General features: G+C 37.1%; 1 protein-coding gene, 1 long non-coding RNA gene and 1 pseudogene across 2 annotated transcripts; 1 reads left to right on the top strand and 2 right to left on the bottom strand.

Moving 5' to 3' along the window:
- Positions 1–13,353: 13,353 nt before the first annotated feature.
- Positions 13,354–15,878, bottom strand: LOC147531548 (uncharacterized). The gene is made up of 3 exons (XR_015228331.1): positions 15,485–15,878; positions 14,912–15,127; positions 13,354–13,606 (listed from the first exon to the last, which is right to left on the bottom strand). It is a non-coding gene; the product is annotated as an uncharacterized LOC147531548 (long non-coding RNA).
- An 11,927-nt stretch (positions 15,879–27,805) lies between these two features.
- LOC147531547 (putative indole-3-pyruvate monooxygenase YUCCA4) lies at positions 27,806–43,425 on the bottom strand (annotated as a pseudogene).
- A 13,590-nt stretch (positions 43,426–57,015) lies between these two features.
- Positions 57,016–61,973, top strand: LOC147531546 (uncharacterized). Its single transcript, XM_086646963.1, has 6 exons — positions 57,016–57,392; positions 57,605–57,889; positions 57,988–58,161; positions 58,246–58,352; positions 60,424–60,758; positions 61,210–61,973. Exons 1-6 carry the CDS (start codon positions 57,240–57,242, stop codon positions 61,731–61,733), a joined length of 1,578 nt encoding a protein of 525 aa, XP_086503089.1. The 5' UTR covers positions 57,016–57,239; the 3' UTR covers positions 61,734–61,973.
- Positions 61,974–72,089: the final 10,116 nt, after the last annotated feature.

The following is a 72,089-nucleotide window of genomic DNA, read 5'->3' as shown; positions in this document are numbered from 1 at the left end:
AGTTCACCAAACCATTCAAGCCAACAACAAATGGCAAGTCAAAATGGATGATGCTCATGATAGATCCTCACGTGGATCACAACCTCAAACAAGCAAATAACAATAATAGTTAAAAAATATAGACTCACCAATATAAGGTATCATATACTTAGGAAATACATTGCTTAAAGAATAGAAACCATGTGAATTATCTCAATCAATTCGCTCATTGGAGATTGTATCGACACCTAGTACAAAAACTATTATAACTCCTCACTCGAAACTTCAATTAACTCACCATTTGAACCAATGTAAAGTAGACCAATATACCTTTCCAACCATATAAGATACACACCGAGATTCAATACCAATCAATACCAGATCTAATTTTAATCTAGACCAAAATACAGTAGGGACTGCTGTGACACCTCGTACGAAAACTATTATAACTCCTCGCTCGGAACTCCAATTAACTAACCGTTTGAACCACTAGAAATTAGACAAATAGACCTTTCCAACCATATAAAATACACACTGATATTCATTACCAATCAATGCCAGATCTAATTTTAATCTAAACCGGAATACAATAGGGACTGCTGTGGCACCTCGTACGAAAACTATTATAACTCATTGCTCGGAACTCCAATTAACTAACCGTTTGAACCACTAGAAAGTAGACAAACAGACCTTTCCAAACATATAAGATAGATACCTAGATTCGTTACCAATCAATCCAGATCTAATTTTGAATTTAGATTAAACATTGTCCTATATAGATATTTTTTTGGAATATAAGATAGAACTAATATCTAAATCATTCAATCATTCTTCATAGAACTTATGTGATTAACAATACTAAACCTATCATGGAATAAATTGAAAAAGCCTACAAAAGAATTAGGAGATAAGAAATCTACCTCTTTTGCCTTAGATGCAGGGACGGATCCAGAATTTTCACCTAAGGGGTGCGGATCTATATACTTAAATATTTTTTTTTTTTTACAAACTGAGTAATTAACAAAATATTTATATTCATTAATTATATTAATATTTCAACGATTACAAATGCAATTGACATCAGAGAGTTCATATTTTGAAATGTTATAATCGACTCATTGCCAATTTCATCTCATTCCAAGTTCCCTCTCTCATTCTCTCTCTCTCTGTATTGTTTCTATTTTAGGGTCATATGAATTAGGGATTCTTCCAATTCTAACAGATTTAGATAAAGGTTTTAACAGATTAGGCAAATACAGAGAGAGAGAGAGTTCAATTTGCTTCCTGGTTTCATCAATCTTCAAGCAATTTCGTAAATTTTCAAGCGATTTCATCGAAATCTTCAAGCAATTTCGTCGATATTCAATCGATTTCGTCAATCTTCAAGCAATTCCATTGATTCTAAGCGATTTTAGCAAGCTTCAATTTAAGTTTTCCAAGATTTGTGTTTTCAATTTACCATCTAAAAGGTGGCAAAAAAATTGGACTATTTCACACCTTTTCTTTTCGTATGAACTCGATTTTTACATACAAATGGCCAATCAAACAAAAATTCATTTTTTTACTAGATTTTCCTTCAAACTCGATTTTTACATACAAATGGCCAATCAAACGAAAATTCACTTTTTTATTAGATTTTCCGTCTAACGGACCCTTATAGGAATTTAGGATAGTGGAAACTTGAAATATTAAAACTTAAAAATAGTTCGACGAGACTCAAATCCAGTACCTAACGCTCCCACTGACTCGAAATTTAAAGCCTTCACCATTGAACCAATTACTAATTGATGACATCTATAAACAAAATTGGGTATATATAGGTTTGGACACATAAATATGGAAAAAAACACTCTAAATGCTTGCTAAAGGAATTGAACCCATGTCCTCCCAATCCCCCCATCAACTTAACCACACTTTAACCACCAAGCCAAAGATTTCTTTGTGTCACCTTATTGAATCAGAAATTATATACTCAAATATACTTACATATATATTAAAAAAAAAATCTAACTACTACTAAATTTCTTTTTCGGGAGGATCCACGGGGTGCGGCCGCCCCCCCCCCTCGCACCCCCATGGATCCGCCCCTGCTTAGATGACATCAAGACCACAATCATGCCTCTTTCTCTCTCTAGAGAACTCCATCTCTACCTCTTTTCTTCTTTATCCATTCTTCATTCACTAAGAGTGGCTTGTTGAAGATTAAGAATATATACTAACCATAACATAAACAATACATATATTTCTTCAACTTATTCATCAAAATCTTCTCCAAAGAATACCATTTCTCTTTCTCCCTCTAAGTTTTGTTCTAGATGTACAAAAAGAGCTCTAGACCCCTTTTTATATAATTAACTCAAGCAGCCCTAGTTTTCCTTCTAACCCACTTCTATTTTATGATGCTCAAGCCCACACTAACTTACTCTTCATACTAGGCCCAACCCCAAATTGACCTAGAGTTTTGTTATTTCCACCTAATTTGATATATATAGAAAATAGGGGTGTTACAACTAGTGTTGGACATTAGATGTCTGAGATTCCGCTTAAGAACATAGGTGACACTACAACCCAACGTTGCCATGGGGCGTTTTCGTGCCCAGACCATTGTTGACTGGGCACGACACGACACATCCCATTGACCACCACTATTGAGATCAAGTAAACAAAGTATATCAGCTATATATATCATGTAATCATTTATAAATTATTATTCTTCGTGAAATGACTTGAGAATGTGTTTGATTATGGTCTATTGTTAGCAGGGGCGGAGCTATATGTAGACTAACCCAGGCTATAGCCTGAGCTATAGCCTGGGTTAGCTACAAATAGTTTCGGACCACAAGGTTGACACTAGTGGGATTTAGCCCTGCTGGTTGAAGGCAGTTTCTTACAGACCCAACATCATGGGTTCGAATCCACCTAAAGGGTGGTTTTTCAAATGTTTTTTTTCAGCTATTGGAAAGGAGTAATTCAGTTTTGGCCCCCAATTGATATCAGACTTCTGATTTGACCCTTAACTCGTATGTAACTACCATTTTCGCACTCAATTTTGTCAAAAACTTCCTTTTTGGGCTCCATATCTTTTTGTGCTTATTCTTTTTTATTTAATTTTTTTTTCTTCTTTCATTTTTATTTTCTCTTATCTTTCTCTCTCGTATACTTTATATTTCTCTCTCGTATACTTTATGTTTCTCTCTCGTATACTTCGTCTTTATCTCTTCTTCTTCGTCTTCCTTCACTTTCCTATTTTCTCTTAGTTGCTACGCCGAAATGTAGAGTCTCCTTTCTCAGATTTTTCCTCTTTGTAAACGAGTAGCGTAGTATGTTTATCGTATTTTATTTCATTTACTTAGTAAAACAGAATATTTTATATCCTATTTTTTTGTTTATCTCGACGAGTCTAACTTCAAAAAATTTTCTCCGCTTCTCAAATCCTAGGTATGTCTATTAGTAGAAAAATAAGAAAATATTATCAAAAAATGAAATAAGTGTACAAAGAAATTGTAATTGAGTAAAAAAAACGTCGTTATTTTTTGCAAGCACTAATGCGTTTGAATGCAAATTCAATATCCAAATTTTAAGCTAGCCCTAGCTAGAACCAAATCCTGGCTCCACCCCTGATTGTTAGTAGCATTAGAAGCTCATGTGATATTCTCTCAGTTACAAAATCACCCACTTTAATATATGAAGACAATGCAGCTTGCATTGGTCAAATGAAGAAAGGATACACTAAATGTAACAGAACGAAACAAATTGAACCTAAGTTATTTTTCTCGCATCATGTGATAACTATACAAACTTATTCACTAAGTCACTACCTAGCACTACGATCAGTAAATTAGTACAAGGTATTATAATGCAACACATGAATAATCTAATGATATAAGACTACATTGGTCCAAGATATGATATTCATGAGGGGGAGTCTATTAGCATGCGAAAATTCTACATCGCTAGTACTAGATCTCTACGCTCTTTAATATATTTTTTCATCCAATTTTTGTCTCACTGGTTTTTCGGGCAAGGTTTCAATGAGACAATTTTAGTATATCCATCACAACCCAGAATCTCTACTATTGTACTCTTTTTCCTTCATCAATTTTTTATACCACTAATTTTTGTATATTCATCACAACTCAGAATTTCTGACAAAGTTATGAAGAGACATCATTATAGAGACTGCACTTGTCATACAAATGGAGGTATTGTCATACAATGTGGTTGACCAAATAATTGGTCGTTATCATGACTAGTTGGAGGTAGGGAGTTAGGATGAGGTGGACACTCCACATCATCGATGCATTTTAACTTATGAGATGTTACCAAAAGATGTTGGGTATGAGTATATATACTCATGTACCTCTTGACTCTCCATTTCCTTGCTGAGAAAATACAACTAATACTTTGTGAAAACTTTGGTTTAAGTTTGTTACTACCTTTCATCAAAAAAAAAAAAGTTTGTTACTACCTTGCTATATATTCTCTATTTACCATATTTATTACTTTATTATACATACCCCGTGCCTCCGGCACGGACACTTCCTTCAAACAATTTACGCATTCATATAATGTATCGTACCTATATAGGTCACCATAAAATTCACTATTCAAATATATTGAGTAGGGTGTGAGGATTAGAATTCTCTAAACACATAAGCTCCAAAAATTTAAGTGAAGATTTAACTATTTCATTCTCTCATTCATTTTCCTCCAAATTCTATGTAATAAAACAATAAGAAATCCATTCACAACTAACCTCAAAATTACAACAATTGATTGAAGAAAAATTATTTAATTTTTTTCCTTTCTCAATTCACATTAATATCGATATTCGCACTATATTAAAATTTCATAGTCAATTGGGCCCTGAGAGTACTCCTTTGAATTCAAAATTGAACTTATAATATACATGTAATATTTTTTGTTACCACACATGACACATCTCCTAATATTACGTTCTTTTTGAACATGTGATTTCCTTGGCACACCTACAAAAACAAACAACAAAATTATATGTTCCATGACAGAGTTGTTTTGTTAAGAACATCAAAACCACACTATCAACAACTCATTATGTTTTGCAAAAAGAAAACTGTAACACCTCTATTTTCTTGATATACCAAATTGGGTGGAAATCATAAAATTCTAGGTCAGTTTTGTTTAGATGAAATACTGGTGGGTTTAAAAACCCTATTTCTCTTCACTTTTGAGGAAACCATATAAAAAGGAAAGAGGGTGCAGCCGCTCCTTAGTGAAGGGAGGAGGAATAAAGAAGAAAAGTGATGGAAATAGAGTTCTCTAGTGAGAGAACAAGCCATGGTTATGGTCTTAAAGTCATCTAAGGCGAAAAGAGATAGATTTCCTATCTCCTAATTTTTTTGTAGGCTCTTTCAATTTATTCCATGATGTATTGTTAATCACATGAAAGAACGATTAAGTGGCTTAGAGACTAGTTTTATCTAGAATTTTATAAAACATATAGAGATGACAGTATTTCGGTCTAAATTCAACTTACATCTGGTATTGATATATGAAGAATCTTGGTGTGATTCTTATATGTTTGGAAAGTTCTGTTTGTCTACTTTCTAGAATTTCAAACGGTTCGTTAATCCGAGTTCCGAGTGAAGAGTTACGATAGTTTTCGTACAATGTGTCAGAACAGTGTCTACTGCACGTCGGTTTATATTAAAATTGAATCTGGTGTAGATATATAACGAATCTAAGTATGATTTTTATATGGTTAGAAAGGTCTCTTTGTCTACTTTCTAATAGTTCAAACGGTTTGTTAATATGAGTTCCGAGTGAAGAGTTACGACAGTTTTTGTACAAGGTGTTAGAACAGTGTCTACTGCACGTCGGTTTATATTAAAATTGAATCTGGTATAGATATATAATAAATATAAGTGTGATTCTTATAAGGTTGGAAAGGTCTGTTCGTCTACTTTTTAGTAGTTCAAACGGTTCATTAATCCGATTTTTGAGTGAGAAGTTATGATTGTTTTCGTACAAGGTGTCAGAACAGTCTCCGATGGACGAATTTATTGAGATAATTCACATGGTTTCTGTTCTTTAGGCAATGTATCTCCTAGGTAGATACCTTCTAGTGGTGAGTCTATGTTTGTTAATTATTATTTTTATTTGCTTGTTTGAGATTGCGATCCACGTGAGGATCTACTATGAGCATCATCCCTTCTGACTTGTCATGTGTTGTTGACTTGAATTGTTTGGTGAGCTTGTTTGTAATTCTTGATAAGAGTCAATGTTTGTTGTGTATTGGTCTGAGATACCTGAACGAGAGTTTGATGATTGTGTCTTTCGACATAATGTGTTTGTCGACGTACATGTCAAGTTTGTGGCTATAAAGGTTTACCTTAGTTAAAGGCATGATATTTTCTATCTGCTGAAAAAAAAAAAGGAAAGATCGTTGCATTATCAGGGTTAGTATTAGATTAAAATACGAGAATCGAAAAACTTAATAATTAATCAAAGGACATAAATTATTAGTTTCGAGAGGGATTGGGTAAATCTGATATATTATGTTAGTATTCACCATTAAATTTCAGATAATGTCAATAATGAATATGAATGCAATGCTTCCATTATTGGGGATTGAGCTTGCCTACCCGAGACTTAGGTTTGAGGAAATCTACTGTAGTTGGGTTTTAACCCTGCTATTTTGTTTTTCAGGTATTGATTGTGCACTCATGGTAGGTGTTGCTCGTGGATCCAGTTTGAAGGTCTCAAATCTTCGATTTCAAGGCGGTTAGCTTGAGATTTGCGATTTGGGGCGCTATAAAATGGTATCAGAGCTCTAGGTTTAGTGGTCTTAGGGTTATATTGTGGGTTTGATTGTCGTCGTTAGACACGTCATTGTTAGGAACACTTTGATTAGTGTCTTGTACAACTGGTTGAATCTAGAATGTGCTTTTGGAAAATTGCTTTCTTGTGAAAACTTGAAAGAAGTTGTCTTTGTGTTTTTGGAATCTAAATTGTGAGTGCAAATTTTCCATGGGAAGGATAATGGCTATTGATGTGATGTACTTTTTGTTTGTGATGCGTGCGAGTAAATGTCTTATTTGACCGTGATATCAAACCTAAGGTATGTGATTGTGATTGTAGCAATACATATATTTATGATATACATGAGGGTACTGAAATCCCTACTTTTATGAGGTTTTGGGTTGTTTGAATGTGTGTTGGGTGATAGTGTATCAGTTGATTATGAATCAACTTAAAAATTTGTTTCGATGAGATAATGTTAACTGAGAATGGTTGGCTCGACATGTGGGTCGATGCAAACACGAGTTTGTTGTCGTGATAGTGGACAACTTCGTGGACCATGATTTTAAGTTCTACTTATTGGATTGAACCAAGAATGGTTGGCTCGACATGTGGGTCGATTGCAAACACTAGTTACTAATGCGATATTGGATAACTTGGTGGACCATGATCTTGAGTTTCGTTAATGGATTGAACTAAGACTGGTTCGCTCAACATGTGGCTCGATTGCAAACACGGGCTTGTCAATGTGATATTGGACAACCCAGTGGACTAGGGGCTTGAGTTCTAATATGGATTGACGATTAGAATCCATAAGTGATCGGTGGTTGGCTCGACAGAATGATCGATGCAAACACAAGTTCATTCTTGTGGAACACATACTTCTAGTTTGAGAAGTAATGAATTGAACTAAGACTGGTTGGCTCGACATGTGGGTCAATTGCAAACACGGGTTTGTCAATGTGATATTGGACAACCTAGTGGACCAGGGGCTTGGGTTCTAATATGGATTGACGGTTGTAATCCATCGGTGGTTGACTCGACAGGATGATCGATGCAAACACAAGTTCATTCTTGTGGACCACATACTTCTAGTTTGAGAAGTAATTTACCAACTAGAGGTTGGCTCGCCTCCTGCTCATATGTAAAGTGCTCGTGTTCCACGGATCCCCTCTTTGGGAGGTATCAATGGTTTATTGAGAGGTTTAAGTCGATGCAAACACGGATGCTAAGTGAAGCTATCTTGTGGACCTCAAAAATTGGTTATGCCCCTCCAAAAGGGAAGTTGTATTGTATGAATCTTTTCAACCGAGTAACTGGTTGACTTCAGTTGTGTTGTATTTCTTGTGCTTGTATAACATTTATGTTCTAGCATTTGCTACACTTGATTGCATATTGTTTGTGATTGTGGTATGTTTGATTTCGAGGACGAAATCCTCTTTTTAGGGTGGAAGATTGTAACACCACTACTTTCTTGATATACCCAAATTGGGTGGAAATCATAAAAGCCTAGGTCAGTTTTGTTTAGATGAAATACTGGTGGGTTTAAAAACCCTATTTCTCTTCACTTTTGAGGAAACCATATAGAAAAGAAAGAGGGTGCAGCCGCTCCTTAGTGAAGGAGGAGGAATAAAGAAGAAAAGTGATGGAAATAGAGTTCTCTAGTGAGAGAACAAGCCATGGTTGTGGTCTTAAAGTCATCTAAGGCGAAAAGAGGTAGATTTTCTATCTCCTAATTTTTTTGTAGGCTCTTTCAATTTATTCCATGATAGGTATAGTATTGTTAATCACATGAAAGAACGATTAAGTGGCTTAGAGACTAGTTTTATCTAGAATTTTATAAAACATATAGAGATGACAGTATTTCGGTCTAAATTCAACTTACATCTGGTATTGATATATGAAGAATCACGGTGTGATTCTTATATGTTTGGAAAGTTCTGTTTGTCTACTTTCTAGTAGTTCAAACGGTTCGTTAATCCGAGTTCCGAGTGAAGAGTTACGATAGTTTTCGTACAATGTGTCAGAACAGTGTCTACTGCACGTCGGTTTATATTAAAATTGAATCTGGTGTAGATGTATAACGAATCTAAGTGTGATTTTTATATGGTTGGAAAGATCTCTTCGTCTACTTTCTAATAGTTCAAACGGTTTGTTAATACAAGTTCCGAATGAAGAGTTACGATAATTTTCATACAAGGTGTTAGAACAGTGTCTATTGCACGTCAGTTTATATTAAAATTGAATCTGGTATAGATATATAATGAATCTAAGTGTGATTCTTATAAGGTTGGAAAGGTCTGTTTGTCTACTTTTTAGTAGTTCAAACGGTTCATTAATACAATTTTCGAGTGAGAAGTTATGATTGTTTTCGTACAAGGTGTCAGAACAGTCTCCGATGGACGAATTTATTGAGATAATTCACATGATTTCTGTTCTTTAGGCAATGTATCTCCTAGGTAGATACCTTCTAGTGGTGAGTCTATGTTTGTTAATTATTATTTTTATTTGCTTGTTTGAGATTGCGATCCACGTGAGGATCTACTATGAGCATCATCCCTTCTGACTTGTCATGTGTTGTTGACTTGAATTGTTTGGTGAGCTTGTTTGTAATTCTTGATAAGAGTCAATATTTGTTGTGTATTGGTCTGAGATACCTGAACGAGAGTTTGATGATTGTGTTTTTCGACATAATGTGTTTGTCGACGTACATGTTAAGTTTGTGGCTATAAAGGTTTACCTTAGTTAAAGGCATGATATTTTCTATCTGCTGAAAAAAAAAGGAAAGATCGTTGTATTATCAGGGTTAGTATTAGATTAAAATACGAGAACCGGAAAACTTAATAAATAATCAAAGGACATAAATTATTAGTTTCGAGAGGGATTGGGTAAATCTGATATATTATGTTAGTATTCACCATTAAATTTCAGATAATGTCAATAATGAATACGAATGCAATGCTTCCTTGATTGGGGATTGAGCTTGCCTACCCGAGACTTAGGTTTGAGGAAATCTACTGCAGTTGGGTTTTAACCCAGCTATTTTGTTTTTCATGTATTGATTGTGCACTCATGGTAGGTGTTGCTCGTGGATCTAATTTGAAGGTCTCAAATCTTCGATTTCAAGGCGGTTAGCTTGAGATTTGGGATTTGGGGCGCTACAAAAACAGAACTCATTATGTTAATAACTAACTCGGGTCCGAGTTTCTGTTTATCTTGAATCTACCCTAGACAATTTCTTGAGTTTTGCAGTCTCTATTTGGAAAATGGTACTGGATAGCATATCTCAATGAATATTTTAGTTCACTTGGTCTTACCATCAGTCAAAAACAAAAATTGATCAAAAACCTCTCAAGCATTAAACTAAGAAACTCTTAATACTAATCAATGGTCACTTAGGAAATCTCTCCCAAGTAGGCCGCCTCCGATTGTTTGTACTTCGGGCAAATTCACAGTGAAATCCATGTACCAACACCTTAGCATCAACAACAGTACTCAAGAAACTATATCTCATAATTGGAAGTTCATCTGGGCTCTCCCACTGTTCCTCGCATTAAAATGTTCATATGGAAAATCTGCATTAAATCTCTCGCGGTTAGAGATCGTATTGGCAAATACATCGATAACAAAATAACTTGTCCTAACTGCACTAACGTTGAAACTATAGAGCATGCCCTTCTCCACTGTGCTCTTGCTAAGAACATCTGGTTTCACTTTAATATTATTTCGGAGAATATTACATCGATCAGGGATTGGATCTTCTCCTGGGAGAACGATTCAAACCTTGGTTTCACGAGGGAAGATATACACTTTGCGAACATTCTATGGATTATATGGAAAATTAGATTTGACCACTGTTTTCAACATGAGATAAATGACTTGAATAAAATTATTAAAATGATCAAATCATATCCGAGAAACAATAAAAATACAGAGAAAAAGAAAAAAAAAAAAACTGTAGATAAATGGCAACCACCGCCCCCACAATTCATAAAAATTAATGTTGATGCATCTTTTGTGAACGTAATATCCAATGTGGGAATCAGCTTGATTGCACACAACACAGAATCTAAATTCATCGAAGCACAAGTGAAAACTACCAGGGCTAGAAACAGTGAAGAAAGTGAAGTGAAGGCTATTTTACAGGGTCTTGAATGGGCAAAGGATCAAAACCTAAAGTCAATCATCATTGAAAGCGACAATATCAACATCATCAATCACTTAAACAACCAGAAGCACTCAATTCACTGGCAATCGATGTCACATATCCAGAAAATACGGAGAATCAGACGATTTTTCGAGAAAGTGCATTTCAAATATATTAATAGAGATTGCAACGCGCTCGCAGACAAGATAGCTAAATGGGCGAGAAAGAAGAATGGAAATAAGAAGTGGACTAATATTCCGTGTATTTTGATCGACAAATACTGTAATAACTGTATTATTTATTAATAATAGTATCTATTTCAACAAAAAAAAAAATCCACCTTGAGCACATAAAATGCTACATGAACATGTGATTGGAGATCAGAACAGAGAATTTTTTTCTGAATCTTGACAAACAACTGAAGACACACTATTTAGTTGACCAAATTGGTATAAACCAAATACATTCATTTTTATTATAATCTCCCTCAACTCCTGCCAAAAGCTAAAGGACTGCAAGTGAATTCAATAAAATAAAATCACCTACACATATTTTTTGAAAGAGATGGTCATCACCAAAGAACCCATAACTTCAACTTATTCACTTTGCACAGTGAAAGAATTCAAGGAAGATGACAATAAGTTACCAACTTATACCACATACCAGCATTTGTCCTTGGATGGATAAATTTGTCAACTAATCGACCTAGATCATGCTCGATAGAGAAACAAGCTCGCTTAACAGTAGATACATGAAAAATTATATATCAAAATTTGACCTGCGAAAATCATTTCTAAACGGAGTAGGTTTCAAGAGTGATAGAATTTTAACTCAAATAAGCGATGAAGAGTTTTCCGTGAGAACCTTTTTTCTTAATTGCTTCGTTTGGGTAGAGGGAGCGGCTAGAGGTACTGATTTTTTAGAATGGAGGTCTACTATTCATATAGCTAAGGTTCTTCTCAATTTAAAACATACTCTTTGGATCTCACTAAGATCAAAAACCCCAAAAACAAAGAAAATGAAGCAAAATAAACCCATTTGCCTCACATCTAGTTCAGAAAACATGGAATTTGGTATGGGTTTCCAGCAAAACTAAGTACCTGAGAGCAAGGTTGGTTCTTGCTAGCAATTTCAGCCACAAAATTCCTGCAACAAATAATAATTTCAGCAAAATTAAGTACCTGAGAGGAAGGTCAGTTCTTGCTAGCAATTTCAGCAATAAAAATTGCATTCCTTTTCCTGAAGAAAAACTAAGTTTCAGGTTAAGCCCTCGATGAAAAGAAAATAAGATATATAAATTCATGGAACGAAAATTAGCGTAAATTAGACATAAGGGTTTCAAAAATTTACCCTGATATGATAGTACTCTTTAAGTCATATTAATAGTATGACTTAAAGCTCTTCGATTTTGACCAACTTCAGTTCTTAATTTCCACGTCCAATTCTTCCTTCAAAATTTAAAAGAAAAAAAAAATAGAATTTCAGAAAAAATATAGATTAAGAAGAAAAGGGGAAGATCCAAATTACCTTGAAAAAATATGGTAAAGAAGGATTATTTTTGTCTAATCTACTACCCATTTTGAGAAATTTTATAATCTGGACTTAGAGATTTCAAAATCTCAGCAGAAGAATCCAAGAGATGGAAGAAAGAAGAATGATGAAAACCCTTTATTGGATTAATCGAGAAGAAAAATTATAATCCCAAACCCAGTTGAAGAAAATCAAACAAAAAAGTACCTTCAATCTACAAAAGATCAAACCTTCTAACAAAAAGGTCAAAATTCCAATAGGTAAATCAGAAATTATGATTATGAAACTCAACACAAGTGAACAATGATCTCTTAAAAGACAAATGAGGAAGAAGATGAGAACAAAAACAATAGGTTTATCTAGAGAGATAATATGGGATAGATGAAGAAATTAAAGAAGCTAGAAACCGCTCAAAGAAATTGAAGAGCCATGCAAGTGTTAATGAAAGAAGATGGAGAGTTAGGTTCTTCTCAAGCTTTGGATCAAATAATGGAGGGTCAAGATTCAGAAGCGTGTCTAGACGACTTGCATGATTAATAGGGTTTGTCCTTGTCAGCACAAGGTGTCATGTTGGCAATTTTTTTCCCAATCAGCTTGTCTTAGTTACAACCAATGTGTTTGTAATGCATTTACTTAATCCTAGTCAACTGCATTTATTTTGTCCCAGTCAGCATGAAACCATCCTGTTTTTTTATATAGACTAGATATAACCCGTGGCTACGCCACGAACGCTTCTTACAATATTTTACGCGTTCAGACCTTAAAAATATCGGATATACGCTTGAACGTTTGAAGCAAAAAAACAGAATGAGTTTGCTCGTACAGAAAAAGATGAAGAGATATTGAAGTATCAATTTAGTTATATACTATCAAAACTAAATACACGAACTTGTTTCGGGTCATTTCTTCTTCGACAATGCCAATTATTAGAAACATCCATCACCTGTAAAAACTGGCAGAAAACTCAGTTGGATGTTAGTTTATACAAGTAGTAAACAATCGATGAAGTGTTACCATCTCACATCTTTGCACTTCTCGTAACCAAGATCTCTCATATTAGTTTACTTGAAGTAAAATACATAAAGACATCAGTAGGTTCAACACCGAGTCTCTAATTTCAACTTCATACTCTAATTTCTTCTGAATAATTTCTTCAAAGTTCTACGCCTTCTGCAAGGAAGAGGATTCAAGATCAGAATAGGATTATAAACCCAGCCAAACAATAACACATAAACATAGTTAGAAACACAAATCCCACATAGATAATTGCACAAAATGATTTGGCAACCCAAAGTGAACCCTATGTATAGGTCCGAGGGAATTAACCTTCTGCATTGGAAGAAAAAGTTTGTATTCAAGGGAGAGCTCCTGTGAATAAAGATGGTTCGAAAAATATATCATTCTCAGGCGGAAATTAGTGTGAACCTGTACACTTGGTGTCTTAATGTAGTTAGATCCATACGCTCACCTAGCAATTTGATTCCAACCCTCGTCTAACCTAAATGTCATGGTAAATACTTAAGAAAACATAATTGATATCCGAAAACAACCCTCGTCGGACATTCTTATCACTCAAATTTTGAAGGTGAAATAGTTCTACAACTTCATAGCAATTTGACAAAATAGAGTGTAGATTAAAAAAGAGAACATGAAAACCGAACTGCTAAAGTATGAAGATTTCGAGATGTAAACTCCTCAAAACATTAACATAAATCGAGTTGAAAGCTTTATGAAATTTGGAAAGAATTTACGAGTTTGAGAAGGGTTGGAATGTCTAGAAGTTACACATAAATTGCGTACATTAGTACCTATATGTATACATAGTTGAGTTGTATCGTGTGATGGCCGAGTCGTTAATCTTCACTTGATAGCCCGAAAGATTGACAGATTATACCAGAAAAGGAAAACTAATTTATTCATATCAAAGAAATATATTAAAAACAGAAAGGTTTCCATGAATTAAAATTCAAACACATACAATTCTAGTAATAAGAGAAATGAATAACAATAAGTGATCCCCATCTTATTACACTAATATAAACCACATGAAAGTAAGAAAAAAATGGAGAAATGAATAAGAGCATACTTTTTTTTGATGAAATAATAAGAGCATGCTTGGAAGGGTAAAGTTCTCATTCACCAATAAGGCCCCAATTCTTTATAGGCATGGATTTTTATTCTTATCATCTTAGGAACTTCCATTGTTCAAAGCTTCTATAGTTAACATTTTAAACCTCATATCAAACTCCAAAATTTGGAACCAAACCAACATGTTAATAGAGAAATAAAGTGGTTTCAGAGAGAGCTACTTGCATTTATGCTTTTTGATGCCTAGACCAAAATGTTTATAATCAGTAGTAGATCAAATTCATAATCAAATTAGGGAAATTCATCGTTAATAAGGCAACAAAAAATCCAATTTAATTAGAGATGCTAAATATTAAGAAGACAAAGTTAGAGAATGTTAGAAATTACCTAGAAAGATATAGATAATGAAGATGAAGTTTTTCTTCTGAGATACTAATATTCTTCATAATATGACTTTTGGTGCACCATTCTCCTCAAGAATTGCACTTATTTTCTTCTGTCGAATCTTTCAAGTGAATTCCCTAACATGTTATCGATTCATCCCCTCAGAGAAATGCCCATTAACCATTTTTTTCTTCTAATTCAATATCCCATTTTCATTACCTAAGAATTAAGGATGTTTGAAATAGATGTCATTTTCAGCTAAACCATAAAGAAACATATACCTTCCATGGAGTCAGTTTAATTTCACATTTAATCAAACAACTTATATTCGTTTTTATATACTTGTATATACCCCTCAACAATGTAATAGAATTGACATAGGCGAATAATAAATCACACCTTACTTTCTTCGTCAACAATGTAACAAAATAATTAAGTGGAAGTCATTTTGTGAAGCAAATTAATTACCCAAATATAACCAAAATCAATTCAACAACATATCAAATGAACAAACCAATAAAATTATAAGAATGAAGAAACTAATTTGCACAGTCAAACAAAAGAAAAACGACTGACCTACTTGAATGAGAGATTAGAGTGGGAAGGCAAGAAAAAATTTATAGTAAGTCTGGTACGAAAGATAATGAAGCCTTCCGTGGTTAATGATTTGGAACTACTTTCTTCCAAGCATCAATGAAATCTTGATTTCTTGTGTTCCCAGAGATTGTAGCTGAAAGATTGAGGATTTTAAGAATGTAGAAGGAGAAGTCAGTGAATATAGAGGGATAGAGATCTTAACCAATGAATTGATGAATTTTAAGAATCTTGTAACTGCTATCTTCATGGTCGATTTAAGATTTCAAGAAACATGGATGCATAGAATTGTAACTGCTATTTTATGTGTGGATTGGATGGATTGGTAAGAGGAAAGGGTTTAATGACCACAATGTAGTGAAGGAGATGAAGCCAACCGTTCAACTCAAAAGGACTGGTCATGCATTAGCAATAAAACCACTTTAAATTTGATTAGAGGTTACATGAAGAATAACTACAACTAATGAGAGTTTGATGGATTATAAAAGAGATGTAAAGGTTGATGAAGGTTTACCATATCTAATGGTCCATATTGAACCTTTTGTTTACTTTCTTGATTTGAGAGGGTGATCAAATTTTATTTTTTCGAGGTAGGTAACAAATCTGATGGCTAAGACTTGAGGAAAAACATAACGGACGACCGGATTTGTCTTTCGGTTTGTCCCAGTCAGCAAAAAATATTGCGTTTTATATAATAGATAGATTATACATACATATTATAATAAATTGGAAAGTTTTAAAGTCGTTCCTGTAATGTTATAGGCGCCTCCCACAAGACAAATTTGTGAGGGAAGAAAGCGCCTATAACACTTAAGAGAGGCACCTATAAAACTTCCCTAATTACACCCTTGGTAGGTTATTTCCTTTTTGGCCCCCTATTTGATTACCAGCATCTTTTTTGGTCCCCTATTTTTCGTAAATTCAAAATTGGTCCTCTTATTATAACTCCATCTACAAATTGTTAAAGTCAATATTTGTCTTCCACAAATACCTTGCATGTGTCAGCGTGCACTTTGAAATACACAATCTCATTTCTTCAATTTTCTCTCTCTTTAAAGTTTAAACTTCCTCCAATAGCGTTACAAGGAAGGTTTTTGATTTAGAAATTTTTATATAGGTGATCCTTCATTGTTATTGTTTCTTCTTCTTCTTCAACAACTTCTTCAATTACTTTCATAAAATTACTCACATTCACACCCCTAATTTCCTCCTTATTACCCCTTGATTCAATTACTTGATCTCTAACTCCAACATCTCCAAAACATTTGTTTTTAACCTGACCCTCTTCGCAATTTTGTGGTTCTAACGTCGCCGAATTTCCTCTTAGATTCAAAACAACCAGGTAATCCATCGATTTCCCACATTGTCCTGTAGTAGAAAGACCTCTAATGCGACATGGAAAATCTCACCTGGTTTGTTAAACTTAGCCAAGTTAGTCCATTTTGAAGATTTATTATATAAATTGATTGTTTTGCTTGATCAGGTATCTTTTACGGAGTTCAGTGCGAAAAACGGATAAAAATAGAAGAAAGACACATGAGGGCCATTTAGTCATTTGGTGCCAAACATATTCTGGTAAATTTGGACAAAATCAGTATGTGGATGAAAAGTAGAGTCAAAGACGAACTCGGAGGCGGAAACGAAAGTCAAATCGGCTTCCGGACGAGAAAGTTACATGGAAGAAGATGCAGGATAATTCGATACAGTTTTTGGCACGGAATTAGCCAAGCAGGATTCGCCTAAGCGACGTGGAGCAATAGTATCTCTAAACGCGTTATGCCTTGTGGAGCACTGCAACATAGCTTCCATAAGGCGAAAGCTCGTGTATCGATCCAGATCACTCGTTACCTCGCACTCTAAGATCTAACGACCTTAAGTCTGTGTTGTTATTTGTTTCGAGCAGCCACGATACGCGGGAGTCCGTGTTTAAAGCCCTGATGCACTGCATCGCATCTTGACATACTTCCATGGTTCCCAACATCCGAAGCATCCAACTCCATGATTCTTAAATTTGACGACCGCTCTTGATGCCGCAACATCGGGCCGTGCTCCTGGGTACACATTAGCCCGCGAATTTGAACCAAAAACCCTAAATCTTGTCGCCATCACCCTATTTAATAGCATTTAATGCTTCTAAAAGTTTTTTCCCCTTTCTTCCCCTAACTCTAACAATGCATTCCTCTCTCTCTCTCCTTTTTTTCCCACTAATGGTTGGACTCCCTCTCAAAGGCTCCCTTTTTTATCCTAATTTTGAGCCACACCTTGTCCCTCTCTCTCCCCTTTCCTTTCTAATTTCTAACCGCAAACTTAAAATCCTCTCATTCTTATTTATTTCCATCTTCTAGAAATATCTATTTTCCCTCTCTAATCTTCTCTCATCTAATTTCTTCGTTTACCAATCTAATTTATTCTCTATCTCAATTTCTTTTCTAGATTTTTTTTCTCACATCTTTTCAAGCTACTGAAAGTGCTATCACTTGTCTCGAAATTGTTCCAGAGCACCTTTAGAGTAAGTATTGGATATTATTTGGAGCAACATTAGGTTTTGGATTGGATCATGATGTGCCATAAAGGGTGCACCCGCAAATATATGGGCGTCAAGTAATAAACCCGGTAAGACCGGGGTCAATCCACATAGATAGGAAGGTAATTCGGATATCAGAAGAGTCTAGGCCACCGGTCTAGTATCACTAACTAACTTAGACTTAAACAGAGAGATATCTGTTATGCCTAATCGGGGTGAATGTGAACAATACGAGTAATCCAAGACAAGCAATAGGAATAGTAAAGAACAATCAAGAATAGAGCAAAGAGATTTACGTGGTTCGGTTGGTGAGACCTACTCCACGGCGACAACGGCGCGATGATTTCCACTATGATAAGCAAACAAGTTTACACAAGAGATTCGTGAGATTGTGTCTTACTGATATCTCCTTAGTGTTTAGATTATATAGCCACTAAACCCTAATCCCACCGCCTCACCGACTCTCTCTTTACAACCGACATTATACACGAATAAACACTAATCACCGACATAAGCCTAGCTTCGCATTCCAGCTCTGTCTCGGAGTCCAGCTTTGCCTCAGAGCACTGCTTCGCATACCAGCTCTGTCTCAGTAATCAGCTCCGCTAATGGGTCCAAGCTTCGGTAGGTTTAACCGGGTTCGATACCAATCCATATTCGAGTCAAATCTAACAATTCTCAACCTTGACTTGAATATGCTCCTCTTGACTTAGATTTGCCACCATCATAGCTCAGCGCCTCTGAGCCATCGTCGCTCCAGCCCTGGTGGGGCTAACATTTGGAAATCCCAATCAAGTCTAAGCAATGCTTAAACTTGAAAGTTGTAACTGCCTTGGTCAGCATATACACTGGATTCCCTGTCGTAGAAACCTTCTTCATCGTGATCTTCCCTTGTTCAATCACGTCCTTGAAGAAGTGATATCTGACGTCAATGTGTTTAGTTTTCTCGTGATACATTTGATTTTTAGTCAAATGAATAGCACTCTGGTTGTCGCAGTAGACCTCTGTCACCTCCTGCTTCAGGCCCAAATCCTGAACTAAACCACTCAGCCATATTGCCTCCTTCACCGCCTCTGTTGCTGCCATGTACTCAGCTACTATTGTAGACAGTGCTACCTTCGATTTCAGCACTGCTCTCCAACTAATTGCACTCCCGCAGAGTGTGAACGTATAGCCCGCCAGCGACCTCTTCCTATCAAGATCCCCCGAAAAATCCGAATCTAAAAATCCAACTACCGAACCAGAAGTGTCAGCCCTTCTGTCGTAAACCAAACCAAGCTCCGTAGTTCCTCCCAGATACCGCAATATCATTTTCACAGCCTTCCAATGACCTTTCCCAGGTCTGCCCATGTATCTTCTTACTACACTAACATCAAGTGAAATATCAGGCCTTGTGCACACCATATCATACATAATGCTACTTACTCCATTTGCATAAGGCACCCGAGACATGTACTCCTTCTCATCATCAGTTGTCGGTGACAGTTCCCCCGAAAGCTTGAAGTGTGCTGCCAATGGAGTACTGACAGGTTTTGCCTCGGTCATACCAAAACTTTCCAACACCTTCTCGATGTACATTTTCAGAGACGAGAACAGTTTCCCAGCAAATCTGTCTTTTCGTATCTCCATACCCAATATCTTCCTTGAGGCACCCAAGTCTTTCATCTCAAACTCACCCTTTAACTGATCCTTTAACATGTGGATTTCCGACATATCCTTGCAAGCTATCAGCATGTCATCCACATACAGGAGTAGATACACATAAGAACCATCCGATAGTTTCCTGTGGTACATACAACTATCATACCTGTTTCTATCATAGCCGTTTCTAACCATAAACGTGTCAAAAAGCTTATACCACTGCCTAGGAGACTGTTTCAGACCATTAAAGACTTCTTCAGCAAACATACCTGGGGGGATTTCTCATCATCTTCTTTTCATTTATTACTTATTAACTATGTTAGCTAAATCAAGTGTGTCGATTATATGGGATGAAATATGATGAATTTGTGATTATGTTTGATATGAGTTAATGTTTTGATTATAAATTGATGTTCATTTGATTCGATTATCGTTTCGATCGTATTTTCATGTGTCTTGTCAAGCACTTCGCATAGTTAATAGACGAAACGAAGTATTCGATATCGATTGTAGTTTAAGTCATAATTTCATGTGTCTTGTCATGCACTTCACATAGTTAGGAGACTAGACAACACCCTCGATGACTCGGGTTTAACCGATTATGATGTTTGTTTGACTAAGTATGATCTCCGGATATACGTAGTACTTAGAGACATCTACTTTAGGAGTCGAACATCGATTATACTTCGCCACATTAGATTGGATCATACGTAGTTGTAGGTTTATCATTATGGTTCCCGGACTTCGACACCTCTCTCACCTATTTGTTGCTTCCCAACTCTTGTTCCTCCGACACTTCTCTCGAATCTCTCTCGCCCGTTTAATTTAGATTATTTAGTGTAGTTTTACTTGTTTCTTCTCTTATTACTTATTCGTATCAAAACCCCCATTTATCCTTGTTCCTTTCCTTTTTAGTCTAAGTTTGTTATTGATACCTAGACCGGTGGATAAGACCCTTCGTTATCCGAATCACCTTCCTATCCTTGGATCGATCCCGGCTTTGCCGGATTACTACTTGATACCTCCGCTTCGGTGAGAAACCTTTTCGGGTGCATCACTGACGCATATAGATTTTTTCCTCCAGCTCTACATGTAAGAACGCAATCTTAACATCAAGCTGCTCCAATTCCATATCATACAAAGCAACATAGCAAGTATCACTCTAATAGAGCTATGTTTAACAACAGGAGAAAATAATTCATTGAAGTCTATCCCTTCTCGTTGTGTAAACCCCTTAGCTACTAACCGTGCTTTGTAACGTGCATCTTCCACCCCTGGGATTCCTTCCTTCTTCTTGAAAACTCATTTGCTACCAACAATCTTCTGACCCTTAGGCAGCTCGGCTAATTCTCAGACCTGGTTCTTCCGAAGAGACTCAATCTCTTCATTCATGGCAAGAGACCACTGCCGTGAATCATCTCTCCTCATAGGTTCTTCATAGGTGCATGGCTCACCTCCATCTATGCTTTCTCCCACACTAAGTGCAAATGCAACCATATCTGCCATCCCATACCTTTCCGGTGCCTGGATGTCTCTCCTTCCCCTGTTCCTCGCAACATTGTACTGAACCAGCTTTGGTTCAGCTTCCTCAGCTTGCTCATCTACCTGAGGCCGAACCTCTTCCGGAGTGTCTGTCTCAAACTCCACCTACTCTCCATGATCTTCCTGCTCCACCTGTTTACCAACACCCTCCCGAGCATCTACAGGCGTTACCTTCTGAGGTACCATGGCTAGCTCATCAAAAGTAACATCTCTATTTATGAGAAACTTCTTCGATTTTCCATCCGGATTCCACAACCGATAACCCTTAACTCCAGGCTCATACCCAAGAAATACACATTTCTTAGCCCTCGGATCAATTTTACCTTCTTTAACATGTGCATAAGCCGAACAACCAAAGATCCTCAAGTTCTCATAATTAGCAGGATAACTAGACCATACCTCATTAGGAGTTTTACACTCAATAGATGTACAGGGTGAAATATTTACCAGATACGCTGCCGTGTTCACTGCTTCAGCCCAGAACACCTCCGGCAGCCCTGCATTGGAAAGCATACAACGAGCTCGTTCCAATAGAGTTCTGTTCATACGTTCCGCCATCCCATTCTGTCGTGGGGTCTTTCTGACCGTATGGTGTCTCACTATCCCTTCGTCTACACAAAACCTATTAAACTCGTTTCCGCAAAATTTCATGCCATTGTCAGTCCTTAAGCGTTTGATCGATTTTCCAGTCTGCTTCTCGATCAAGGTCTTCCACTCCTTGAACTTGACGAATGCCTCATCTTTGCGTTTCAGTATGTAGACCCATACTTTCCTGGAAAAATCATCTATCAAGGTTAACATGTATCTACACCCACTATGTGAGCTGACCTGAGAGGGACCCCAAAGATCTGAATGGATGTAATCCAGAGTTCCTTTGGTATTATGAACCGTTGTACTGAACTTTACCCGACAGTGCTTCCCGAAGACGCAATGTTCACAGAATTCTAATTTTCTAACCTTATGCCCACAGAGTAAACCCTGCTTGCTCAGTATAGCCATCCCCCTTTCACTCATATGCTCTAACCGCATATGCCATAGCTTGGTAGTCTCAACTTACTTGTTTGATAATGATATCGCTACAGATCTGGTGACTGTGTTACCCTGTAGCACATATAGACCATTCCTTTTCAACCCCTTCATAACTGTAAGACTCCCCTTAGAAACCCGAAGAACACCACCTTCACCAACATATTTGCAACCGTTATCATCTTGAGTTCTCAAAGAGATTAGATTCCTCTTCAAATCTGGAACATGTCTAATGTCTGTTATAGTCCTCACAACACCATCGTGCATCTTGATCTGAACAGTACCAATTCCAACCACCTTACAAGGAGCGTCATTTCCCATTAGCACCTTACCACCATTAATGACTATGTAAGTGGAAAACCATTCCTTTTGAGGACATACATGGAATGTACAACCAGTATCCAAAATCCACCTATCTTCATTGAAGTAGGCATTGATCGCCAGAAGCATAGCTTCATCACATTCTTCAATGATTTCCAAGACATTACCATCATCTGCTTCGATGACTGCTCCCTCTGCTGGCTTCTTCCTAAGCTCAGGACAATTCCTTTCGAAATTCCACTCCTTATAGTTAAAGCATCTGTACTTTTTAGGTTTCGATTTAGGCCGAGAACGACCCTTCCCATCGACCACATGCTGCGACCTTCCCCTTACCACCAAACCATCACCTGAGCTGCTTTCTTCCATTGACCTCCGTCTCAACTCCTTCGAATTCAATGTTGCTTTAACATCCTCAAAGGTTGTAGTTGTTTTTCCAGGCATAAAACAATCAACAAAGCTTTCATATGATGGTGGCAGGGATGCAAGCAATAGTACTGCGTTATCTTCTTCTTCGAATTTGACATCTATGTTTGCCAAATCTAAGAATCCTCGGTTGAGTTCATCCATATGGTTTTTCAACGATTCCCCTTCTAACATCTGTAAACTAAATAATTTCTTCTTTAGATACAAACGATTAGTTAGAGATTTCGTCATATACCTTGTCTCCAGCTTACTCCATAGCCCATCGGCTGTAGTTTCCGTCGCTACTTCCCGCGAGACCTTATTGCTCAAACAGAGTAGAATCTGACCATGAGATCTTCCTTCTCTACTTCTGAAAGTGATTCAGCGAGTGCAGCCTTCCCATTCAACGTCTTCAACAGACCCTATTGAACTAATACTGCTCGCATCTTAATCTTCCAAAGATTAAAATCGTTACTTCCATCGAACTAATCTATCTCGTATTTCGCCATCATAGAAACCTCAAAACCAGGGCTCTGATCCCAGTTTGTTATGCCCCAATCGGGGTTAATGTAAACAATACGAGTAATCCAAGACAAGCAATAAGAATAGTAAAGAACAATCAAGAACATAACAGAGAGATTTACGTGGTTCGGTTGGTGAGACCTACTCCACGGCGACAACGGCGCGATGATTTCCACTATGATAAGCAAACAAGTTTACACAAAAGATTCGTGAGATTGTGTCTTACTGATATCTCCTTAGGATTTAGTTTATATAGCCACTAAACCCTAATCCCACCGCCTCACCGACTCTCTCTTTACAACCGACATTATACACGAATAAACACTAATCACCGACATAAGCCTAGCTTCGCATTCCAGCTCTGTCTCGGAGTCCAGCTTTGCCTCAGAGCACTGCTTTGCATACCAGCTCTCTCAGTAATCAGCTCCGCTAATATGTCCAAGCTTCGGTAGGTTTAACCGGGTTCGATACCAATCCATATTCGAGTCACTTCTAACAATATCAATAGGAGGTTTTTGAATATATTATTAAGAAATAAAGAAATAAAGTTAAACTAACTGGAGAATCTAAATGAGAGGTGAGAGTGACTTGGGAGAAGTGTGGGAGAATGGGTTTTAAGTCCAAAATCGAATGATCAATGGGTCTAGAGCCCAAAGATAATCTGAAATAGAAAATAAATCCACTTAGAGTAAATTACATGTCTAACCTTTGATTTTTTATTACTACCTAACCTATCCTAAGTTTAAAAGAAAACCCAAATTAAATATTTACTAAATTATTATAAAAAAAAATCCTTTCCACGGCAAAAGTTTCCTTTTTCGTTTATCGTAATGACCAAGCTTTTATTTATACCTTTTTTATACAGATTTGGTTAACATAATATAATTTCTGGAGAATTGTGTCAGAATAAATAAGATGTTAGAGAAATATAAGTATTGCAGGAGAATCAATGAAATGCTAGCTAAACATAATTTACGACATGTGGAGGAGAATCAGTAAAATGCTAGAGAAATATAAAAAATTTGGTTAACATAATATAATTTCAGACAAATTTTGTTAGAATCAATAAGATGCTAGAAAAATATAATTATTGCAGAAGAATCAAAGAAATTCTAGAGAAAAAAAATGGTCCTTCTTAAATAAATTTTTTAGAATGTTTTTAGAATCAATAAGATGCTAGAGAAATGCAATCTTAATTTCAGAAGAATTTATTTTTGTAAGTATATTATTGAATTCTTTCAACAAAAAAAGTATATTATTGAATTTTTAAAATAAATAAAATGCTAGAAAAAATTTGAGAATTTTATTTTATATAAGAATGTTATCAAAATCAATAAGATGCCAGCGAAATAATAAAATGATTATTAACCTACTTCTAACATATTCATAACAGATGTCAATAGAATCAAGAAAATACTAGTAAAATACTGAAAATGTAGCAACAACAATTTTAGTTTATATTTTTTATGAGAACAAGATTATAGTGATAGAAATTTCAAAATTCACTGTGTACGAAAAAGTGTTACATTTTAAGTTTGTTGTTGTAATAAAATAATTTTCAACAAGATTCAAAGTTTAGTCGACATATATACAATTTTCTTAATGATCTCCAAGAAAAAATATGTTTTAGAGATGGAAATATCGATGTAGAGATAAAAAAAACCAATCACAAATCCACAATTTCTTCCAGTTTGAAGAACATAAAGTTGGAGAGAGAGAGAGAGATGAACTCATTTAGGTAAATCACGATTGTTTTGGTATGTTACTTTAGACAAATATAAGTTTTGGAAATAAATATTTACAATAAATATCCACAATAAATATTTCTCTTAAAATTTATGGAAAGAATAAATGTATTAACTCAACCATTAGAAACCTTTGGTTTATCCACGGTTAAATATATATTTATGAAAGGGTAAGAATGAGAGGAAATAAATGGCTTGATGCATGGGGCCCAAAATATAGTAAATTTTTTGACTTATTTTCTATTTTCTGTTTATTTTGGTTTTATATTATTTATTAATTTAGGAGTGGATGTATGACTAATTACCCCGTCTATTTTTGGACCTAAAACTCAAAAATTCATTATCTATTAGCATGAAAATTTAATTAAATTCACCCACTTACATTGACAATCCTAAGCATAATTTGTCAAACTAAACATAACCGATCAAAAGTTACCAAGCATCGACTATCAAATTGACCACACACTATCAAATAAGTTGACAACGAATTAATAAGATACTCCTAAGTATTACGCGTCAATCTAAGTATAATCGATCAAAAGTAACTAAAATATCGATTATCAAACTAAGTACGCACTATCAATTACATGTCAATAGACGATTAAGAGCAAGACTTCCAAGTTAAAAATTAGACGAAGTTAATTGTGTTAACATTTAAACAAATAATAAGTAATTCATTACATATCAAATCATGCTTGAAAAGTTTCCAAATACAAAAGTTAGCTAGACATGGTGAAAAAATTAGCAAACGAGAAGAAGATAAAGAAAAACATGAGTGAAGGTGAAAATCCCCCTTTTCCGATGAGGTGCGAGGCTAGGATCATCAGAAAATAAATGTGTTTAGGTCAACTGATCTCCCTTTAGTGAAGTTCTGGTTTCCCCTTAATAGTGCAAATAGGTGTCTCCTCCGCAAACTCAAGGTTTCCGTTAACAATCACCATCATCTTCTTCCTCTCAAGAACAATCCACCATTAAAGCTTCAAGCTTTCTCTTTTTAAGATTTTTCAACTCAAAACAAAATTAAACAACAAGGGAATCAAGGTAGTGAAATAGGAAATAAAATCCCTAAGGTTTCTGGCCAAGAAAACGACCGGAAAACCGTTGACAAGTCCGACCAAGATACGAAGACCTCCAAATCCGGCCACTCCAAGCTTTCTCCCGGTTCACGCTTCAACTTTCGTGAGCTATCGCGTGCAAACTAAGACCCGTCCCGTGTTGTTGCTCTTGATCCCATGCCAGATGAAGATGTCCCGTGCTCTGATGATGGAATCCCGAGCTCGAGCTGCTCTAGGTCGTCCCGAGAGTTCTGATGCGCCAACTATGACCGACCTCTCAAATCCCTTTCGTTTTCAAAAACCAGACTCCCACCCCCGTCCCCCCTTCCTTTTTTTTTTCTTTTAATCAAAACCTAAGACATATAAAAGGGGGTGCACATAAACTTCTCAATTTGTTCATTCTTTCTTTTGGGACTTGTAGGTTTTGGGCTTGGTTTTGATTTTCATTTACATGCCTTATCTTTTTCTCTACACCCTCTAATTTCTAGCAAATACCGAAATGCCCCTTGATTTCTTTCTTACATAGCTTCATATCTGAACTCTGATTAGATTTCGGTTTTCGTCGTCGGGTTCAACATTCACTCCACTTGTCATTTGACTTATGAATTTTTAAAAACATGACCGAAATACCCTTCGTGCGATTTTACTTCGATCTTCGCTACATGAGATGAAAATGTGATGATTTGCTCATTTTTTTCTGAATCAAACGCCTAACTCCAAATAAGCTACCTAACAAGAAAAACACAAATTATTAGAAACAAAACCCGAAACTAACAAACTCATCCAAGTTAAGTGACCTAAATGTGAAATTTTCATTCCACATCAGATCACCATGGTGATTTTTCTTTCATTTCTCTCTTGTATTTCCATTTATTTTGTATTAGTAATAAAAAAAATTTTAGATTTAACGTGTAGCTAATTTCATTATCTAGGTAGTGGATGAAACCCATAATTGACTATTTTGAGACATGTTTTAATTAATTAGATCTTTTGAATGTGCTAAAATGTTTATTAATTGTTTCTCTATATGGATTTGTTTTTCTTTTCATTATTCATGCTTCATGGTTGACCTATCATGCTTATGTTAATTTTTTTTATGGAGTATGCTTATTAGTTGATGAATAATAGTTAAGAGATCATAATCTTTAGATGTTGGTTAGATTTTAGGATTATGAAACGATTTTTCTTGAAAAACTCGGAATTCAAATAGTTCATTATATTAGATTTTGAGTTATAAAAAGAGATCTGGTTAATTGATTATTCGTTTCTAAACGTAAACTTATTAAGTAGACTCTAAAATCCTATACTATATTTCATCTTGATTTCTTCTGACCTAGTTTATCGTTTTATAATTTTTTTTATTAATTATAAATCAAATTCATAAACAAACTAATTTTTAGATTTAAAATAGATTCAACTTGTCTTCGTGGATCGGCCTCATCTTCCCACGTATTATAACTTGACACCCATGCACTTGTAGTTGTAACCCTTTTCGGGTCCATCAACCTTCAACATTAACATTTCTCTAGAGATTAACTGTACGAGTTTTAGGTCGACGAAGACCTAATTTTTCCGTGTTTCCTAAACTGAAGTGAGAAACTAGCAGTAAAATCTTGTCAACAAATGTTGATGAACACCATTTGAGAAGAGCCATGGCTATACCAAATATTTAAAACCCTATTACTTCTCTTGGTAGAACATGCACCTAAAAGATCAAATTTTTAATGAAATTAGAGATACCCAGATGAAGAAATCAATAAAAAAAGTTCAATATAAATAAAGGGATGTTAATGATTTTGAGTTGAACTTACTGTATTTCTAACCACCATGTGAGGATTTGCATTATGAGTATAGAGATCTAAGCTTACTTCCATTCCCGAACTACCACTACCCACAATCAAAACCTTTTGGTTTTAAAATCAGCTTCAGATTTATACCCACTTGTATGAATAACTGGACCAAGAAAATTTTCAATCCCTAAAATTTCAAGAATTACAAGTTCTGCCATTTCTCCTATAGCCGATGAGCCACCGGGATATGTATTCTATATTTTGTGTGAAGAGGTAAATCACCTCTTGAATATGGTTATGATTATAATCGTATGAGGGGGAGAGAGAGAGCTAGAAACCGAGAATGAGAGAGAAAGAGTGTGCTGAGAAAATATTTATGTGTATTACTTCATTGATTACATGGGTATTTATAGGTTTAGAAAGACTTATCAACTAATCTTAAGATTACATGAAATACATTAGAATCCTAATCAATACTTATCACAACAACTTCACATAAAATCTTGGGGTTCCTTAATCAAACCGATTAGGGTTTGATGTGTATGCCGAGTTGGGCCTGGTGGTGGGGTGAGCATCGTTGAATGGGCTTGTGGTCGTGTATCCTTAATACTCCCCCTCAAGTTGGAGCAGAAATAGATATGATGTCTAACTTGCTTATAATCTTCTTAAGCGCATCCGCTCCACAGGGTTCTGTAAAAATATCTGCAAGTTCTCAGGAGTATGTGTAAAGCGAGGAACGGTGACGTTAGCCTTGATCTTTTCCCGGAGGAAGTGACAATCAATTTCAATACGCTTAGTTCGTTTGTGGAAAACTGGATTATCAGCAATATGAAGCGCACCTTTGTTATCACAGTGAACCGTCATCGGAAAAGTGCGGTCAATGCCAAAATCAAGAAGTAAATACTTCAACCATTAAAGTTCACTAGTTGGATGTGCCAGAGCACGATATTGAAAAAAACTTATGGCAGAGAGAAAAAAACCATGGCCAATGGATCCTTTGAGATAGCGTAGAACGCGATGAGCAGCATGAAGGTGAACGATACTTGATTTTATAAAATTGACTAAGATTATTGACAACAGAGCTTATGTCAGGACGGGTTACCGTAAGATAAAGTGGACGACCAATTAAGCGTTTGTAAATGGTGGGATCTGGGAGAGGATCTCCATCAGAAGGACTAAGCAGGAGATGTGGTATGTTGGCCCGTGGTGCCTATAACAGCCGGAGAAGTATCATGCAGGGATGTGGTGTGATGGGCCTAGAAAGTTTCCTAAATAGGTCTACACCAGCAAGTATACGGGCGTCAAGTAATAATTCCGGTAAGAGTGGGTCGATCTGAAGAGACTAGTCAAACCTATTCTAAGACTTGGAAGTATCACAGTTTTTCTTTTTAAAATTGAGTTTTTGGGATAAAATAATAAAATACTAAAACAAATGATAAAGATGAACTCAAATGGGGGGAGATGACCTAGGGTTTTTGGAATCCACCGAATAACTCACTTTTAAACACACGAAATCAACTGACTACCTCTCTCGTTTTATAACTCAGAATTTCGGATAATGAACTATCCTAATTCCGGGAGATGTTTTCGATAAAATCGATTTTTAACACATGAAATTGTAATTGTCTTATTTAAAAAATAAATTTCTAAACTACTATCTATCAATCAATAAGTATGTACCGTCAAAGGATTTAACCTAAGCACGATACATCAAACCTAAAAGCATAGATAGTGAAAAGATAATCGACTTGACAAATTATAACAATTTAAACATTAAATCACATTCAAAGAATTAACCAAATAACTTGTGTTTCTAAAAGCTCGAATATGGTTTCATCATCAACCCTAGATTGAGAGAGTTAGCTATTCATGAAATTAAACTAATAAGTATGAAGAATTAAGAGAAAAGAGGAAAAAAGATTTAACTTTTCTTGCTGATTTTCTCTGTTGCAGCCAAACGCGCCCCCTAAGGAAATCGATTTTCTCGTCTTCTCGGAAATTATTTCTCTGTGGGAAAATAATTTTTCAACCAGTTTTCTCGTCTTCCTCAACTGACTTTTCTCTCTCCACTGTTTGTTATTCTCTCTTTCTAACTCTCTGTTTCTTTATTTCTCTAACAAAAATAAAGAGAATCAGAAGAAAAGAAAAAGATGAATAAATCAATGAGATAATTTTGTTTTGATTTCTGTTCAACCTGAAAACTTATAGCTCTCTGTTTTTACTCCTTCTCTCACTACAAGTCACTCTTTCTCTCTATTCTATTTGTTAACTTTCTCTCACAAAAAGAACAACATAGAAAAATACAGAAAAGAAGATGAAAAGCAGACTCTTTCTCTCTCTATCTCTTTCTAAATGTTCAATGAAGCTTTGAGAGGAAGAAAATGATTCAAGGAGAAAGCTCCCTGTTTTATTGCCCAAAGATTAGATGTCCACTCCCTTCATGAAGCTCTGTTTTTATAAAGTTCAGGATACCAAAAGTCCAAATCTTCTCCTTCCATCTTCAAAATAATCTTCCTCTGATTTCTTTCTCTAAATAGAACAATATAGATAAATCCTTTTCTCTCTTTACTGTAAAATATTTGAATCCTCCTCTCTCTCAGTCTTCTAATACAACATTAGAAAATCAATCTCTCCTTGAATATCTTCCTATATCTAACTGAAAATAAGAGAAGAACTTCATAGCCCACATGTTCTTCTTTACTGTGTGCTACTGAATATCTCTCCAAAATACTAACCGAATCGAGCTTCATCTCTATCTTCTCTCTGACTTTTTTTAATAGTAAGAAAATATTCGGCTTTTGCCATCTTTATAAAATTTGATCCAACCTCTCAATCTCCATCTATCTCCTTCCTTTCATGCCCTCCCTCTACTTTCTCTCTCTACTGTAAACAGATATAGATGAAAGAAAGAATAGGATTTTTCTTCTCTCTCAAAGAATTTGTTTATGGGAAGATTTCTTTCTCAGTTTATCCCTCTATACTAAAATCTCCCTCTGTTGTAATGTCCCTAAAGATATAAATTAAAGAAAAAGATTTTGAATAAAATCCAAGGAGGGAATGAATTTGGGAAAGGATGGCGGCCTTCACGTGAATTCTGTTAGTGTGGCAAAATATTTGTTGTTGAGCTGGGTCCATCAAGACATGGTGAGATGCACGTACATGCGTTAGATTCTGATGTGGCGTGAAAATGCCACATTTAGGTCACTTAACTTTGATTAGTTAGTTCTTTTCGAGTTTTATTTCTAATTATTTATGTGTTTTTATTGCTAGGTAGTTTATTTGGGGTTTGGCGTGTAATTCGGAATAAAGAGAGCGAATTATCACATTTTCATCTTATGCGGCAAAAGGGAAGAAAAGAGGACCAGGGGTATTTTGGTCAAAATCAGAAGTCAAACAACAAGTTAAGTCAATGACGAGTCCGACGGTGAAAACGGAAGTCGATTCGGAGTTCGGACGGAGAAGTTGTGAAGGAAAGAAGCCGAGGTTCGGTCTTGAAACAAGGATTCTATGAAGGCACTCCCTTGCTTTAGAAAGAAGCCCAACCCAAGAGCCCAAAGAGGAAGAGAATAATAGAGATTCTATGGGCACCTCTTTGGTCTAAGTCAAAATGGTCTAAGACTTAGTCAAACTTGACTAAGTCTAGGGTTGTGTATACACAAGTGAGAGAAAGGGGTCAAGGGATCTATCTACTATTGATCATCATCTTCAACCTTGGAAAAGAGTTAGGGAGAGAAAGAGGCAAGAGGGTTAGGGTTCTTCATCACTAAGTAGAACTTGAGAGAGAGAAAAAGAGAAGAAAGAGAAGGAGGAGTGTCGGCCAAGGCAAGGCCTAGCCTTGGCCGGTAGCAGCTCGGGCTGCACGGCAGTAGCTCGAGCTGCTCAGGAGAAGCTGCAAAGCAGCAAGGCTCGGGATAGCTATGGAGGAGCACGGGATGCGTCTGCTCCAGCACGGGACAGCACGCACGGGACGCAACAGCAACCCGAGCTCTCATGGAGCTGCAGCAGCAGCTCGGTTTAAGCTCTCATGGAGCTGCTGCTCGGGATCTTCAAGGACGGCACGGGACGGAAGCCTCTTAGCTCGGGACGGCACTCGGGAAGCATTCACGGGCCGCGACATGGTACGGGGCAGCAAGCCAAGGCTCGGCTGCAACTAAATCTTGGCCGGACTTTGACATTTTGGCCGAATTTCTTCCAACTTTGGCCGGATTTTCAAGGGTGTTCCGGCCACTTTCTTGGTTCGAAACCTTAGGGCTTTTGCTCCCCATCATCTTTGCTAGCTTCCCATGTAGTTTGATTTGATTTTGGACAAGAAATTTCTAGAGAGAGAAAGAAAGCTAGGGTTAGCTTTAATGGAGGTTGTGTTCTAAATGGAGAAGATGATGGTGGTCGCTATGGGGAACCCAGAATTTTGCTAAGGGGAGATCGGCTGCACCTTAACTACTCAAATTTTCCGACGAACCTAGCCTTGAACCATATCGGAAAAGGGGGATTCTCTTATCATTTCCTTTCCATTTCTTATTCAATCACCATATTTAGCTAACTTTAGTTTGTCGATTATATGAGATGAAATGTGATGAATTCGTGACTATGTTTAATATGATTTGATGTTTTGATTATAAATTGATGTTCATTTATTTCGATTATCGTTTTGATCGTATTTTCATGTGTCTTGTCAAGCACTTCGCATAGTTAATAGAAGAAACGAAGTATTCGATATCGATCGTAGTCTAAGTCATAATTTCATGTGTCTTGTCATGCACTTCACATAGTTAGGCGACTAGACGACACTTTCGATGACTCGAAATTAACCGATTTAGACGTTTGTTTGACTAAGTATGATCTCCGGATATACATAGTACTTAGAGACATCTACTTTAGGAGTCGAATATCGATTGTGCCTCAACACATCAAATCGGACTACACATAGTCGTAGGTTTATCATTTTGGATTCCCGGACTTCGACACCTATCTCACTTATTTGTTGCCTGAATCGAGTCTTACTGTCTCCTGACTCTTGTTCCTCCGACACTTCTCTCGAATCTCTCTCGCCCGTTTACTTTTATTATCTAGTTAGCTTTACTTGTTTTCTTCTCTTATTACTTATTCAATATCATAACCCCCATTTATCCTTGTTTCTCTCCTTTTTAGTCTAAGTTAGCTTTTAATATCTAGACCGAGGGATAAGACCCTTCGTTATCCAAACTACCTTCTTATCCTTGGATCGATCCCGACTTTGCCGGAGTACTACTTGATACCTCCGCTTGGGTGTGCAACCTTTTCGGGTGCATCAAGTTTTTGGCGCCGCTGCCGGGGATAGGTTTAGTAGTTTGGACATCGTTTGTTTGTTTTGTTCATTAGTTTAGTGTTGTTTGCTTACTTAGACGTTCTTGTTTTCTTTGTTTTTTTTGTAGTTTCTTACTTTCATTTTTTTTTTGGTAACGTTTTATAGGAAAAGAGCCAAAAGTGACATAAAGGCGAAGGAAGAGGAAGGAATCGAGAAGTTTAAGAAGAAAGGCGAACGAAACGAGAGGAGCACTCGATAGTATCGCATTCTATCTCATCCTTTTTACTTGTGTGTGATTGTTTAGTATATAAGTGTTTGCTCCCATTTTGCGATTGTGTGTTAGTATCCTTGAATATTGTGAGATCATGGCAAGTTGGTCATTTGATGAGAATGACCTTATGCGAACTCTTTCCAACACTGGTCGACCCTCTACAAGTCATCAGGACTACTCAAACTTATATAGGAATGGTTCGACTAGTGATAGGAATAGGCGAGTTGAGTCTGACCGACCTAGGATGACCATGGGTGAATATCGACGAATGTATGGAGTCGGTCAGACTCGTGATGGATATGGTCTTAGGGATTATGAGCATGAGGGTAACCGACCCCGTAGGAGTCTTCGAGACTATCGACAAGAATTTGGGATGACCACACCTTCATGTATGGATTTGTCATTTGATGATAACCGTAGTTCCATTAGTATTGATCGACCGCGTCGAAGTCTTCGTGACTATCGACAAGCATATATGAATGGTTCACTTAGGGATGACAATTCCCGACTCGATGATTCGACTCAAAGAGTCGAGTCTATGTATATAGATGAAGGTAGTGAAGAAAGGACCTTGGAGACCATTAACCCGGTTTGTGCTATTTGTGCGAGCTTAGACCATTTGACCGAGTATTGTCCCATGATCCGTGTTCCGCGAGATTCTTCGTCTAATTATACTCATGTGCCTTATTACGAGGAGATGTATGAAGATACTCTCCAAGCAATTTTAGAGTACCAAACTAGATTCAATCGAGAAATCAAAGATATCACGGAATGGATTCTCAATATTGTTGATAGAATTGAGTCGGAGCCTATCATCGACGAGGAAGGGGTTTGCGCACCCCAAAGTCAAGAGGAGACTATGAATGATGGTGAGGGTAATACACTTGACTCTAGTCTTAAGTTAAATGTCGAAAAGCTCTTGATAGACCTTTTGAGATGGAATTGGCCGATGACCCTTGTTGCTCACTCCCTCGACCATTGTCATCTCACTATGATCAGACTACATTAGATTGTAATGTTCAGGATGATAGCTCTATGAGCAAGTTTGGGGATCACACGTTATTGAACTTTCCAATTTTTAGCACTAGTGATTACTTGGATGAGTTATGTAGAATGGAAGGTGTTATGCCTAACTTTGAGGCTCCCGATACCTTAAAGGATGTCGATAACATAGTAGTTGAAGAGATAGCGGATAACTTGTTGGATTATTTACCTAAGGAACTTATGGACCTTGACTTGGTCCCCGAGCCTATTGCCTTACCCTTAGAGTCTAGTTCGACCTTCCACGTGATCTCAGACTCGGTTGTTGACCCCTTCTGGGACACTTCGGACGTCTTCCCTAGCATGTCTAGGGACTTAGTGGATATTCTATCCACTAAGCTTAAGGATGACTTCTTGCCTTCGACTGACCTCCTCCCACTTCACTTATATGTCGACCCTTTTGACGACTTTTTAGTCGTCGCCCCTAGCATTTATGCACACTTAGTGGACCGTGCATCCACTAAGTTTGGGGATGGCTTCTTTTCGCTTTTAGTCCCACTTTCACTTCTTTCGTTTAATATTCTTGTGAGACTTTTAGCTTTTGTATATAGCTTTCTTTGGGTTGACCCCCAAATCTTCCGTCTTTTGCTTTATGATTGTTAGGCCGATTAAGGTGGCCTTTGATGTTTGTGGGTAGCATCTCTGGAAACCCTCCGCGAGACATAACTCGTGCTCTTGTGTGAAAACAAGAGAATCAAAGGCTAATTGCATAGCTAAATGCAATCGAGTGATCCCGTGTGAGTGGTCATTTTATATGGTCTTCCTTTTTATGTGCTTCATTCTCATTATATTTTTGGATATTTTAGGAGCATTTCTTATATGTTTTACTTCTAAGGCGTGGTTTATTCCAAGTTTGGGGATGGCGTGAGCTTGGCATCAACTTGGAACCTCGTTATACATGAGTCTTGGTAGTATCATCTTTTATCTCTTTCGGTTATGGTAACATCTCTCCACTCTTCTCTTTAAATTGATGTGCCTCTTTTCATTTGGTGAGTGTATGCTTAAAACATTGAGGACAATGTTAGTTTTAAGTTTGGGGATGCGGGATATGACCATAACCAATGCATGACCATGGGTTTCAAAGACAAAAAGGTTCAAATTAGGCAAAATTTGAAAATTTTTGAACATTTTGAGTAGATTTGCATGTGATTGTAGTGATAGTTTTAAGGATGTTGATGCATATGTATCGAGTTGATGGGTTTTGTGATTGCTAATGGTCTTTGCATGAAAGTCGAGACTTTGAGTATTTGTGTTACACTATGGGAGTAACATCTTAGTGAAGAAGAAACATCTCTAAGAGACCTAGAGTAGTCATTAGTGGAGACTTAACCCATGTGAGAGCTCAAAGCCTAAATTGTCCTTCGAGTGTACTCTTCCGCGCTAACTCCGAGTAGAATGAAGAGCTACTCAACCTCGTAACTTATAAAAGAGCTCATTTGATCTCGTGTGCTCAACTTCCTTAGCCACTAGGAGTGACATTAGGATAGCGAATTAACCTTGCCCTTGTAGTCCATGAAACCCGATAAGAATGCCAACTAGAGGGAGGCGGATACTCCATCACCATCCATCATCTTATATCCCGAGAATGAAGACATGAGAAGAAAAGAACGAAGAATGTCAAAAGCAAGTATGAAAGGAAAAAAAGTTGATTGCACGAATATAATATTGTGTGAGTTATGTTTGTTTTATGTGATGTTCTCTTAAAAAGAAAAAAGAAAAAAAAAAAAGTGTTTATATGTGTTATTTTGTGTTTGTGTAAGTATTGTGGAAAATAAAGTATTCAAGGCAAAAAGTCAAGTTTAAAGGTTGTTTGAGTATTCTTTTATCATTGAAGGCGTCGACATTCTCGGGATTTCATCATCTTCCATTCCATCACTTGTATCCGTTTACCTTTAGGAGACATTATTAGAGGGTAGAGTGGGTGAGAAGGGAGAGTGAGCTTCCCCATTCCGTTAGTGGTTGTTTCCATTCCTAAGAGATCATTTCGTTTTAGAACTTGATATCCTCATTTAATTTTTGTATGTGTTGAGTTTACTTTATTCCATGCTCACACATGAGAGTGAACCATTAGGTTCCATTTTGAGTGATTTCATGTTTAAGAGCGTATGACCGTGAGGCCAAAGTCGAGGCGAAATGTGCTATGATAGGAAACAAAGTTTTGTTACTTTAGACTTGGATGATGCTCATGATGATGGGACACTTGCACTTAAGTATGAAACTATTAGTGAGGAGACTCTTAGAATGCTTTTGTGTTTATTGGTTTGATTCATATGTTTGACACACTTAAGTCTCTCACTTGTTGATCGTTACCTTATTTGCATCGATAGTTCAACTCTTTTATCTCTTGGAATCTTGAACTTTGTGGGTGTATTCACTGGAAACCCTCACGAGACAAAACTCGTCCTTTAGGGGTAACCTAAGGGTTTAAAGGCTTGTTGCATACGCTAAATGCAACCGGGATGCCTCCGAAAGTGAGTTAGGTTTACTTTATTGTCTTGTTTTGTTTGTTTGCTCGAGGACTAGCAAATTCTAAGTTTGGGGATGTTGATGTGGCGTGAAAATGCCACATTTAGGTCACTTAACTTTGATTAGTTAGTTCTTTTCGAGTTTTATTTCTAATTATTTATGTGTTTTTATTGCTAGGTAGTTTATTTGGGGTTTGGCGTGTAATTCGGAATAAAGAGAGCGAATTATCACATTTTCATCTTATGCGGCAAAAGGGAAGAAAAGAGGACCAGGGGTATTTTGGTCAAAATCAGAAGTCAAACAACAAGTTAAGTCAATGACGAGTCCGACGGTGAAAACGGAAGTCGATTCGGAGTTCGGACGGAGAAGTTGTGAAGGAAAGAAGCCGAGGTTCGGTCTTGAAACAAGGATTCTATGAAGGCACTCCCTTGCTTTAGAAAGAAGCCCAACCCAAGAGCCCAAAGAGGAAGAGAATAATAGAGATTATATGGGCACCTCTTTGGTCTAAGTCAAAATGGTCTAAGACTTAGTCAAACTTGACTAAGTCTAGGGTTGTGTATACACAAGTGAGAGAAAGGGGTCAAGGGATCTATCTACTATTGATCATCATCTTCAACCTTGGAAAAGAGTTAGGGAGAGAAAGAGGCAAGAGGGTTAGGGTTCTTCATCACTAAGTAGAACTTGAGAGAGAGAAAAAGAGAAGAAAGAGAAGGAGGAGTGTCGGCCAAGGCAAGGCCTAGCCTTGGCCGGTAGCAGCTCGGGCTGCACGGCAGTAGCTCGAGCTGCTCGGGAGAAGCTGCAAAGCAGCAAGGCTCGGGACAGCTATGGAGGAGCACGGGATGCGTCTGCTCCAGCATGGGACAGCACGCACGGGACGCAACAGCAACCCGAGCTCTCATGGAGCTGCAGCAGCAGCTCGGTTTAAGCTCTCATGGAGCTGCTGCTCGGGATCTTCAAGGACGGCACGGGACGGAAGCCTCTTAGCTCGGGACGGCACTCGGGAAGCATTCACGGGCCGCGACATGGTACGGGGCAGCAAGCCAAGGCTCGGCTGCAACTAAATCTTGGCCGGACTTTGACATTTTGGCCGAATTTCTTCCAACTTTGGCCGGATTTTCAAGGGTGTTCCGGCCACTTTCTTGGTTCGAAACCTTAGGGCTTTTGCTCCCCATCATCTTTGCTAGCTTCCCATGTAGTTTGATTTGATTTTGGACAAGAAATTTCTAGAGAGAGAAAGAAAGCTAGGGTTAGCTTTAATGGAGGTTGTGTTCTAAATGGAGAAGATGATGGTGGTCGCTATGGGGAACCCAGAATTTTGCTAAGGGGAGATCGGCTGCACCTTAACTACTCAAATTTTCCGACGAACCTAGCCTTGAACCATATCGGAAAAGGGGGATTCTCTTATCATTTCCTTTCCATTTCTTATTCAATCACCATATTTAGCTAACTTTAGTTTGTCGATTATATGAGATGAAATGTGATGAATTTGTGACTATGTTTAATATGATTTGATGTTTTGATTATAAATTGATGTTCATTTATTTCGATTATCGTTTTGATCGTATTTTCATGTGTCTTGTCAAGCACTTCGCATAGTTAATAGAAGAAACAAAGTATTCGATATCGATCGTAGTCTAAGTCATAATTTCATGTGTCTTGTCATGCACTTCACATAGTTAGGTGACTAGACGACACTTTCGATGACTCGGGATTAACCGATTTAGACGTTTGTTTGACTAAGTATGATCTCCGGATATACATAGTACGTAGAGACATCTACTTTAGGAGTCGAATATCGATTGTGCCTCGACACATCAAATCGGACTACACATAGTCGTAGGTTTATCATTTTGGATTCCCGGACTTCGACACCTATCTCACTTATTTGTTGCCCGAATCGAGTCTTACCGTCTCCCGACTCTTGTTCCTCCGACACTTCTCTCGAATCTCTCTCGCCCGTTTACTTTTATTATCTAGTTAGCTTTACTTGTTTTCTTCTCTTATTACTTATTCAATATCATAACCCCCATTTATCCTTGTTTCTCTCCTTTTTAGTCTAAGTTAGCTTTTAATATCTAGACCGAGGGATAAGACCCTTCGTTATCCAAACTACCTTCCTATCCTTGGATCGATCCCGGCTTTGCCGGATTACTACTTGATACCTCCGCTTGGGTGTGCAACCTTTTCGGGTGCATCAGATTCCCTCCCACTTGTTTAGTAGCTGTTAGATCATAACAGTCTACATTTATAACTTGCCTTGTGTTGACTCCAGATAAGATTTTAAAACAAATCCAGAGTGCCTTCCTGAGTATCCCGAAAGTGTACCCAAATATTTAAATTGTCCTTTGGATTTGCGCCACGTGTTACAGAAAGATCTATGTTGACCTAAACTTTGACCCATTCTATTTTGCTCACCTGGATTCCAAATTGACTTCCGTCTTCGCCGTTGGGTTCGTCTTGGACTGTAATTTTCATCTGAGCACCAAAATTATCCAAAATTACCAAGCTACCATTTTCACCAAATGACCAAAATGCCCAACATCAATTTCTCCCGATTTCATCTGTTTTTCACACTGAACCTTGTAAAAACACCTGAGAACGAAAAACAAGTAATTCATGAGAGTAACGGCTCGAAAAGGACTAACTAGCCCGAATTAAGAGAATCATATGGGACATTGTCATGTCTAATCATGGTGCCTAAAGTGGCACGAGGGGTGTCCGCACGGGTCGGTTGGTGGGTCGAGACATGAGAGTTTACCGAGAGTGGGAAAAAAGGAAAGTGTCGCCATCGGGATTGATAATAAGGTACGTGTGATGGGATTAGATTGGTCAAAGGGATTGGAAGACATCATAGGAAATCTATCCTCATGGAATAAAATGTCACGTGAAGTTATAATTTTACGAGACGAAAGATCATAGACACGACAACCTTTTTGATCAAGGATAACCGACGAAGATTCCCGAAGAAGCACGGGAATCCAACTTGGATTTAAGAAGTGGTCGTCTAGTATAACAAAGACAACCAAAAACATGGAGATGATCGAAATTGGGAAGAGAGTCAAATAGTTTCTCATGGGGGAAATACCATCTAAAATATGTCTAGGTATAACATAAACCGCCGTCAGATTGCATTCACCCCAATGAAAGAAGAAGGTGAGCTTGTAGTCGAAGAGAACGAGCGACTTCAAGAATGTGTTGATGCTTTCTTTCGACGATTCCATTCTGTTGCGGAGTGTGAGGGCAACTAGTTTGATAAATGATTCCATGTTCACGGAACCAAGATTGAAGATCTTGGTTCATAAATTCCGTACCATTATCAGACTGTAAAGTTTGAATATTTGGAACGGGAATGGTACCTTGTCCCGAAGCAATTGAGAGATAGATGTATTGAATTGAGTTGAGACAAAATTAGAAAAATTAGAGATGAATCGGAAAGTATCTGATTTGTTTGACATTAACAAAATCCAAGTACAATAAGTGAAATCGTCGACTGTGGTAGAAAAATAACGACAACCGAAGTGAGATGGGGGTAGAAAAGGGTCCCCATAAGTCCGCATGAAGAATTTCAAACAGACGAGAAGTAGAAGATGTACTTAACAGAAAAGGTAAACGTGAAAATTTAGACAACGGACAAATTTCACTAGAAATTTTATTGAAAGAAATAAACTTCATACATGGAGTCTTTGAAATTAAATACTTAGAACTAGAAATAGAAGGATGTCACAGGCAATGCCTTACACCAAAAGAACTATAAGTAAGTCTTAGAAACTGAAAAAGAACAAATCTTAAGATCCGTGCGAAGAAAGTATAGTCCTTCATGTTGATCACCAAGTCCAATGCTCGTTTGGTCAATGGGTCCTGAAAGACATATGAAGCGAAATCAAATGTTACAAGACATCGAAGAGAATTAGTGGGGAGACTGAAATTAAATTGATTTTAAAATCCAGAATGCGTAAAATATTCTTAAGAAGAAACGATCATGAAGTCCTTCAAGGAACTCCACGACGACAGCTAAAAGTGATTGGAGTTCATCTTGAAGTGACTTGAGTGATTGGAGTTCATCTTCAAGGAACTCCAAGGGTCGGAATACCCCAACTCCCATCCTCTACAGACCCCATTCTAGGTAAACTGGAATGGTCGTTACCAAATGGCTGCGCACGCACCGAGTGTAACCCTTGATATAATTCATGGCTAATTCATAACATAAAAATAAACAAGGGGACCAACCAATGCCCGTCGAAAAATAACCAATACACGAAACACAAAACGATTCTGCCACCACGTGTTTACAATTCACACAAAACGATCACACAACTCAAGCGATTCCGCCACCATGTGATTATTTTTCAGAAAAACTAATTTGTTTTGAAAAGATAAACATCCATAACAGAGAGCACGTAACATACACTCACATCATATCACACCATGCCATAAGTGGTGAAACAGGGAATACCCGTGCTTCAAGTAAAATTCATAGGATCCTACCTCTTCTTGCGCCTCCAATGATGCTCCTGACTAAGCTCTATCTCTCCTCGAGCTCCTTGTTCCAGTACATTAGTCCTACTGAAATATAAAAGGGCAAAACGGTCATTCGACAGTTACATAACTGTCAACAGTCCTCTTGCACATAAAATGAATGAACCTATACTAGGAATCGGCACTATACAGTTCACTGAGACGTTCCGCTGAATAACTGAAATGCATATAAACCAACCAACTTCCTAAAAACTCTGTTTTACATTTTAGAGTCTTAGCAAGCTGACAAATCAAATAACAATCCCAATAATATGAATCTATAACTGAAACTATCCATTCATGTAGAGTATGACAAAGTTCGGATAACCATCTCTATTCCAATTCATTATAAAACTGATCCAAATATAAAATTTGAGTCGTAAAATTATTCAGCAGCAACCCGTCTATATATGGACACCCCAAAGTAGTCTATAATATCTTAAACATGATCCTGAACATAAATCATGTTAAGAAACTAAAGAATAATTGTTTCAAATTATGAACCTAAAAGAAATTAGACCCAACTATACAGTCTTCGATATAACTGTCGTAAAACCATCAAATTCAGACAAAATAGAAAGTTTCAAACTGCTTGATATGTAGATCGATTCGAAAAGGATTATCGGAAAAAAATTTCATTGAATTCGGACCATCTAACACGAAGAAATAGGCGAATGAAATATCCTACGTCTTGTCTGCTAAAAATCCAATTTCATTCCCATGTATGTTTTACTCGTTTACAAGATGAAATTCAAAACTTATAAAGTGGTACTTTGTTGAATACGTGGGCACGCATGCACTGATTTGATTTTTGTATTAAGACAATTTGGGTGCCAAGTGTTGACATATAAAGTGCCCAAGAATTTTATTTGCTTTTAAGCCCTCAAATTATACATGCCTCATAAATAAGTCCATCATCTTTATGTCTTACTAATTCAACCCCCATTAAATATCCTATGCCATCTCCAAATTTAACCTTTTCGTTTATTCTTCCTCCCACAACTAACCATGAAGAAAATATATGACTCCTATCAATTCGATAACGAAGAAAACTACCGAATATGGAACGATAGCCAAATAATATTCGATCTTTACGTGTGACCAATAAAAATTAATTATTTCTTGAGATCTATCCAATGGGTCGTCTGAATCAACTGAAATATGTATTTAAAACCAAATTCCAAAACAAATCACTAGCTCTTCTCGTTGCTCCAACTCGTACGATTCTTTGACTCGAAGATTTGGGCGCTACAAGAACCGTAGTAGGTGAATCAGAATGATGAACATCAAACACCGGATTGGAATATGGCGGTGTAGTAGGAACATAATCAGAGGAAGCATCAACGGGAATTGACGTTATGAAATAAGTTTGTATTCAAACAAAATATCAAACTTAGCTCTTATACCATGTGAAGAGGTAAATCGCCTCTTGAGTATGATTATGTGTTCAAGAGCTAGCACTTTGAGCACATATGTTTGAACTTGGGGTTGATTGAGATTTGAACCATGCAAAGGATTTCCATGTAAGAGATGAACTGATGTTTAGTTGGATATTTATGGAAATTTTCAGGAAAACCCATTATTGAAAGTTTACAAAATTACTTAGGAAGATAAATATTCAATCGATCATAAGTTCTACATTGCCAAAAAGAAGCACTACAATTACTTTTCTATAGAACTAAAGAAGGAACCCCATTATCATAAAGACAAGCATCTAATCCAGAAGAACCTGCACCAACAATGATAGGGCCATGAACCCGACTGCATTTTAACTCCATTTCATCTTCTTTGAAAGAACCCAATAAAGAAATAAATCAGATGAGAAATCCCAAACACTCCGTTTTTAGTTTTTACCCACTGTTTTAAGAAAATATTAGGGTGCATTTGAAAGACCTAAAACAAAATGAAGGAGTACTTTGAGAGAGAGAGAGAGAGAGAGAGAGAGAGTAGTTTCTTGGAGAGAGGGGGAGTGAGATTAATTGAATGTTTTGGAGTTTTTTGTATTTCTTTCACTAGTTTTTTTTTATTTCTTTCACTTCTATAGAGATTTAACTTCGGGTCTCGTGCACAGAAGTTAGTGAGAGAACGAGAAAAAACTGGAAGGAGTGATACATGCTGACACACTAGGGTCTTTTTGGAAGTGGTACATTGACTTTAACGGTAAGTAGAGGAAGTTATAATAATGGGGCTAATTTTAAATTTACAAAAATAAGAGCCACAAAAAGAAGCTGGTCATAAAGTAGGGGGCCAGAAAAAAATATCGCATTTTGAAATTGATAGTGGGGCCAAATTGGATTTAACCCCAAAAAATTACAGGGTTAGTTCCAAAATGAGACCCCCTAGTTTATGACCGGCTTCCCAAAGTTACCCTTCTTTTAATTTTGTGACATACATAACTTTCTTTCTAAAAATCTCTCTCGTCATTTCTTTCCTTTTATAAAAACTCTTTCTCTAAAATCTTTTCAGAGAGCGAAGAAAAGTCATAATTTTGCAATTGTTAAGAACTAGACCAAATTTGTCCTTGGCGATCAACAACCAATGAGTGAGTAATGATCCGAATAGATCTGGGAGAGAAAGGTAGATTCAGTGACAAAGTGAACGAACCTTTTTGAATCTAGATTTGTTAGGCCAATTCATGAATGGTCGGCTCTGCTCTTCGTTAAAATCACCAAAACGACCAGTTCGAGAGCCACTGCTAATAGATGTAGTAGGACTCCATTAAAGTGGAGTAGTCGGACTCGACTGCTCAATCTTCTTTCCAGAAACTTTAATTTTGATAAAAGGAAAGCATATAGGTTAGTCCTTTCGGTGTTTTCTAATTTATCAGATAAGAATGTGAATTATGTGATTCCCAACAAGGACTTATTGTGAATCAGATAAAGCGATTTTATGTTGATGAAGACGTTGATGATGATGATGATGATGTTTTCCATCTGTGATAGTTGTGTCAATAGCCGACACCATGAATCTGATGATGATGGTGTTTTTCATCTGTGATAGTTGTGTCAATCGCTGACACCATAAATCTTATAACATTGATGATAACGATTTGATGATGATGAAGACGCTGAAAATCAAGTTGTTCCATGGTCATTAACTCCACCTCCACCGATTTCTTAAATTAACGAAGAATCATCCAAAAACAACAATAAAATCATCTATTCGTCTCCTTTAGACCAGTAAAAGATCGAACAAAATTATTAGGTTAAATTTATTTCATCAACAACAACGACAACAAGAACATAATCATAATCATCCAAGTAGAAATCTTTTTGATTTAATTTTCACTTTTCTTCTCTCTCTGAAAAGATTTTAGAGAGAGATAGAGTTTTTAGAAAGAGAAAGAAATGGTGAGAGTGAGATAATTTTTTTAGAAAAATAGAGAAATATAGAGTTAAATTAGTCAGAGAACTAAAATCGAGATAATTTTCGAAGAGAAAATATAACGCTAACGGCCTTTTGACGTTAACGGTAAAAAGAAGACCGTCTGGATATTTTCGATAAACTAGGAAGCTAGGTGGAAAGCTGATCCTAAATTAGAGTAAGCTGGAAGTAATTCAAAATTCTATTAGGGTCTGTTTGATACATGAGAGTGAAGTGGGAAAATCGTTTTTCTTACAAAAATCGATTTTCCACTGTTTGATAGTGCCAAATAAATGAGAAAGTGGATTTCCATAGGAAAACAAGGTTGGAAAAAGAGTCTTAAAATTTTCCCATAAAAAAGATGGGAAAAAGATTTTCCCACTATCTCATAAAACACGATCTCTCTCCTCCCATGCTATCTCTCTCTCCTGTGTTCTCTCTCTCGTTTTTTATCTCTCTATATCAATCTTTGATTCATGTATGAAAGAATCTCATTGTTCTTCTCATGAATCTCATCTAATCTTCTATTTTTAGATTACTCTGAAATCTACCATTCTCTAATTACCATTGAAATGTCCATGAAGGAAGAGAGAAGAACTTTGAAAAGTGGAGTAACATTCCCTAATCACAATTGAAAGAGAAGAGAACCAGAAGATGATTCCTAATTTATACTGGATTAACATTCTCTAATTCACGATTGATTCGATTTCGACAAGATTCATATCCAATTGCAGATTTAATTATTTTCTGAAAACATTCTTAAATAGGGAGGGAAGAAGAGGGTGGTGGATGTTAGGGTTTGTGAGGGTAAGTTCCACTGAAAATTTTTTCTTCTAAATTTGATGATTATGAAATTTCTCAGTTTGATGATTTATTACTGTATAATGATGAATATACTCAATTTCTTGTGCTGAGATCTAAAGCGATGACGATGATTTTTTCGTCAAATTTTTCTTCTAATTTTGACGATAATGAAACTTCTCAATTTTGATGATTTAAGCATCTATAATGATGAGTATACTCATCTCCTTGTGTGATATTTTCATCCCCGAGATCCTTGTTGATAAATCACGAAGGTTTCCGCCATTAACGAACATTTCTTTCTCGCCGATCTGATCCCTCTCTCTCTATTTGCTCTTTCCACTCTCCTTATTTTCTCAATCTCTCTCTCTCTCTACAGATCTGTTCTCTCTTTCTTTGTGTGTGGGTCCCTCTAGGTGGATAAGACAATATCAAGACAAAAAGTATAAAGGTGCCTTCTGAAACCCCAATTAAGCCCAATCAGTATTAGTATTACATTTTCTAAAGGTACCATTGTTTGGGGTAATTTCTAGAAAGGTCAAAATAATATTGAAAATGAGTAGGAAAACACAAAACATTTGAAAATTATTATTCAGGTCAAAAAGTGTGCAAATACTAAAATACGGTTATATGGTATGTGGTTGCCCATATAATCATTTATGCAAAGGGATGTGGATGCCCATAAGATTAATGGTTTAGTATATGTTTTGGGTGCCTTTAAGATTATCTTCCTCTTGCCAAACTCATATCTATTGCAGCCCACCATTCCTATAATGCCACCTTGATGTGGTGTCATCTTGTGGTAGTTCCTTATGAGATGTGTCACTACATGGGAGCTCCATATGCAAAGTGTCATCTTGGTTGTGACAACACATCATGCAAGTGACAACACATGAGGTTGTGTGTCACCATTCTACAACTCCATATGCAAAGTGTCATCTTGGTGGTGACAACACACCATGCAAGTGACAACACATAGGGTATGTGTCAACATCCTATTACTTCTCCCACCCTATAAATAGATGTACTTTGTGTATTGTTGATATAAGTTTGTAAGAGATGAGAAAGTGTATGGAAAAGGTTTGGAAAGAATTCTTCTAATATAGTTTGGTTCAAGATCATCTCTTTGTTTTAGTATAGCCCATTACCTATATCTCTTCCCCTTCTCTTAATTCCATTAAGTTGCATGCAAATATTGATTCACATTGAAGAAAATAGACCGACAAATTTACAACACGTTATCAGCACGAGTCTCTAGCCAGCTGAAAGAAGCCGTTACTCTGCTCATTTGCCGAAGTCAACATCGGTGAAATATCGAACAAACTAAGCCGCTACTCCGTCTGGTAAGAGGTATAATATTTTAATTCATATTTCATAATGTCTAACCTTGCTAGACTTGAATTTGCAGCTCTAGATATAACAGGTAAGAATTACATGGAGTGGGCAGTCGAAACTAGACTGAATCTAAAATACAAAAATCTCCTGAACACAATTGAAGAAGGGAATAATGCAGATGAAATGTTACAGGCTCATGCTTTAAGCTTTTTGAGACGTCACATACATGATGACCTGAAGTCAGAGTATTTGTATGTGGAAGATCCCTTGGCTTTATGGAATATCTTAAAAGATAGATATGATCACCTGAAGATGGTCATCCTTCCAAAAGCTCGAAATGATTTTATAAATCTTCGACTATAAGATTTTTCTTCCATTTCTGCTCATAATTCCAGCCTTTGTAAAATTGTTTCCAGACTAAAAGTGGGAGGAGATATTATCACTGATGAACAGATGATAGATAAAACATTGAGTACGTTCCATGCCTCAGATATTGTCCTGCAGTCACAATACCGAGAGCGACGTTTGTCTAAATTCTCCCAGTTACTGACCTGTCTTTTGGTCAATGAACAGAATAACCATTTGTTATTGCATAACCATGAATCTCGACCAACTGGGTCCGTACCTGTGCCTGAAGCACATGCAATATTGTCAAAAGATCATGGAAGGAAACAAAATTACAAAGGGAAGCGTGGTTCCGGAAGAAACCACCAACATGGATCCCACACGAACAAATGGGAGAGAAACAGGCAAACCCCTTACCACTGGAAGTGGGAAAAGGGAGAAAATTCAAAGAATTATGCAGCGAGAAAGCCTGATAAAGTAAAGGGTAAATATAATACCCCTCCCAAAGCTCGTGAAGAAGCTTGTTACCGTTGTGGTATGGAAGGTCATTGGTCCCGTACCTGTCGTACGGCGAGACATTTGGTGGACCTATACCAAGCATCTCTGAAATCTAAAGCTGCACCACAGATGAACCACATGGAACTTGATCCACCATTGTGTGTTGGAGATTATCTCCCTGAAGGAGAAAATCAAACTGATGATATATTTAATATTTAGTGTATTAACTTTTTTATCTATTATAATGCTATATTATAATAACTTTTGTCTGTTAGATATTAGATAGTATATTATATGTATCTGTAATAGTTTTGTTTCTGTTATAAATAGTTGTGGTTTGAATCTTATCTTATATTATGAAAGGTATGGATTCCAGAAGAAACATATCTAAAGGTGATGAAGATAGCTGTCTAGCAGACAGTGGGACCACAAATTCGATACTTCGAAATACAAAATATTTCTCGACCTTAAAATTATGTGAGGCAAATGCGATTACTATCGCCGGCTCATCAAACATTATAGAAGGCTCCGGAAGAGCTACTATATTATTGCCCCGTGGTACGAAAATAATTATTGAGGATGCTTTGTACTCGACTAGATCACTGAAGAATCTATTGAGTTTCAAAGACATTCGTTTGAATGGGTATCACGTCGAGACCGGGTCTGAGAATGATAAAGAATATTTATATATCACCTCGAGTATATCATGCCAGAAGCGTGTTATGGAAAGACTTGAAGCTCTTTCTTCTGGGTTATATCTTACAGAGATTAAAACAATTGAATCATATGTCGTTGTCAACCCGAAGTTGCACGATCCAAATACGTATAAAATTTGGCATGATCGACTAGGACATCCAGGATCTACCATGATGAGTAGAATTATACAAAATTCTCAGGGACACCCTCTTCGGAACCAGAAGTTTCTGATAGATAGGGAGTTTACTTGCACTGGTTGCTCACTGGGGAAGTTTATTACTCGCCCATCCCTGACGAAAGTACATATCGAATCTCCCAAATTTTTGGAAAGGATTCAAGGTGATATATGTGGCCCTATACACCCGCAGTGTGGACCATTTAAATATTTTATGGTATTAATCGATGCATCAACTAGATGGTCTCATGTAAATCTGCTCTCGACGCGGAATCAGGCGTTTGCAAAGTTATTAACTCAGATAATTCGTTTACGAGCTCACTTTCCTGATTATCCGATTAAGTCAATTCGTCTAGATGGAGCAGGAGAATTTACATCGAGTACTTTTGATTCCTATTGTCTCTCAGTTGGAATTAATGTTGAACATCCTGTAGCTCATGTTCATACACAGAATGGTCTAGCTGAATCATTCATTAAGCATATCCAACTGATTGCGAGACCAATGTTGATGAGGACTAAATTACCGGTTACTGCATGGGGACCTGCAGTTCTTCATGCTGCAACTTTGATACGGTTACGTCCTACTTCGAATAATCAATTCTCACCTTTGCAATATGTTCAAGGCCAGCAGCCAAACATATCTCATTTGCGTATTTTTGGATGTGCTGTATATGTTCCTATTACAGCCCCACAACGCACAAAGTTTGGGCCTCAGCGCCGACTAGGAATATATATTGGTTTTAATACACCATCTATTATTCGATATCTCGAACCCCTGACGGGTGAGACTTTCACTGCACGCTTCGTCGATTGTCACTTTGATGAGACAGTTTTCCCGCCATTAGGGGGAGTAAATTTGCCTGAAGCAAATGTTACCAAAAAGGAACTTTCTTGGGTTACACCAAATTTGTCTCATTTTGATCCTCGTACTAATCAATCTGAAGTTGAAGTACAAAGGATAATACATCTACAAGAGATTGCTAATAAAATGCCTGACGCATTTAATGACACAGCGAGAGTGACAAAGTCACATATACCTGCTGCAAATGTTCCAGCAAGGATAGATGTCCCTGAAGGACACGATAAAAATATTGCAGCAAATGAATCGTCCAAAGCACGTCTGAAACGTGGACGACCAATCGGTTCTAAAGATATAGTTCCCCGGAAGAGGAAAAACCAACCACAAGCAAGTAATGTTCCATAAGAAACGACAAATACACCCCTAGAAGTGGGTAAAGCCCCAGAAGAGGCAGAAGCTCTTGAAGAGCATGAGTTATCTCCAAATGAAGAGATATCTATAAATTATGCTTGTAATGGTAAAGTGTTGAATCGAGATAACATAATCATTGATGATATATTTGCGCTTTCGGTAGCCATTGATATTATCACTGAAAATGATGATTATGAACCACATTCTATTGAGGAATGTCGGAAAAGGACTGATTGGGTAAAATGGAAAGAAGCAATCCAGACAGAGCTGAATTCACTGTCAAAACCTAACGTTTTTGGACCTGTAGTCCTGACACCCAAAGATGTAAACCCTGTAGGTTTCAAATGGGTATTCGTTAGAAAACGAAATGAGAATAATGAAGTCATTCGCTATAAAGCAAGGCTTGTGGCACAAGGTTTCCTGCAGAAACCAGGGATCGATTATGAAGAAACATATTCTCCAGTTATGGATGGAATAACCTTTCGATATTTGATCAGTTTAGCAGTTCTAGAAGAACTCGAGATGAATTTAATGGACGCGGTCACTGCGTATCTATATGGAAAATTAGATACTGACATTTATATGAAAGTCCCTGAAGGATTTAAATTGCCTGGAGGCAACCCACGTACCATGTATTCACTAAAGCTTAATCGAGCTTTATACGGATTGAAACAAGCTGGACGAATGTGGTACAATCGTCTTAGTGAATATCTGATCAAGGAAGGTTATGTTAATGATCTCGTTTCCCCATGTTTATTTATCAAGAAAGGAGATGTTGGATTCGTTATTCTTGCAGTATATGTTGATGATATCAACCTTATAGGAACTCCAAAAGAGCTCTCTAAAGCAGCAGAATATTTGAAGAAAGAATTCGAGATGAAAGATCTCGGAAAAACAAAATTCTGTCTTGGCTTACAAATTGAGAGAAGCACAAGTGGCATACTTGTACATCAAACATTATACACTGAAAAAGTCCTGAAGCGCTTTAACATGGAGAATTCTTATCCGCTTAGTACTCCCATGGTTGTTAGGTCTCTCGATGCTCTGAAAGATCCATTTCGACCCAAAGAAGAGCACGAAACACTCCTTGGTCCAGAAGTACCATATATGAGTGCTATTGGTGCATTATCATACTTAGCTCAATGCACTAGACCGGACATTGCCTTTGCAGTAAATCTATTGGCCAGATATAGCTCTGCACCTACTAAGAGGCATTGGGTTAGAGTAAAGCAAATTTTAAGATATCTGAGAGGAACAACTGACATGGGATTGTTTTATTCAAAGAACTTATCCGGTGATTCTCAAGTAAAAGGATACACAGATGCCGGTTATATTTCTGATCCGCACAAAGGGATTTCTCAGACAGGTTATGTATTCACAAGTGGAGGTACAGCTTTCTCATGGCGATCTAGTAAACAAAGTATGCCCGCTACCTCATCAAACCATGCAGAGATTATTGCTCTCCATGAAGCAACAAGAGAATGTGTATGGCTTAGATCCATTATTGAACACATTAGAAGCTCAAGTGGTCTTGATTCAATCACAAATTCTCCCACAGTCATTCACGAAGATAATTCAGCTTGCATCGCTCAGATCAGAGAAGGATACATCAAAGGCGATAGAACTAAGCACTATCCTCTAAATTGTTTTACTCACATCACCTCCAGAAGAATAATGAGATTGATATCCAGAAGATACAATCATGTGAGAATTATGCTGACTTGTTTACAAAGTCTCTGCCTACTACAGCGTTCAGAAAATTGGTCGATGGCATCGGAATGCGACGCTTGAATAGCCTGATGATGTAAGACTACATCGTTCCAAGATATGATATTCATCAGGGGGAGTCTATTATCATGTGCAGGTTCATGTATCGCTATCTACGCTCTGTACTCTTTTTCCTTCGTCCAGTTTTTGTCCCAATGGGTTTTTCTGGCAAGGTTTTAACGAGGCAGTATTTAGCGTATCCATCGTCACTCGGAATCTATTATTTGTACTCTTTTCCTTCATCAGATTTTGTCCCACTGGGTTTTTCTGACAAGGTTTTTAATGAGACAATTATTTCAAGTGATGGTCACCCAAGGGGGAGTGTTATATGGTATGTGGTTGCCCATATAATCATTTATGCAAAGGGATGTGGATGCCCATAAGATTAATGGTTTAGTATATGTTTTGGGTGCCTTTAAGATTATCTTCCTCTTGCCAAACTCATCTATTGCAGCCCACCATTCCTATAATGCCACCTTGATGTGGTGTCATCTTGTGGTAGTTCCTTATGAGATGTGTCACTACATGGGAGCTCCATATGCAAAGTGTCATCTTGGTTGTGACAACACATCATGCAAGTGACAACACATGAGGTTATGTGTCACCATTCTAAAACTCCATATGCAAAGTGTCATCTTGGTGGTGACAACACACCATGCAAGTGACAACACATAGGGTATGTGTCAACATCCTATTACTTCTCCCACCCTATAAATAGATGTACTTTGTGTATTGTTGATATAAGTTTGTAAGAGATGAGAAAGTGTATGGAAAAGGTTTGGAAAGAATTCTTCTAATATAGTTTGGTTCAAGATCATCTCTTTGTTTTAGTATAGCCCATTACCTATATCTCTTCCCCTTCTCTTAATTCCATTAAGTTGCATGCAAATGTTGATTCACATTGAAGAAAATAGACCGACAAATTTACAACAAATACCCCTTTTTGTCATTTTGTGTAACTAAAATTCTTTTATTTTTCTTTAAACTTTAAATCGATATAACTTTTGTTTGAGATGTCGGATTTCTATGAAAATTATATATTTAGAAATGATTTTTCATTAGCTTCCTAACAAGATCCACTTTCAATATTTTTTTTCAAAAAAAAAAAATCCAGAAAAAATGGCATTTTTTCCTTTACATTTTTCTGCAAACGTGTTTGCAACAATCTGTTATGCAAACGTGTTTGCATAATGTAAACTGCAAACATGTGTTTGCATAATGCAAACTGGGCAAAATATAGATTGCAAACATGATTTGCAAGCTTGGCAAAATATAATATTGGGTTGCATATCTTGCAAACTCGATTTGCAAATTAAGAATATAAACTAAGAATATGTATCTATGAAATCTTGAAGTTTCGCAAACTGAGTTTGAACATGAGATTTTGCAAAGTGTGTTTGAATTTTAGATTTTACAAACTGAGTTTGATTTTGCGATTTTGCAAACTCAGTTTGCAAGATTGTACAAACTTCTTCTCCTAATAACTTGTTATGTCTTCTTCCACAAGGGCGATGTAACTTCTTCTCTTAATAACTTCATTCACATTTCTCTCCTGTATTAAAAAATATGTGAATCAATTTAAGTGATTACCAAAAGTCTCGACATGTACAATTTCCATCTTTGAAATGGTGAAACCTTAAGGAATCTCTTAAAGTGATCTGAACCCCAACAATCATGGACATGAACTTGATGGCATTATGGCAATCTCCACAAACTCTTAAGTTCTTGAACACACGTATAGATGATTCGCCATTCAGCCATTCAAATTTAGTATAGCAAAAGCAACGACAAGCTTCTCACTATGACTGCACAAAACTTGTTCTTTCTCTTCTTCGTCCACATCTTGGAGAACGTAACCCGTGTTGGGTAAATAACCAGCTAGCCTCATCTTCTCTCCCAAATCATCTAGAAAGTCACAGATTTCATAGCTCAGATCGTTCTTCTTATCTCCTGCTACAAAAGTACATACCTTATTCTTCACTTGAACCCAACTACAACCTCGCATTTTCACTATCCCTTTTTCTTTCATTAGTTTCCTAATTATGGATGCATCATCTCATTGTAGACACCGGGCATAGGCTTATGGGGATTAACTCACTCAAGGCAATGCCTAATTCCTTCTTCAATATTTGTTCAGACAAACCAAATCCTTGGTCAATATTGAGCTTGCTTTCTGTATTTAGTTTATTTTTAGGATGAGAAATCATTATATAAAATAAGATATATACAGTGAACAAGACACAAGTATCTAACCTGTCAGTAAATCTCTGGAAACTGCATAATGCTAGAACCTCCAATGCCAAACAATAGGTACCCGCAGTTTCCATAGCCTCATCTATAGCATTTATACACTGTAACTTTAAAACTTTCAAGAATGGACAAGCTCGAGCTATAGAGAGCACCCCTTGGTTTTTCATGAATTCTGAATCCAAAATCAAGGTCTCAAGAGAAGTACAGTTAGACCTAACAACTTCCAACGAAATATCAGTAACTTTGTCGCAAATTGCTATTCCATGAGATTTGAGGGACTTACCACAACCAACAGCTAATTCCACCACGCCTTTATCGATAAAGCCTTCACAAAATCGTAAATAAATATCTTCAAGTTGCTTACAGAACTGCCCCACAACTGTTAGTCCTTGATCACCAATATAACATCCCTACATGCACAATAAGAAACTCTCACAACTTCCATTATCCATTATTATATAAATAAGTTAGTTTATTCAAACTCTTCAAACAACTATTTACAAGGGCATTGAAAGATGTTACTGTTGGATCACATTTTAAGTCAGACATTTCATCAAACGTCTAGGGGCTTATTCAAACATACCCGACTTTCCATAGTCGACCATGAATCCTTTATTTAAAATGTCATGCAATTTCTTATGAAGTCCAAATATTTCTTAAAATTGATTCAAAATGTTTGGTCGAAGCAAGACGACGAACAATGAATTCATAGACTCCATGTTCGCTGCAAAAAGCATTAAGATTCATAAGATTTTCTGAATTTAGACTCTTATATAAAAGAGCACTTAAACGGAAGAACATATCACTTCTAATTTAGGGTTCTTCAGCTACTTACTTCACTTCTAATTTAGGGTTATCTGGTTGGGTATTCTGAGTTGATTGAGTAAAAGAAGAAGAAAATGGGGGGAAACGAAAAAGGTCGTCGACGTAGACACGTTCAGTAAAATCAGAGACATGAGCAGTTGCGGCAGCCATAACTGCACATGAATAAATCTTCGGGAGCCATTAGTGGATTTCTGTAAATCTTGAATCAATAGAAACCAGAAGATGGGTTTTGTAAGAAAAAACGCCATTGTTGAAACAGAGAAAAGGATAAAATGCCGCCATGGAAGCTGTTAAAGCTTAAGATTTAGCTGCGTTTAAGATCTGAAACAGAAGAAGAGAAAACGAGAAGAAGGAGAAGAGAAGGCTTTAGAGAGAGAAAGTGTTTTTATCGTATAAGGGTATTTTGGGATAAAAAATTAGAAATGACCTGATGAGTAATTATCCATATTATTTTTAACTTTGTTTATCAATACCCATAATATTTTGCTAACTTCTGGCTAATAGAAAAAGATAATGGTTTTTTTTATTATTATGATAATTTTTCAAACCTAGATAGTCATTTTCCCTTTCTATGTTCCTATCAAACACCTCAAAATTAATTGTATTCAGAAAAACTTGATTTTCTTTTCCATCAGAAAAACTTGCTTTTCACATCCAATTTCTTTCCCACGTATCAAACAGAGCCTTCGGTGCTGTTTGTTTTTTCTGTTTTTCAGATCTGAAATCTGAATTGAGTGTCAATTCAGATTTCAGATGTTTGTGTTTTAATTGAAGGAAATCTGAAAATCTGATCTGAATTGAGACTTCGTCTGAATTGGCTGAAATAGAGATCACATATTTCAGACTTCAAAACAAGTCTGAAATATGGGTCCAACTGCTGCAAAAGGGAAAATGACGGTTATACCCCTCGAATTTATAAAAATATTTTAATGTCCACAACCCCAAACAAAAACACCACCGTCACCACACAAACTACCACTACCAAAACACAAAGCCACCACCACCAGCACCACCACCATCACCACCACCAGAAAAGTACCACCACCATCACCACTAGAGAAAAAACACAACCACCACAAAATCATAACAAACCCAAACCACCTAACAAACTACCAGCACCACCACAGACCAAACCACCCTGTAGTCATTTCTCCACTTTTTCGCTCTTCACTTTCCCTCCAAATCTGCGTGATCCAACCTCTAGTGTTTTGACAGAAGAATCATGTAAAATTAACTCACTTATCATCTCATTAATGGCGTCTTTCTCTCCCTCTAACTATTGATTTCTCTGTATTTTGATTTTTGATGTTGTATGTATTAACCTCTAGTGTTTTGACACAAGAAGTGAAGCCTTGAGGAAGAGTTATTGTATTGATTCAGATTTGAGTTATGGGTAGGAGAAATGAGTTATTGTTGCTAGGGTTTGAGAAGAAATGACGGCCTGCTAGAGAAGATATGAGATGGAAACTAGGGTTTGTGTTTGGGACTTGGGAGAGAGAAGCGGCTACTAGGGTTTGGGAGAAAGAATTAAGGTTTGGGATTGGGATAGAGGCTGAATAATGGTTGTGTAGGCACTAAGCAGTATAAACAATTTATTTATATTGTGGCCTTGTGGGTAAGGGTATAAAAGTCAATTGTTATATTCAGATCTATGAATACATATGGATAAGACAAATATATTATTTCAGAATTTTCAGATTCAAAATTTTCAGTTTCAGATTGTTCAGATTCAGTTTTCAGATTCAGCCTCAATAAAAGAAAACAAACACCACCATAGTAACCCTAATTCTCAAAGATAAACTACGATTCAGCGCCCAAGTCCAGATGTCGGCAGATCCCTCTCCAATTAACACGTGTACTTTCTTATCCATTTATAATCGTAGCTGTCTTTTGTAAAAGTAGGCTGTTGAAGAAAAAGATTCTGAAGTATCCAGATGTGTAGGACCCACACTTATATCCAATCAAACGTGTCATATCTGCTTCTTATTGACTTTCCGTGTCACATTTTTCTTCCCGTGTATCAAAATTACGATAATACCCATTATCATTCTACATAATTTGTATCAAAACCAGGTCCAAGTACTCTGTATTTTGAAATTTCGCACGTGCGTTAATGAACTCGTGTCAAAAGTAGCTTACGTGCCTTCAAATCTTTCTCTCCTTTGAGTTGACAATTTTGTGTTTTGAAGGTCTAAAGGGGAAGCTAGGGTTTCATTTTCTGGTTCAAGGTAGATCTATTTGGTTAATTTGGTGGTGTTTTTGGGTTTGAAAAAGATAATTTGGGTTTTGTTAAAATCTGAGTTGGGAGAAATTTTGAAGATTAATTAATGGTTCAGTTAATGAATTCGGTTAATTTTCGATCAGAAACTGATAAATCGTATCAGAATAAATATGGGGTGAAGTTGGAGATTGAAGATTCGTTGGAGGAAGAACATGGCTCTCTTCATAAGAGATCTAAGTTTAATCCGCGTTTTCAGCAGGTCTGATTTCAATTTGACGTTTCCTTTTTATGAATATTTCATCTTTGTTGTCTCCTTTTTTAGGGTTAATTTGATGTTCTCCTGAAGCTAGGTTAAATTTGATTGCTGCTTTTTAAGTCTTATACTATTGTGTTTTAGAAAGTGAATCCAATTTAGAAAGGATTAATCTAGGGTTTGTTGATGGAGTTCTTGACTGTATATTTCCAATACAGAAATGGAGTACTGAAACTAGTAGTTCTGTGATTCCGCCGGCACAATACAATCCACTTGATGAGCCAAGTCCATTGGGTTTGCAGCTGAGAAAGAGTCCATCCTTAGTGGATTTAATTCAATTGAGGCTCTCACAAGGAGGCACTCCTTCTAAACTAGGGCCTGGCCATGGTGAAAAGCTTGACTTGAAAAAGGACGTCAAGAACGCAACTATTACGGGCGGCAATACTGACAAACTGAAAGCTTCGAACTTCCCAGCTTCACTTTTAAAGATAGGAACATGGGAGGTAATGATATGGGCTATATTTCAATCGTATGTTACTTTTAGTATCGATAAATGCGATTTTAGGTCATGAAATTAACTATTGTGTATAATGGGTAACAGTGTGTATCAAGATATGAGGGTGACTTAGTGGCGAAATGTTACTTTGCCAAGCATAAACTTGTGTGGGAAGTTCTTGATGGTGGTCTAAAGAGCAAGATGGAAATACAGTGGTCGGATATCATGGGTCTGAAAGCGAATTGCCCTGAGAATGGTCCCGGGACTTTGGATATAGTGGTAAGTTGCTGCACTTACATTATGTCTGGCCTTCATGTATGACTTAGTTTTTAGTCGTTTAATGATCGTTGCTTCTTCGTACAGCTGGTTAGACAGCCTCTTTTCTTCAAAGAGACCAATCCGCAGCCCAGGAAGCATACATTATGGCAAGCAACTTCAGATTTTACTGGAGGTCAGGCTAGCATCAATAGGTAAAAATGTAGGACTAAACTTGCTTCCTACTTTACAGCTTCCAATCATCTGAAGTTGACTGTAGAAAATAGTTTCTTAATATTGCTAAAACACATTTGTGCTCTAGTGTGAAGAATCAAAAATGGCTTTTAGTTGCAATATGAAAACTCTGTTGCAAAGAGTAGTCAGAGAACCTCGATATGATAATATAGTGGATTGAATGTGCATAATCTTGCAAAAATATTCAATGGTTCTTGTGTTGTTTTCGCCTCTTGGTTTTTTTTTGAATAGTTTGAATTAATATTGGGTAGAAAAGAACTACAAAGAGATAAAACAAGAAGAGAAGAAAAGGGATGATTTACAACGGCTATTTGTTATTTCATTATATCATCCCAATTTTGAAATGAAATCAAAATAAGACAAGTCCTTGGCCCATCCTATATTTCTACTCCAATGAAACAACAGGTCTAGGATGTCTTCCACCTCTAAGTGAAAGCTGATAGAAGAGTCCTTGAAAATTCCATCATTCCTTGCTTTCCAAATGGACCAACAAATAGAAAAAGGGATTAAGTTCCAAAGATCCTTCTTGGATCTCTTGATTAGAATTTTCTTCCATTGCTCTATGACTTGAGAAACTGATTTTGGAATACACCATTGATAGCCAGGGGTAAGGATGAAGTATTCCACAATTTTTGAGCCTCCTTACATTCAATGAGAAGATGATCTACTCGCCTCTTTGGTTACATCGAGCACATCTGTTTGGCATTTGCATCCCACGCCTCTGGAGGTTGTCTGTTGTTGGAAGCTTACCCAGAACTGCCGCCCAAATAACAAAACTACTCTTGGGGAAATTTTGTTCGACCATAAGCACCTGAACTGAAAATGACAGTTTCCTTCTTCCCCTGGTTTCTCAGCCTCGAGTAACAGTGTTTCACCGATAATCTATCCTTATCATCTGAGATCCAGATTCTTGAGTCTTCAATACCTTGAGTTGGTTTGAACTTCTCAAGCAGTTCCGAAAGATTAGAGTAAATTGGTATCTCCCAATCGTTTAAATTCTTCCTAACTCTGATCTCCCATGCTTGGAATTGCCAGTTATAGGAACTGTGTACTAATGCCTCTTTGGAAGTTGCAATGTAGAAGATTGCTGGAAATTTATCTTTTAGAGGTAGGTGATGGCAGCAACTGTCATTCCAAAAGCTAATGTGATGACCGTTTCCAAGTTTCCATTTTGTAATTCTCTCAAAGTCTTAGTTAGGGAGCTGAATGTGATCTGGATGTTGTTAAAATACTTTCATGCCAGCAAGGACTTTCACTTTCATGCTATTGGTTTTGTTGCCTTCGTGTTAAATTTAACCGACATGTATTTCGAGGTCGAGGTCACACAGATTTGTCTGGGAGTAAGTGTTACTATAAAGATATAACTTAATTATAGCAGATATACGCAGAAGTAGATATTTGAAAAATTCAATGGAGAGAAACCTAAGATGTTGGCTCAACACTAACAATGATACTATGTTCAATATGGATACTATGTGACGAATCTCTCTTTATCGGTCGATGTTTATAGACCATTCTCTAATTTTTTGAGATACCATCAAAACAAAACCATAGTGCAACTCCCTTAGAATATATGTACATAAGATGCTCAAGTTGGGTCCAATCTTGTCGTCATTTGTTTTTTCCGAGGAGAAGAGAAAACATGATCAATAGTTCTTTGGTGCTGCCTTTATTGAGACCCGAGCCTCCTAAATTTTACAACTCAATTCCACAGTCGGCACTTCTCATACTCGAAAAAAATATTCATGAAATACTCGTTTGAAATCTTAGTGTATATTCATCTATTAAATATAATGTTGCACAAATAATTGTTAACTGGAATAAGCTTGTTTTTTCCTGTTGCATCTTGTAGAATATAACATTCTGAATATGATTATTTAATTGTTGTCTGCACAGCAACTTAATTTTCTAGATTGATGATTTGAGATTGACTACATATGAAATAGCAAGTATGCAATTAAATTTCACTGGGTTCTGTAATCTGATCACAAACCTTCGATCTAATGAAATCTGCATTTCTTTCTGTTGTAGGCGACATTTCCTGCAGTGCCCGCCAGGGCTGCTAAGCAAGCATTTTGAAAAGCTTATCCAGTGTGATCCTCGTCTGAACTGGCTAAGTCAGCAGCCAGAAGTGGGGTTGGAATCTCCTTATTTCGAGCCAAAGGGTTCCATTTTGGAGGATCATGATGAATCAAAATGTCAGGGCTACGATCAACCTAAATCTGAATATATATCAAACTTATCTGGTTTGAGGGATGCAGAATCGCCATCTTGTGGCCAGTCGTCCTCTTCTAAAAGTGATTTTCGGGAAACGATCTGTATATCACAAGAATTTTTGCCCCGCAGGACTCCTTCCCCCAGCTCAGGTACATATCCATGAACTTGTAAGGTATTTTATTTATATTGTGAGTAAAACCCAAAGAGGACTTGTCACCTTCTTGACTTTGTCCTTTGTGGGGTTCTGATAAATTTTGCCTTGCCATACCTATTTTAGTTACCCTCAACTAATCTCTCTCTTATAAATACCATACCTATTTTAGTTACCCTTTAAACGGAAGATGGATCCCACAGTTTTCGCACCAATTTCCTTAGTGTTTGAGCGGCCCATTATTTTCGTTTTTAGGCATCGGGAGTGTGTTTGACTGTGCCTTTTATATATTTCTGAAACGTGGTAGATGCAGTATTTTGGGAAGAACACGATATGATCCTAGGTCTTAATGAGATACTACACTAATTTACTGGTTTGATTTAGTTGAGATTTTCCATTTAATTTTTCTCTTGCACTTGTATCTAACTTCTTTCCTCTTGCAATCAAAGAAAACGGGAACAATGAGGCAGAATCAAGAGGATTTCCGAGTCGTTGGGATCAAATAAAAGTTCCTGGAATTCACCCATCAATGTCTATGAGCGATTTAGTTAGTCACATTGGAAATTGCATCTCTGAACAAATGACTTCTGGCAACCCACATTTTTCGGACGATTCACAGAACAGAGACATGTTGGATGAGATCACTCAGTATTTACTGAGTGATACTCAAAATCCTTCAGCTTCTGATGAGAAATCTCTCATGTCGAGAGTAAATTCACTCTGCTGCTTGTTACAGAAGGATCCACCCACAATTCAGAGTTCCCAGGTTACTTTCGAACACCCAAACTCAAGTGAGGGAATATCACGTGACAACAAGACGATGGATCTATTTCCGAAATCTGAAGAGGAATTTAAGCCAGGAATGTCGAGGAAGGACTCATTTGGTGAGCTGTTACTTCATCTTCCTCGTATCGCATCTCTCCCGCAGTTCTTGTTCAACATCTCTGAAGATGATGAAAACCAAACAAGATAATTTATATGTTCAAGTTGTATGTCAGTGGGGATCTCTTTCCCTCTTTTGGTCACTGTTTTTGTATATGTATTTCTGTGTAAATGGAACCATCAAAGGTAGGGTTGAACCTTCGGGTGTATGGATTGGTGTATTGACTTTCACTATAGTATGGATGTTTGGGTTTAATCATGTAAAAAGGAACACATTCTCTGTTTTGTTCAAGGATAAAATCAATATATAGTTTCTCTTTTTAGGCGTTAAGTTACTTTTTTTTTTTTTTTTTTTTTTTTTTTTTTTTTTTTTCTCAACAAAAAAAAAGTAACTTTTTTTTAGGCGTTAAGTTACTTGGGAAGGATATCATATTCCTATCACAACATACACTTTTTATCATTATAAAAGAGAAAACGATGGGAAAGAATGATTCAATCTCGATTTAGAGAAAGAACAATTCAATCTCGATTTCGAGAAAGAACAATTTGGATTTAGAGAAAGATAGTGTAATGGAGAATCTTTAAGGACTTTATCTTCTATTTTGTTAAATGTCCAAAATTTGTATTTTGTTTGGTTAAAAACTCAATATTTGCAACCTTCTTGCAAGTTGTTGCATATCTCTTACAAATTATCGCTAATTACGAAAATATCGAAGAGTTGGAGACTGAAAAAAATTGAATAATCTCTTGTCAACAAAACAAAAAAAGTTAGAGGGAAGACCAAATTTCCCTTATAAAGGGAGATTGAAAGAGAAAAATATCGATTTAGGGAAAAAAAAATTTAGTTTTGGGAAGCAACTTAGTATGGTTTTATAGTTCTTTAAACAATCTGGTAATGTGGGATTTGTTCAAATTTCAGTAAGAGATTTCTGTATCTCTATTTTTGCTCAGTTTTATCCACCCTAGATTTGGCAGAAAATTATTATTATCCTACCTTTGATGGTTCCATTTACACAAGAACCTTAAGGAAAGAGATAGAGAGGAAGAAACTTGAGTTCTTCTCTAATGGCGGCGAAGGAGCAGAATAAAAGTAAGGATCTAAGTAAACGCAAAAGGATTGGTGATGCTCCGTGATATAGGGTGGTGCCAGAAGGGTAAAGAACCATTTATTATAAACGAAAAGTAAAGGGATCCGGCGAGGGGAGTACCCTTCGCCGGAGAAGCAGCGACAATGGGAAAGTTTTACAGAAAGTGGTTATAGGAAGTTTCTCTCTCTAGAAGTTGGGGAAAGGAAAATTCTTCACACCAAAGTTGAGGAATCACTCCAAAACTCTCAAACTTTCACTTCTAATCTTCGAGAGTTGAATGCAGTTGAAATGTGAGAAATTAGTGAAGATGTCCTTCAAAAGAAAGTGCTGAAGATCAAGAAATTCCACGTAGAAAATAATACTTTAGATATGATGGTAAAACCATTACCTAAAGGCAACCCCGAGCTACGTAGTAGCATTGCTAGCCTGGAGATAGGGGTGGGAAAAAGATCCGGAAGACCGTTATCCGACCCGTTCGACCGAGATAAAAAGTGTCCATGGACACCCAATGGTCATAACGGTTTGTGTCCGACCGGCCCGAAAGAATTGGCGGACGATAACGTTCAAAATTCTATGTCGAAGGACCGACCGCTAACCGACCGACCAATATAGACCGTCCAAACAACTGACCGGTACGAGTGACCAAAGAGGTTGACCGACTAAACTGTCCTCATTTTTAGAAGTTGGCCGTTGAATTTTATAGACATATGAATATATGACGGCCGTTGAATTTTATAAACATTAGTACATGGCTTAATTATATCTTGTCAAATGATGATCAACTGTTTTTTTCTTTTTCACATTTACTTTTGATTTCTTGGTTAAACATCTTCATTTGTAAGTAATTTTGTTTGTGGTAATAAAAATAAAGTTCTGAATTAAGTAAATTTGATTGGAAAGTCCGGACCGAGACCGTCCGGTGTCCGACTGACCTGGTAAAATAAACGGTCTTGGACGGTAATGGACAGAGAATTCTTGAGAGTGACCGTCCGAGTCCGCCAGAGTAAATAGGTGGTCACCAAGAGTTTATGTCCGAGTCGACCGGTTCGATGAAGTTAGAGTCTGGTACCGACCGGTCCGAACCGATTCCCACCCCTACCTGGAGACGTTGGGTTCCTTCTATAAGTCAGAAGGAGTTTGTCGGGATCCCTCCTTTTATAAAAAAACTCCTAGTCCCAGTTTAGGAGTAAATAGGATTGATCTTAGATTTTATTTAAGTGGAATTGGTTTCCTACTTCTATTAGAATACATTCTTTTTAGGGCTAATTCTGTTTTGACCCCCAATTTATGACTATCTCACGGTTTGGGCCTCCATAAGTGTCCGACAATTTGATTTAGCTCCGTCTCTAATCTTGTGGGCAATCGTCCTATTCTAAAAGTGATTTTCGGAAAACGATCTGTATATCACAAGAATTTTTGCGCCGCATAGCTCCTTCCCCAAGCTCAAGTACACATCCATGAACTTGTAAGGTATTTTGTTTATATTTTTAGTAAAGGTAAAAAGGACTTGTTACTATCATGACTCGGACTTTGTCTGTCCATAAATTTTACCCTGCCGTGCTATTTTGGTTAAGCTTTTAGCGGAAGATGCGTCCCACAGTTTTCTCAGTACCAATTTTCTTAGTGTTTGAGCTGCCCATTATTTTCGTTTTAGGCACCGGGGGCGTGCTTGACTGTGCCGTTTATATATTTCTGAAACCGTGGTAGATGCAGTATGTTAGGAAGAACGCGATGTGGTCTTAATGAGATACTACACTAATTTACTGGTTTGATTTAGTTTCAATTTTCCATTCAATTTTCCTTGTGCACTTGTATCTAACTTCTTTCCTCTTGCAATTGAAGAAAACAGGAACCATGAAGCAGAATCAAGAGGACCTCCGAGTTGTTGGGATCAAATAAGAGTTCCTGGAATTCACCCGTAGATGTCTATGAGTGATTTAGTTAGTCACATTGGAAATTGGATCTCTGATCAAATGACTTCTGGCAACCGGCATTTTTGGACGATTCGCAGAACAGAGACATGTTGGATGAGATCACTCATTATTTACTCAGTGATACTCAAAATCCTTCAGCTTCTCATGAGAAATCTCTCATGTCAAAAGTCAATTCATTCTGCTGCTTGTTACAGAAGGATCCGCCCACAATTCATAGTTCCCAGATTAATCTCGAAGACCAAAGTCAAGTGACGGAACATCACATGAGAATAAGAAGATGGATCTATTTCCGCAATCTGAAGAGGAATTTAAGCCAGGAATGTCGAGGAAGGACTCATCTGGTGAGCTGTTACTTCATCTTCCTCGTATCGCATCTCTCCCGCAGTTCTTGTTCAACATCTCTGAAGATGATGAAAACCAAGCCAGATAATTTTATGTTCAATTTGTGAGAAGAGAAGTGTTGTAGGTAGGATCCCTTTCCCTCTTTTGGTCATTGTTTTTGTATATATATTTTGTGTAAATGGAACCATCGGAGGTACTGTTGAAGCTTCAGGTGTATCATTTACGGATTCAGAAATTAGTTTTGACGAAGAATCCCTCCTAAATCTTGCTAGGAGGTTGACAGGAATTTCTCCACTTCTGGGGATTCCTCCACCACACCCATGAACCTTTGAATATGTATCGGTGTATTGACATTCACTATCGTATGAATGTTTGGATTTAATCATGTAACAATGAACACATTTTTAGTTTTGTTCACACCATAAAACTAATATAAGGTTTCTCGATTCAGTAATGTTGTTTGGGGAGAAAGCTAAAACGCGATGAATTGCAATCCAACCAGAGACTGCCACGTGTCCGATAAAATTGGAAAACACGTGATTCTCTTTACTGTCGGACTCTTATATTTCGATGCCATATTTGCCCGTGTTTCGGTTTCAGTCCCTCCTCCAAAAAGCAAGAACTATTTGCTTCTCAACCTTTGTACTCTTTCCCAGTTCGACCTTATCATCAACTAACCCTTCAAGCTTTCAGTCAATCAAGTCAACCCAACTACCATTTTTCTCACTACCCAATTCATCACCATCAGCAATACCCAGGGGTAGAGTCAGAATTTCGTTCTAAGTAGGGCTAACTTATGTAAATTTTGCATATTAAATTTGTATTCAAAGGCATTAGTGCTTGCAGAAGATAACAACGTTCTTTATCAATTACAATTTTTTTATACATTTAATCATTCTATGATAATATTTTTTTATTTTTCTACTAATAGACATAACTAGGATTTGAGAAGTGGAGAAATTTCGAAGTTAGATTTGAGATAAATAAAAAAGTCGGACATAAAATATTTTTTCTTACCAAGTAAATGAAACAAAATATGGTAAACATACTAAAGGAAAAAAACGAAGTCAAGAAAGACGAAGAAGAAGAGAGAAAGACAAAGTATACGAGAGAGAAATATAAAGTATACAGGAGAGAAAAAAGATGAAGTGAAAGAAAGATAAGAATATAAAAGTGCAAGAAGAAAAATAAAATAAAATACAAAAGAATAAGCACAAAAAAATACGGTGTTCCCAACACCCAATTCATCACCATCAGCAACACCCGATTCATCACCCAATTCATCACCTAATTCATCATCATCATCAACACTTCCCTTATTACCATCAATACCACCCCAGTCCCTACCAACCCAACAATTACATACTGAATCAATACCTAACATTTAACTAGAAATTAACGTTTTCTGCCCAAGTGAGAGTGTAAATCAAAAGTAATTAAAAAACCGGGGTGTAGTCCTAATTTCGATATAAAAGTGAGGGTCAATGTAAAAATCATAAATAAGGGCATTTTTGTCTTGATTCACGTGTGTGATTCACACAACTGATATTTAAGTAGAAGTTAACGTTTTTCGTCCACGTGTGGTGTAAAAGTTGTAAAAACAATGGGGGTGTAGTGCTAAATCGATATGAAACAGGGGCAATGTCAAAATCTCCATTACACTTTGTAAAACATCAAAACCAGATCAATTTCAAATCCTAAAACCCCTCCTAACTTCTTTTAGCTTCGTTGTAACAAAAAAATACTTTGCTTTTTCCATTCGGATGTTTTCTATGAAGCTTTTCGCTCCATCAATGGCGACAGACGAGGGCCTGAAGAAACTCAAGTACCACTCTTTAGTATTGAAGGTATGTACTGAACTTGAATCCATCTAGGGGTTGGAAACAAAGTTTTAACTGAGTTTATCATCGAAATAGGTCGTGATTCTCGAAGTGTCGATGAATTAGATACCAAATTAAAAGAATATGGTGTTGAAATGCCTGACTACTTTGTTCGTACTTTTTTTACTATTATTCGTGCAATGTTTCCTTTTAAATCAAATTCCGATCCAAAATCGGACGGAAATAAACCTGTGTTTCAATCTGTTGCCATTGCTGATAGTAAGTAGAGAGTAAAGGAATTGGAGAGGGAGATTGAGAGAGAGGTGGTGGATCACTGAAGAGAGGAAGAAGCTAAGCAGCAAAAAGAGAGAGGTAGGGATAGGGATAGAGATAAAGATCGTGATAGGGAGAGATATGTGGATGAAAGGATTGATAGAAGGAAATGGTATAGATGTAGGGGAATAACCTAGTGTATCTCATACACCTAATTGTCTATTAGTGTTGGTAGCGGAATCTCAAACATCATATGTTTAACACTAATTCCAGGATCTATACATGAACATACCAATGAACTAGATTGGAAAGATGATTACCTCTTAATCGCTTTCCCACGAACTAAATTCCGATCAGTATTCGGAAGATAAGAGCTCCAAGTGTAGCTCCTCTACTTGAGACACCGAATAATGACTTGAACTCCCTCCTTTCAGTCAGCTAGGACCTTCTTGAAGGTTGAGATGAAGAACTCCTTCTTCTTGACTAGATACTTGAGAAAACTCCTTTTCTCTCTCTCTCTCTGAGATGTATATTCTGAAACTCTTTCAGACACTCAGTTGTATGTCTCCCTCTTTAGGTTGTATAATTAGGTATATATAGAATTCCCTAGAAGAGGTATTAGACTCAAACTAGGATTCCATAAACCTAATTATTAGGCAACACCCAAAATACCCTCCATTGGGTCACTTAAGTGTGGCCGGCCAACATAGCCCAGTATGGGCTTCCTTGGCCGGCCCACTTAGGGCCTAGCCGGCCATCACATGGCCGGCTTCCCTAAAGTCATTCCGGGCCTCCCTTTTGGGCCCGGACATGTTTATCTCTTTCGGACTTCTCCGAATCTTTCAGGACTTACCAATAACGGATCCAATCCACTTATTTGCCTTCATCCATCTAGTCAATTCTCTCCGTTCAAATCATTATTCTGTTGTGTAACCCTTGTAGGATCCGGTCTATGTTAGCCGCGAATCAACTCTTGATTCGACGATCGTAGTTGGCTTCTAGCTAAGCATTACGACCCCTAATTGGACCGGACTAATGATCTTCCGAATAAGGTCATTAAGATCCTAATAGCCAAATTGCACGCATTGCATCCTTGGTCGAAGGACACTCCTTCGGAAGGATACCATTCCTTCAGACTTTAGGCACCATATCCTTCAGTCTCCCACTTGTACTTAGAACAAGTGCAATGCTCGATTCCCATGTTTTTTCTATCTCATCTGATATGTCATATTTATCAGACTCTCTTGATCCCGAGAACAACTTCCAATCCAAACGATTAACTCTTAATCCGTTTGAGCACGGCCATGCATTTTTCAGTTGTTTCTCATCAAGTGGCCCGGAGATACTTTATCCTGATTTTACTCAGGAAAACATAATCCATTCTTGTACTCCCACTCAATTTCATGTCTATCCTGTCTCCCCCAGTATGCCGCTTTTATAACCACTTTTTACGGATGGCGTTTGACGGTACCAAAGTTCGACATTCCTTCCATAAACTGAGTGAGTACTCATGTTTTGAGGAATCTCTCCAATTTGCTTAAATGAGAGTTATGACACCTTATAACTTCAACTCTTGAAGTACTCTCATTCGGCGGGTTTCCAGTGTATCAACTATACACCCATGAAGTTGACCTTTGAATACTCCTATTCCCATAGCCCAAGAAACAGCGCTATCTTGTCAATCACTCATGCTAGTCTTCATAAGTCATTATTGTCCAACTAATGACCTGGACTAGGGATAGTAGGATGATGTGCTTCCATGTTCACTTAGTAAGGTTTCTTTCATTAGATCACGTATCTAATAAACCTACTTGGAACACTCCATCCTTTTGGACTGTCGTCTAAATTCTAAACCACAATTTAGATGACGAAATAAACCCAGTTTATTTCGGATAACAAGAGTTTGTAAAATTTGAGTGATGAGACATGAGAATGTCCCATCTGAATCTCTTAACTCGGGTTAGTTAGTCCAGTTCGAGCGGTTACTCTGATGATTTGTTTGATTTTCTTTCTCAGGTCTCATTTACGGAGTTCGATGCGAAGACATCGTGATAAAGACATACTTGAGGGGCATTTTGGTCATTTTAATGACAAGGGTATTATGGTCAATATTAGTGCTCATGTGAAAGCAGAATCCAAGACGAGTCCAACGGCGAAGACGAAAGTCAAATCGGAGTCCGGAGGAGAAAGTAAGTTCGAGTCAAAATGTGGGTCAAAGACAGTTGACTTAGTGTGAAAAAGATCGTCCACTGACATGTGGCGCGCATCCGAAATGGTAAGATGCATTTCTCGGTATACTAGTGGGATGAGCGGGTCTGCATTTGGGATTCTCATTTAAACCTGCTCCCACGTATCCACGCCCATGTTATTACCGTGTACCATAGAGATCGGACGTCCAAGATTTCACCCGAACACGTGCCCTCATCAGATGAAACTTGTTGCACAGAATTCTCGCGGCCCCGAAGCACCTGATCCTTCCACAACCAGCAAGGACCCGTGACAACGTATCTCCTTCTTCCTCTCTTATCTTCTAAATAAAGAGAGAAAGTTAGAGAGAGAAGGAACGTGAGATGAAGAGAAAGGAAAGAAAGACAGAGAAGGAAAGTGAATAAGAAAGAAAGGAAGGAAGAAACCGAGAGTAGAAAGAGAAAGATAATGGGAGATGGAGATATCTTCTCGGCTTCTATAGAGAGATCGGGTTTTTTTTGGTCTCGGCTATAAGAGAAGACAGGAAGAGAGATTAAGAAAATATCTCATCTTGGAGGGGGATCATCTCCTCTCTTTGAGCTCAACTTAATAGAAAAAAATCAGAGAGAGAGAGAGAGGGAGAGAGAGAGACAGAGAGATTGAGAGAGTTTTAGTGAGAGAAAAACCGATCATCATCATCTTCTATCTTTTCTTTCTTCTTCGATTGATTGTAATTTTCTTTAGTGAGAGAAGAAATTACAGAGAGAGAGAGAGAAGAGAAAAATAGAGAGTTGTTTTGGGAAGAATATTGGAATAGAAAAAAAACAGAGAACTATCTTCATTGAATTTCATATTATCAATTTCGATTTTTCTTCTTTTCTTCTCTGTTTAGCTACTGTTTCTAGTGAGAGAGAAAGAGAGAATATAGAGAGAGAGATTAGAGTAATAAAGGAAGAAGAAACAGAAACAATAGTGAGAGAAACAGAATTGAAGAAGGTGAGAAAACTATTTTCTCTCAAGGAAAATATTTCCGGGAAGACGAGAAAATCGTTTTCCCGGAGGGTGCGTTTGGCAGATTTCTGAAAAAAACAGAAGAAATCCTTTCCCTAAAGATCTGTTTGGCTGAAACCTGGAAAATCAGAAGGAAATTACTTCCCTAAGGCTCTGTTTGGCTGGGAAATTTTGTAAGAAACCCAACTTTTCTAATTTTCTTTTCTTTTTCCATATATTTAAGCTTCAATCCTTTATCATGAAGAACTAATTTTGTATCTAGGGTTTAGATGAAGTCGTACTAATCAATTTTTCGACAATTTATTAAAGTTTTTTTTACCATTTTTAACGATAAAACCTTCCGGGTTTTCAGACCGTTCATGAACTGAAAACCTGAGTTATACAAAGAACAATCGAATTAGACCAAATTAATTTGTCGTTAGAATTGTTAGGAAGACGGATTCAGAAAACCCTAGGCTCTCCCCCATTTGAGTTCCTTGTATCATTTGTAATTATTTTCTTTCCGCAATTTTATTTTAATATTTTATTTATTTTATTACCAAAACCTCATTAAAACCAAAAACCAAGTTACTTCCAAGTCTTAGAATAGGTTTCACTTAGTCTCTGAGGAACGAACCGGTCTTACCGGAAAAATTACAACTTGACACCCGTGCACTTGCGGGTGTAGACCTATTTAGGGTAACCTTTTAGGCCCATCAAGTTTTTGGCGCCGCTGCCGGGGACTAAGTTCAAAATTTTTTCTAAACTTGGAAAGTTTTTATTTTTGGTAAGTTTTTATTTTTGGCCACTTTGACTTGCTTCTCTATTTTTGGTGTGCAGGGCATTAAGGAGCGAAAGAGAAGGCGCAAACAAGGAGGAGGAGTCGAAAAGAAGAAATTTACAGTTTTATTTTATTTTATTTTTGGTGAGAGAGAGACTTTAGACTTTCTAGACTTTATTTTTGGATTTAAGTTTTGACCCTAATTTAAAGGGCATAAATTGTAACCGAAAAACCAAAACGAAGCCTCGGGTTCGAACACTCGCGGGGAGAGTGGCCCGAGTCGTCTGCAAAGGTCGTCGCCCGTCTCGAACGGGAGGTAACTTTCTCTAATCACCCACGAATCCCCTGTTAGTGGGTACTTTTTATAAGATCTTAGTAGTGCTTCCTCGGTTTTCGTGTTTAAAAAAAAAAAAAAAAAAAAAAAAAAATAATAATTTGGACCAAAAGAAAGGAGTCAAGTTTAGTTACATAAGTGTCAATTCTCATCTTGTGATCGTGCCTGACCATCATGGCGCATTTTTCTAATGGTTGGACATACCCTGTTGGTGATGATGACCTTGATATAACCTTAAGAGAATACCAACAGTTGCTTAACCAACGTGGTACGACTCTAAGAGATTGTCAACGACTTAACGAGGGGAATAGGCTAGTTGAGCCTAACCGAACTGGTATGACCCTAGGAGAGTACCAACAGATGTGTAGAGACGAGCCTAACCGACCGGGTATGACATTTCAGGATTATAAACGAATGTCTAGAAACAGTCCGATTAGTGAGTGGAGTAGACCATATGAGCCTGATCGATCTCATATGACATTAGGAGATTATCAGCAAATGTGTGGAGATGGTCCGATTAGCGATGGATATGGTCCGACGCCAAATATATATGAGAGACCTTATAGTCCACACTATTCTGAGACCAATGACTTTAGAGACAGGTATGATCCTAATATGTACGGTGAGAGTTTTTATCAAGAGTCTTCATTTAATTACACTAGTGAGCCTTATTATGAGGAGACTCTTGAAGATAGATC

This window comes from Eschscholzia californica, unplaced genomic scaffold, assembly GCF_041429995.1.
Source record: "Eschscholzia californica isolate CP2 unplaced genomic scaffold, dmEscCali1.0.p SCAF_6, whole genome shotgun sequence".
Taxonomy (NCBI): Eukaryota; Viridiplantae; Streptophyta; class Magnoliopsida; order Ranunculales; family Papaveraceae; genus Eschscholzia; species Eschscholzia californica.
The sequence above is the reverse complement of the archived record's forward strand: the minus strand, read 5'-3'. Positions and strand labels throughout refer to the sequence as shown.

Excerpts from the sequence above, each read along its gene's own strand:
- LOC147531546 (XM_086646963.1), top strand. The coding sequence starts at position 57,240 with ATGGTTCAGTTAATGAATTCGGTTAATTTTCGATCAGAAACTGATAAA. Across the intron at positions 57,890-57,987 it reads TAAAGATAGGAACATGGGAG|TGTGTATCAAGATATGAGGG; the intron begins GTAATGATATGG and ends AATGGGTAACAG. Across the intron at positions 60,759-61,209 it reads GACTCCTTCCCCCAGCTCAG|AAAACGGGAACAATGAGGCA; the intron begins GTACATATCCAT and ends TTGCAATCAAAG.